The following is a 72,089-nucleotide window of genomic DNA, read 5'->3' on the forward strand; positions in this document are numbered from 1 at the left end:
TATCAAATCCTTCTGCTAAACACAGAGTAAGTATAAGCCTCATCCCTTTTTGACACTCAGGCCTCTCAGCTAGTGATAAATCCCCAGTAGATTTTGTGTATGCACGGAGCAGAATGATCCACCAGAATCCAGAGTCAACTGGAGCAACTCTTCCAATGGCACTCTCTCCAAAATCAGCAATAATCGTGTCCAATTTACGTACAGGGTCATGTAGAACTTTGAAGCTAGCTGGCATTGCTCCTTCTCCTAGCTTGAACCTATCTACTTTTTTCTCCCACCCTTGAAGTTGTAAAGTCTTCAAGAGAAAGTTCTTGACTATCTCAGGCTCTCCATTCATCAGAAAAGCCAAAGCACTAGGTACAAAATCTCTAACAAAAACCTGAACAAATCAACAATTTATTAAAACATGAACAGTCCAAGAAATTTTCAATATCATAACTCACCAGATGGTAATAGATTTTCGGCATTAAACATAATTGCAGATATTTTGAATTTTCCTCAATCTTTACCTTAAATAAAAATATTTTAAAAACAAAAATGTCAGTGATCATTTAACTTAATCTTCCCATTTTCCCTACCAAACCTCATTTTAACAATCAAAACTCCTAATTCATTTTAAAGTTCAATTATTGTTCATGTTTGGCGTTAAGTTTCACGTAGTCAAATTTATTCAACTTGGACCAAGGTTTGTACCATTAAATGATCTTGTCCCACATTCAATTAAGGCCTGAGTTTGTTATAACCTTATATCCAGGAAAGCTTTCCATTTATGACCGATTAATTTTAGGATGGATGCTTAACAAATGATCATATTCAATAATAGATGTCATAATTTTTAATTTCATAAATACGCAACAAGAATTTCAATACTCCTAAAAAGGATGCCCACTATCTGATGAGAACTTTACCTGATCATAGTTCAAAACTTCCTCGGAAGCATGATCATACGCAGCAATGGTACCAACTGGTTGGCCTCTGAAATACACCAAAGTCCTCCTAAGAGCCTCCCATGCTTCAGCCACAATGGGATGCGGATCAAAGGAGTTTCTATCCCAAGAAGCTGGAGTATCAATACCTGACCTCCCGCAGGGCGAGTGCATGCCCTCATAATTGTCATAACTCCCTCTTGTGAGAATCATAGGGAGCTCACTGAGTGACCTTTCATCAAATGATCTTTGCCTCTCTATGTTAAGCCTCGGCTTATCAAGGAGGCGTGAGAGATCATGATCATCCATTTCAGAGAGGGAACAAATTGAGCTCACATTTCTAAGTCCCATCACTTTAGTCCCATCCATTTTCTTTGTCTAAATTGCACAAAAAAATACAACTCTCAAGATTCAGAAGAGATTTATGCTCAAATAAGAGAAGATAAAAGGATTAGATCCCAAAATATTTTAGATAACAGCAATACAAGAGTAGCAAAGAAACATTCTTATATAGAAACTGAAATGTTAAGACTATATCTAAAAGTTGATGAAATAAAAGCCTTGCTTTGTTATCCATTCAACAATCATTTTGCGCCAATCACGCCAATGGCTTAGTGGCAAACTTGTGTAGGATTCAAGTTGATTGGCATGAGATCAGGATCCTTGCGTTTTGGAAACCCTTTTCCCCTTCCCATTGAAATGTTATAAAGAAGAAACAATTTGAAACAATCATTTGCCTTTTTGTCACAGTGCAGAGAACAAAATCAAATTTAATCAACAAAATCATCATTAGTATGGATTTGAGGATAATGGACATTAAATGAATATGTTTTGAGTAATTTACAGCATTATACTTTACTAAAGGAAAACAAATTAATCAAGATTAAGAAAAATTGATGGAAACAGATTAAGCAGCAGAAAAACCAACAAAGAGTATGAAAAACAAATAAAGAAAAGAAATAATACAGATGAAGTCACCTGAAAAGTAAAACCAGATCTGATAGTCAGCCAAAACATCAAAGAAACAAATCAAAACACCGAAACACCTCCCATAAATGGAAAAAGAAAGAAAGTAAAGATCCATATAATAATAAGGATAGGAAAAGCAAACCTTTAAGAAAGCAAAGATGTCGGAGAAGTGAAATCCCAGGCAAGCCCAATCGAGATAAAATTACTGAATATTTGGCCGGAAAATGGTCGGAGAAAGGAAAAAAGAAAAACAAAAAGGAGAGAAAAAGGAAGGAAAATGAAAAAAAGAGAGGAAAAAGGAAGCATGGTGTGAAGATATGATATTTATAGAGTGAGGGAAAGAAAAGACTTTTGAGAAAGAAAAACAATTGTTGTAATAATTACAACCGTACGACTACCGTGTCTTTCTCTGCCCTTTGAACAACATAAAAAGGAAATGATGGGATGGGACTAAGTTTACCGGTAATAGCCGGTGAAAGCAAGTGTAAAATGTCCCACGCGTTACCCGACAACATTGTTTGGAAATAAAGCAGAATTTTTATTTTCACCTCTATTTATTTAATACATTTGATTTTCCAATTTTACAAAAAAATATTTTAATTTTTATTTAATTTTTATAATAATTATTAATAATTTTAAATTACTTTTAAAATTTTTAAAAGTTTAATTAATTGTTGACGTAGTATACATGTTAAGATTATTTATTTTTAAATAAATGATTAAAATATTTTTTTTTGTAAAGTTAGAAGTTATTAGCATAAGTTGAGTTTGTTTTTTCAACTCTTATTGTATTAGTTAAGGTATCTTTTTTATTGATATTGGTACGCATGGATATCGATATATTTTGATATATTGTGTCGGATTCATTGATGTTTATAAATGTTTTTCACACATATATTTATAGTTTAATATTTAGTCACTTAATAAGTTATATGTATTATAGATACATGTAAATATATTTCAATTACATGCAAAAATATTATGTTTAGTCTAATTTTTAGTTTCTTAATATCAAAATTGTGTACCAACTAATATTTTATAAGTCAGTATTGGCTAAAACGGGCTGAAACACATTGAAACAGTTGAAATGCATCGAAATTGAACCTACACTACTTGGTATTGATTGAAAACAGAAACAGTACGTACTAGTGTCACAAGACTAAAATTTTAGTTTGAAAAATGATGCGGTCTTAGGTAAAAAGTTAGCTTCAAATCTGCCTCAGTTAGCTTAACTCTCGGAAGATGAGAATTCTCACAAAAATTTTCTAATGCACCAAAATAAAACAGAAGCAAACTCAAAGTGAAAGAACTAAAAAAGCCACAAAATATATTTTTAATGCACACAAGGTGTTTGAGTAACTGCTCTCAAATTCTCTCAAATATATTTTTAACTCAAGGATGAAGTGATTACAAATGAAGTGCGAAGGCTCTATTTATAATTAAGGTCCCTCAGATCCAACAGTATAGATGGGATTATACCAATGGCTGGGATTAGTGTCTATCATGAGAGCCTTAAAGGGTTTAAACTCTCTATATTTTTATCCTTTTAAGATAATTATCCTGGTAAAATACAAGTTACTAAAGCGTTTATAATTCAACTAGAATTCAAGTAAACGGGCCTTAAGTCTCTTTCAAAGAATGGATTAATCATGTTGGGCCGAATGATTCCAAGTGAACATGAAGGGTTTAAAATATGCGTATCAATTGCGAGTTCCGTTACGCGGCCTGTGACACTAGTCAATATGATTAGTATCGGTATAGTACCGACTACCTCCCTCTTAATTGATTTTGGTTCCTAAATCTAATTTTGGGTTAATCTACTTGGACTCAATGTTTAATTTGTTACCTCGAATTTCTTTTGTTTCACTTTTCTAACGTTCAATTTGGTACCAAAGATTTTTGAATTTAATATTTTTGAGTTTTCTTTTTGTGTGTCTTAATTAAGTATCTAAGTTTAGCTTCAAATTTCAATTTAGTATTTAAATTTTTTTTGTCCCAATTAAGTACCTATGTCTTTTTACTAAAGCATACAAGTCAAATATTCATTAGATTACATAATATCATTTAGTCTAGGTAACAAATTAAACATCGAAGCCAAACTCATATACCAAATCGAGACAAAAAAAATCAGGTGTCAAATTAATCATTGACATCGAACACATGTAACAAATGGTATATTATTCAAGCCTAAAATACTTAAAAGTTAATTGAAATTTTCTAATTTATTTAGATAATTTTTACATTTAAATATTTAAAATAAATCTTTAACTTTTAATTTATAGTAAAATAAGCTTCACTTTTTATTTATATTTAAATAAATTATTAATAAAAAATTATTTTAAAATAAGTCAGATGAAAATTATTATTTTTATTTAAATGAATTAATTTATTTTTAATATCTTAATTTTTAAGCCTTTTGTAGTCAATTATAATTTCATTTAATTTTGAGTACTTGTCTTTTTTAGGTTTGAGTACTTTTGTTAATTCTTTTATTTGCTTTTAATTTTAGATTTATACTTAATCTTTATTCTTATTTACTTAACGCAAAAAATTAATTTTTTATCGTGAATAAAATTTTATATTTTAATATATTTAAACAAAGCAAGCTTTTTGGGTTGATGTCCCATTACAAGTTTGGCATGAGCAGGATTTCTTTATTATTTTTTTCCTACTAAAAGATGCACACATTTAGCTTTACAAGCGCCACTAGCTTTGTCGTGATGTAAGTTTCCTAAAGTTTCATTAAGTACGTAATCAAACACATGTAGATTTGTCTTTCAGCTAAAAGTCAATTTAGTCAAGCAATCAATGACTTGATTATTTTCTCTAGGAATGTAACACTTCATATCTGATCTAGACGACAAAATTAAATTTAAAGAGTTACATCGAAAATCACACAAAACATAATTTTTGAATCTTAATTAAAAATCTTTCCAAAGCAAACCAAAATTTAACAAACATAACACGTAGCACAAAAACTAATATCTTAACCATCATATGTCTTGAATGAGCCAATGGTAATAATAATAATAATAATAATAATAATAATAAAGCAGATAAATAGTATGACTGAGCTCTCAATCTGCCGACCGATCAAGTCTGTGGGTTACCTATAATTCAATCAACAGAAGAAATGAATTAATAACCTTATAAAGAAATAATTATATGTTAAAATAGATTTAGGATAGAACCGGAAAAGTCCCAAATTTGAATTCAAAACAGAAATAGATCCAGTAGGTAAATCATTCAGTTTAACAGAACAAAATAGTTCTGACAAATAGTAAGCTAGATTATTCTCAGATACAAAGCAGATCAGAATAGATGTAGTTTTCCTATTCCGCACTGTTACACACCATCTTCGACCAACCCAACACACCAAATAGGGTATTGAATACCCATCCAACCCTACACACCACACAGTGTTGATATGACACATTCCGATAATTGCATACTGTCTATCGGATCAGAATTCAGATACTAGTGATTTAGCCACAGCCTCAAAATAGGATACTTCCTCATTTGCTCAATTCCCACCCAATGCAGATGCAAATTTCAAATATTAGCTAATATAGAGGCCTACATGATCGTTCAGATACATTTCATATTCGTACAGAATAATTAATATCATTAACAGACATTATACCCAGTACACAATACAGATTTCCAGTACTTAGTCTCAGATCACAAAATAACAATTTTATAGTTTAAGTCAGATCATACGGGCCCCACATAAGGCCTACATTCGTTTCAAACGACGCTTGTGGCCCGAGAGAAAAATTCCACATTTTTGGTCCACATGCCTGTGTGGTTTCACACGACCTGGATAGTTGGCCCGTGTGGCTCCACACGACTTGACACACGCCTGCTCACCTGTCCGTGTGGTTTTAATTCGCAAATAGTGAGTTACACAACCTAGGCACACGACCGTGTCTTTAACCCATGTGAACCCTGCACTAAAAATTCTTACACACAGTCTAGACACACACCCGTGTCCCTAGCTTGTATGTCTCTAATTCATGAACAGTGAGTTACACGGCCTACCACACATCGTTGTGGCTTACACGGCCTGGCACATGACCGTGTGGCATCGATAGTCCCATTTTCCAACAACTAAAACTCGAAGAAGAAAAGTTTTGGGTACCCACCTAATGTAGCGACGGTGTAAGGGCAATCCCAAGACTCCCACAACCTAAAAACAATATTCAATCACTCAATTAACTCAACAAACGCTTGATTAGAGCAAAAAACCAAAACTCTTCGAAGATTTCGACACAAACTTCCAATTGAACAACAACAATACCTTTGCACAGGACAACCAGATCACGAGCTACTGATGTTGGGGGAAACATTATCCATGAGACCTTCTCCTAATGAACCACAATCGAATATATAGATAAAGAATTCGGGCGAAATAATTAGAAAATCTACATTTGACAGAAACAAATAATAGCGAGAGTTAACGAAAATTCAACGACAGAACTTACAAATTTACCTCTCGATCGATGCAACGACAACCTAGAATTCTTAATTTGGTCCGATACAGTTACGAAAACAAGCAAAAAGAAAAAAGAACAAGGAAAGAAAAGAAAGGAAGAAGGAAAAGAAAAGAGGAAGAAGAAAAGAACTAACGTGAAACTAATTTTAAAATTCACTAGGCAGCAAAATATTTCCTTAACGTAGGGACTCAAACATAAGTCCAGAGGATATACAAAAGTTTAACCATTAAACCAGTAAGCTCATTCTTAATACAAAATTGCGCAGAATTAAGCTCCAGTTAATAGTTCAAGAGTAGAGGTTTGTTTAGAATAAAATAACAAAACTTTCTAAACGAGCAGCTTGAATCCCTAACCTCAAACACATACACAGAGCACATAGCCACAAATACATAAATTTAATTACAATAGAACCCAACAATCAAACATTTAAAATTTGGGGCATTACAAGGTACATATCTAGCCAACCACTATGCTTCAATTCGCAAAACCTATTGAACATGTCTAAGCACTATAGTACCTAAATCAAACTGATAGAATAGATCTCAACCTGCCACAAATTTTAGATCACATAAAAATCATAATAATAAAGAACTTCACTATGAAAACAGTGAATATCAGAGAATTGTAAAGCTGATTTACAAAAAATTTAAAAGCTTACTTATAATATATCATTTGATATTCAAGTTTAACATGTTATTTGTATTATTTTTTGTCTAATTTAATATATGTATTTTTTTCATTTTGATATTTATGTTCGATAAAATTTATATATTTTAATATTCAAAGGTAACATATTTAACATTTTAGTCTTTAATTTGAATTTTAGGGTTGATTTGATGAAAGGTTTCTAATATTATTAGGGTTGAATTTTTAATTATTTTATTAAGAGAATGAATTTAGTGTTAATTGTGAATTTGTTTAATTTTATGTTTAATTTATCAAATAAAATCTGATGAATGTTATTTAATTTGGGTTTTAGGGTTGATTTGATGAAAGTTAATGGTTAATATTATTAGCTAATTATAAATATTCAACAAATCAACTCTAAAACACGAATTAAACACTAAAAAATTAATAATGTTACTTTCATATATCAAAACGTATAATTTTTTTCAAATACAAGTACTACATTAGAAAAAAAAATATTAAACTCAAGTATCAAATTATGTATTAAGCCTATGCAAGTCTATTCAATATATAAGTAATTGAGACTTGCTAACATACCATTTCAATTACAATCAATCTTCCCTTGAAAGCATAAAGGATATCTTCAAATAATTTAAGATGTACCTAACGTTAACTTTTTTATCAATTTTAAGGTGACTTGACAAAAAAAATGCAAGTTTAAGGACTAAAAAAGGTGAAAAATTAAATAGAGAGCTAAAATGATATTTTTTATAAAGTTAAAGGGCCAAAAAATTTATTGTGCATTTCATTTATAATAACTATATATTATAATTTAGTTTGTACTTCTTTGTATTTGTGGATGAATAGGATTTTTTTAAAAATCAATGGTAAAAAAAAAGGAATTTCATTTCATTTATAATAAATCATTGGATTATATATATATTTTTAAAATATTAAAAAATCAATTAAGCTCTTGTATTAAATTTGCATTCGATTAAGTCTTTTTCATTAATTAAAATAATCAACTAAGTCCCTTAGTTTATTGATCACGTTGATCATTAAAATAAATTAAGTGACCAATCATATGATGAAATGTGTCAACTTCTATTTTAATCTAATATTTTTCCTTAAAAATCATAAAAAAGAAAATTACAAAAATAATTAAATATTAAATATTAAAATATATAAAAATTGATATAAACTTATAAAAATTTATAAGAATTGTAAAAGATGTAAAAAAAATCTAACAAATTATAAAAGTAACCAAAATATTTAAAATATTATAAAAACATATTAAATTCTATAAAAATCATAAAAAATAAAAAAAGTATTAAAATTGATATAAATTATAAAATTATAAAAAATTATAAAAACTTAAATTAGATTGGATTAGTTGATTGGACCGATTAGACCAAAACCAACAAGAATATCGATTTGGAAAAAAATCATTTGACTAATTAATTTGAAAACCGAACAATTGAACTAATATTTTAATTTTTATTCAATTGATCTAAATGGATCAATCAAATTAATAATCTAATAACTTAACCAATTCAACCAAATGTTTAATTCTCAATACGGTAGAATTAGAAGCAAACCAAACAATCACTGCAAGAGCATGGAAATATGCTACAGCTCACACTATCTAGACTTACCTTGTATGCCCACTCATCCATCATTTTTTCTCATCTTACCCACACTAGCCTTCTAATATTTCCTTCTCTTTTTCTTTTCTCCAACAAGTTGTGCATCCTTAAGCTCATAAGCTCATAATAACCATGAATCACTATAAGCTTATTCTTCAATGTTATAATCAAAGAGATGTTTTTAGCCTTTTTTTCCCCCTCATTTTACTAGGGTCAAATCGTTCTCCACATTGAAAAACCTGCACAACAATGTAACATGCATCAACAAACCCCATGTATCATTAATCTAATCCACAATACCCTTTCCATATGAATATAATCCCCCTTTAAAATCTATTTTCTTTTTATAGACGCACAAAAATTTGCTTCTATTTCCAAATTTCACACATGTTCGTATTATATCGTATAAAGTTATCTTCTAAATTTAAGTCAAATTTATCCAAAAAAATTTAAATTATAATAGATTAGGTAACTCTACCAAATCCTTTAATAAACTAAATTTATATTTTCCACGGTTCCCAAGCCTTATATAGGAAACACCAGAGATCTAACTTGTCTGATTAAAACAAAAACAATACAGCATGTAAAGGATATAATGTAAAACCCCAAAAAGATGAATAAGAACTCAACTACCTTCCAATGAGCCACCACAAAACAAATTTCTATCATCAAAATTCTAAGAAGTAGTCGTATGCAAAAACGTTAAGAAATGGCAAAACCCATAGTTAATATACCACAGTCGATGGGCATGATAAAAGATAAGCGACGTGACATGACTGTAGTATTTGAACGGCACTTGAAATGCATTGTTGAATGCTAACCTCCTCCTTAATATCTTCTAAACATTGTGTTAAATATGACTCCTATTTTCGGTCAAATTTGAAAAATAATTTTTCAGTTAAACTCTGTTTACTTATTTCAATGAAACATTGATTAGTTTAGATTATTTTATTATTATTTGACTTATAAATTTAGCCTATAAATAGGCTCTTTTACAACCTTAGAAAAATACACCTATTAGAGATTAGAACTCATAACACATTTAGAGAATTTTGTGTTTACGTTTTGAGGATTCTTTATTTTCGGGTTTTCGGGGTTTTTGGGTTTTCGGGGTTTAGTCTTTATCTCCATCTTTTGTACTTTTCATTTTTCTTGTTCATTGCTTAATTGGGTCGATCCTAATAAGTGGTATTAAAGCTAGTTCAATTTTCATAGATCAGCTCATTCAAAGATGGCAACAACAAGGTTTGAAATTGAGAAGTTTGATGGTGAGACAAATTTCAATCTGTGGCAAGTTCGGATGATGGTAATTCTAGTTCAATCCAGTTTGAAAAAGGTTGTTACCAGGAAAAAGAATGAGAATCTAAATAAAACAGAATGGGAAGAGCTTGATGAAAAGGCTTTGTCTACAATCTAGTTGTGCCTCGCGAATACGGTATTGCAGGAGGTATTGATGGAGAAGACCTCATCTGCCTTTTGGAAAAGGTTAGAAACTTTTTATGCGACTAAATCTCTGGCTAACCATTTAGTGTTGAAACAATATCTATTTATGTTTCGCATGAATTAAGGTGAGCTTCTTAGAGATCACATCAGTCAATTCATTACTCTTTTAAATGATTTAAAGAACTTTGAGGTTCATATTGATGATGAAGATCAAGCTATGCTATTATTGTGCTCTTTACTTCCTTCATACAAGTCTTTCAGGGAGACCCTGATTTATGGCAGAGACAAACTCTTGTTTGAAGATGTGAATGTTGAGTAGAGACAAACTCGACAATGAGCTTCATTTGGATAGCAAGACAGATAGACAAGCTTCCATTTTGGTAGCATCAAAGAAACGAGACAAAAGGTGTCGCTATTATAAAAAGTTAGGTCACGTCGAAGCAAATTGTTATAAACTACAAAATAAAAGAGCTACTGAGAGTAATGAGGAAGATGTAGCTGGTGCTAATTTGGCCGATGAAAATGGTGATGATTTCTTGTTAGTGTCAACAAGCGATAACTCCAAGCTCACGTCCGAATGGATCCTAAATTCAAGATGTTTTTTCCACATGTGTTCCAATAGAGAATGGTTCTCCACATACAGTTCGGTTGAAGGTGGAGTTGTGCACATGGGAAACGATTCATCTAGTAAGGTAATTGGTATTGGTGCTGTTAAAATTAAGATGCACGATGGGACGATTAGGACACTCTCAGATGTCAAGTATGTACCTGATTTACGAAAGAATCTCATCTCCTTGAGTATTTAGACTTAAAAGGATGTAGAATTAACATCGAGTCGAGTAGCATTAAAGTATCTCGTGGAGCTCTCGTTTTGTTAAAAGGTAAAAGAACTGACAGTCTTTATATTCTGGAAGGTTCTACAGTGACCGGTGAAATTGGACGCCCCTCGTCCGTTACGGAGTTGAAGTCAACTCGTTTGGAGCGGAGGCAACTTGGTTATAGGAGGGAAAAAGGTATGACCGTTTCGTTGAAGAGAGGTTCTCTTTTGGATGCAGGTTTTGAAAAGTTAGGGCACTGTGTTCGTGAAAATCAGACCCGGGTTAGTTTGGATTTGACAATGTACAAGTTGAAGGCTAGAAGTCTTCCAGTTTCTAAGCATAAATTTGACTCAATTAATTCCCTGCATAGTTCAAAATAGGCTCGTGGCGGGCTTTGGCAAAGATGGCGTTGTGGAAATATGAGTCAAGGTGGAGATTTGTTAAATATGACTCCTATTTTCGGTCAAATTTGAAAAATAATCTTTCAGTTAAACTCTGTTTACTTGTTTCAATAAAACACTGATTAGTTTCGATTATTTTATTATTATTTGACCTATGAATTAAGCCTATAAATAGGCTCTTTTACAACCTTAGAAAAATACACCCATTAGATATTAGAACTCATAACATATTTAGAGAATTTTGTGTTTACGTTTTGAGGGTTCTTTATTTTCGGGTTTTCGGGGTTTAGTCTTTATCTCCATCTTTTGTACTCTTCATTCTTTTGCCATTATAGTAAAATTATCTTTACCCGTGGTTTTTTTTCCTCTTTGGAGGGGTTTTTCCACGTTAAATTTGTGTGTTCAATTTTTTAATTTATTCCACTATTTTTCTTGTTCATTGCTTAATCGGGTCGATCCTAACACATTGTTCTTTTTCTTTTAATTTCTCTTCCTCCATTTATTTGATTGAGTAGATTTGAGCAGGATAGAAAACAGATTCAACAGCTAAAGCTTGTTAGAAAGTTTTGATCTTATTGAGAGTAACCATAGGGAGGAGGGCGAGCATCACAAATCTATCAAAATTTTATGATTAATTTAAGAGAGAAAATTTACAAATCAAATCATTTAAATTTAAGAGAGAAAATTTACAAATCAAATCATTTAAATTTTTTATTTTCTTTTTAAGAGCTTGACATTATTCTTGATATAATATTTATTTTTTATTTTTTATATTTAATAGCTTGGAATTTATTAAAAATATATCGTATTTATATTTAAAGTCATTAAAATCTTGACTTCATTTCAAATCACATAAAATGTTTAAAAATTAAGAATAAAAATACAAAATAATTTTTTTTTCATAACTTAAAATTTACCTTTATCAAACAATCCAATAATATTTAGTAATAAATTTTAAGTAATATACCATATATATTTTATAACTTGAATTTAGCAATTAAATTTTCCGTACTTAACTTTTTAGTAATTAATTTTTCAATTTATCAAATAAGACCTTAATTCAATATTTAAACTTTTGATACTTAATTTTAGAGCCTACCGAACAACTCTTATAAAATAAAATTATTATTTATTTTAATTTATAACTTGTAAATTGTAATACAACATTCATGTGACAGGCCACATTTATGCCACTTAACAATTAATTAAATTTTTACAATTAAAAATATTTTAAAATATATATATATTTTAATTTGTATACTTTTTAATACTTTTTTATCATTTTTTTGAATTTTTAAATTTTAAAAAATTAATTAATTGTTAGCATTGCATCCATGTGTAATCTATATGTATGTCATGTCAGCAAAGTTAACAAACATTAACTTTTTTATTTATTTTTGAGTGATTTGACAAACTATCTAAATCTAAGAACTAAAAGAATAAAAAATTTACATATAGGACTAAAATAACTTATTTATATAATTAGAAAATTAAATAAATCATTACAGAGGACTAATTTACCTAAAAAGGCCCATTTTCAAGTATATTTACGGAAATGGACCGATTTCAGCATTATTTATCGAAAAGGACCGATTTTGGCAAAACGCGTCCACGTGGGAGCTTTTTAAGGGGAAACTTCCAGCAAATCGCACCCTTGGGGAGTGTTTTTACCATGTAAGCACAAAACGCGCTGACGTGGACTCGCTTTGCTGACGTGGCAAAAACGCTCCCCCAGGGGCGTGATTTGCTCCGTGTTTTTTCTAGGTTAGGGCTTTTTGCATGTTTAGTCCCTAGGATTTTTTGGTTTAGGGTTTTTAGGGTTAGGGTTTTGCTAAAATAATTTAGGTTTAGGGTTTAGAGTTTTAGAAATTTTTAAAAATAAATCAAGATTTAGTGTTCTTTTTTAAAAATTAATTAAATTAAGGTTTATGATTTTTAAATAAATTAAGTAAATTAGGGTTTAAGGGTTTTAAATAAATAAATTAAATTAGAGATTAGGGTTTAAGGTTAAAGTTAATTAAATTAGGGTTTAGTTTTTTCAAAAAATAATATTGTGTTTAGTTTTTTTAACAAAATTGACTATTTTTACCCCAAAAAATAATTTTGAGAAGACCTTTCTAAACAAATAGTGTCAAAAACGCTTTAAGCAGGATGCACTATCAGCAAAATTACTAAAAAAAGCTACCACATGGACGCTCTTTTTCTATAGTAGTTCCTGAAAAATAATTTTGAGAAGATGTTTCTGAACAAATAGTGTCAAAAACGCTTTAAGCAGGATGCACTGTCAGCAAAAGTACTGAAAAATGCTCCCACGTAGACGCAATTTTTTTTACTGTAGTTCCTAAAAAAATAATTTTGAGAAGATGTTTCTAAACAAATAGTGTAAAAATCACTTCAAGCAGGATGCACTATCAGTAAAATTACTGAAAAAAGCTCTCATGTGGACGGTCTTTTTTTACAATAGTTCATGTTTGGCCTTAGGCTATAAATGAGGCGAATTTCATTCTCAGGTTGCGTAGATTACAGCAAGAAAAATTAGAGAGGCTAAGCAGAATAGAAATTGAAGATGAGTGAACGTATTAATGTTGTTATTTACTATGATGATGAGGTCCATAATACCGAGAACGACGTTGTTTTTTTATCGAAAAACACAACGCGAATGGTTTTTAACCAGAGTATAGAATTTGCATAGTTTCCTAAAAAAATTAGGCGGCAAATCTTCGGAATGACACCAATGAGGGTTTCTTCTATTAAGTATTGATTTTGTACTTCGATTGATCCCGTGACATATGACTCATTTGATATCAAAGGTGGTCGTAGCTTTAAGCCGATGGTGCATACTTATCTCGCTAGTGGATCACCCTATCTTAAGTTATATGTACAATTTTCATAGCCAAATAAAATATTTGTGAGTTTAACATCTATTGCTGTTCGAGAGAAATACATGACCCCTACCTGATACTCGTTAGTTGAAGGTAGAATATGGAAGCGCTCGTGTTTGGTGGCAGTATGGAAAACACAACTCCTACAGGACATTCAGTTAGTGGATGGAACATGCACATCGGTGGGTCGATGTTCGATACTGAAAATACGTATTCGGGAATGATATCAACTTCTAATGGTTGGTAATCCACATTTGATTGGGGGCGTTATGAAACGTCCACAAAAAGGGATGATGTACTCCCTATGACGTCCACCGGTGAGGGGACCTCGTACATTACAGATGATGGTGGGTTGGATGATGAGTCCGATATAGATCCACCTCGATAACTCAGCCCCGATGGTGCAGAAGTTGCATTATTTTCTAAACCAAAGCCTGTTCTATCCGAACCTGAAGACGTTGAATGGGGTTCAGATGAAGAAGAAAATGATCCGCAATTCAGGGCGTGCTCACCACCAGCCCACATGCATAATGTCAATATATCGATAGATGATTCATTGGAGTTTTCAGATCTACCACACAGAACGCATAACCGTACAAGTTCATCATTAGATTCGGGTGAATTGGAAGTTGGTAAGGAGTTTTCCAGTAAGGATAGTTATCTTGGTGCTTTGAAACAACATAGCATCAATCACTGGGTTAACTATAACGTGGTTAAATCCAAATCCGAGAAGTTTGAGGCCAAATGTGCAGTGCAAAATGGTACATGTTCATGGAAAATCATAACTTCTTTTAAGAAAAAGACAGGCTTGTAGGAGATAAAAAAGTACAAAGGCCCACATACCTATGTTGCCGGTACAGTATCAATGGGTGTTTAGGGTTTTTGAATAATAATGTTATTACTTAATATTGCATTATTTAACGTACTTCGTTGGTAAGTGTTTCACAAGATAAAAATATAAAAATAATTTTACTATTAAAATATTCAAAAACAACTTTTATTTTATTAATGAAACAATATAAAAACAGTTTGTACAAATATATTAAAAAATTCAATGTATATGCCGATCGGAATCAATGCCACATGGGGGTGGTCGAAGATTACGTGCTGGATTCCTCCTTGGTTCAGCTTCCGACAGGGGTTGTGGTTGCTCCAGTTGTGGGTGTTGGGAGGATGACCCACCTTGATAGAATAAAGAATGTGAAGGTGTTTGCATCACCTACGATGGATGTGTTTGAATCCCATAAGGCGGTGGGGAGTGGTAATGAGATAAGCTCTGCAACGGTGCCTCGTGCGATCCCTCCGGCGATGATGGCCTATATATCATTGGTTGAGTCGAAGTCATCGGGAAAGGAGATGCACCGGGCTATAAATTCTAACCTAGCATAGGACTGGGAAAAGGAAACATATAAGGGTTAGGATACATATAAAGGCTAGGATACGCACCTGACATAATCTAAAGGGGTTGTGCTGTGGGTGTTGTCGGTTGAGGCATTGGGCAGGTGATTGTGTGGGCATTGTTGATAGGCCCGTGCTATCATCCCTTCTCCTTAGATTTAAAGGGCTCCATCGTTCCCTTTCGACATTGATTTGCCGACGTCTCTACTCTTCCGACAACAAATATGGCTTGCCATGGATCCTAAACCATGGCATGTAGTCTGGCGCGCACGCTAACTCTAGGACGATGATCGGTTCGCGAGTAGGTATATGATCATAACGATTATCCCAAATTTCGATATATTCTGAGAAGAATACTAGCCAGTTCGTATTCATTTATCGTAAGTCAATTTTGTGTTTATTATCGAGCACCTCAGGTGCCTCGGGAATTGGTTGTCAAAATCTAAATTACCGCAACACTCTATCCGTCTAATGTATCTTGACAGTAGCATAGTTGACCAATGGGACCCTAACATGCCAAATGTTTGGATTTTGAAAGAATTCTTTCAGAATTATTGCTCGTATTGTCGGATCCTAGTACGGTGTCTATTAAATATGAACATAATAAAAATATTAGTTATATACATAATACTAAATACTAAATACTAAATATGAAATGACTATTTGATGTATATATATTTTATTTAATACTTACTTGCGCTTCCAACTGTTGGTCTAATAGAAGCCGTATATTTTCAAGAGCGATAAGTATTCCAACATAACTCGCCGGATGGTTCCACCTAATTAAATAAATTTTTAGCATATAATTTTATTTTAAATCTATGTAATAATTGTAAAATGAAATAAAAATATTACATCATTATGAGTGAGAATGTATATGAGTGGTTCATTTGATGACGTAAAAATGGAAAGCAAAACTGAGCCCATAATTGTAGTAGTGATAAGCAACATCTGATTTTGGCTTTATTTGGTGGCGTCACCCCGCACATCTCCCGATACAATGTTGCCAACATGGTAGACCCCCAACTTAATTTTCTAGCTGCTCTAATCAACGAGTTTCAGCAGCCACATCAGATGTACGAGGTTTCGTGACAAGTCCAGCATCAAAGAACCTCCAATTATCTCAAGGATACCCGAGCATATCGTATTTTTTCTACTTCATTTGAATCATTACCTGGCTTCGAGAATGTCTCTCATAACCAGCCCATCTCGATTCAACCTCCATAAATATTATCTAAAATCGCACCCAAAAGATCGTAGCATATGGCTCCCCAATCAGCAGATTGAATGGACCTGGTAAGTGCGCCCCATCCACCGGCAATCCTAATTGTAACTGGACGTCCTCCAAAGTGATAGTACACTCTCCGCATAGAAGATGGAATGTGTGCATCTTGGGCCTCCACCTCTCTATTAACGCGTTGATGAGTTTCGGGTCTAACTTACACCCCCGGCCTATAGTGGCAGCGTGCCAGAAACCCGCTTCCCTCAAGTAATTTTCTATCAACAGTGATAGAGGACCAGTCATATTACGAATATAATATTGTAACACTCGATCTACAAACTGTTATAAAAAATTATAAAATACAAATTAATTAAAATTACATAAATGAAAAAATTAAATTATATTCAAATATTAAAATTAACCCTTACCATTTTCATTTGTTCGACGAAAATATGTTTATTATCGAGACGAATTAATTCCCCGGCCATTGCTAACACGATCAAATATTTTTAAAATTATAAAAAAATACTAGTTTAGAAAAAAAAAGTAAATGGTTAACTAAAGAGAGCTTTGAGAAATTTAATGAGAAATTTGAGAGTTTTTTTGCTAAAATTTTAAGAAATATTGTGTGAAATAATAGGAGGGGGTTTTTATACTCTCTTTTTTTACTGTTAGACCCCCCAACGGTAAAAAAAAGTCGTTGGGGGAAAAAAATACGGAGCAAAACGCACCCCTGGGGGAGCGTTTTTGCCACATCAGCAAAGCGCATCCACGTCAGCGCGTTTTGTGTTGACATGGCAAAAATACTCACCTAGGAGCGCGATTTGCTGGAAATTTCCCCTTAAAATGCTCCTACGTGGACGTGTTTTGCCAAAACCGGCCCTTTCCGGTAAATAATACTGAAATCGGCCCATTTCTTTAAATATACTTGGAAATGAGCCTTTTTAGGTAATTTAGTCCATTACAGAGCAACATACTATTCCATATATCAATTCCATCTACGCCACTTGATTAAATTTGTACCTTAAAATTCCCAGAATGATTTAGAATCATCTCTTTATATTGCAAGAGAGTAATGTATAAAGTAAGAGTGGACTTGTTCATTGTCCATTAAATATCAATATAGAAATGAGGCCTCTAGGGCTAAATTTAGAACATAGAGGTGTGTTTGAAAATAACATTCAATAAATATTGAAATGTATGGTTTGTAACTAATTAATAATAACACATGAAATATGTATAATATTAAGAATACTAATAAGTGAACCCAAGTTGTGGTCTATTTGCCAAGTGTTCATCTTCATCAGAAATAGCCTAGGTTTGAACCATCACTGTACAAAAATAATAATAATAATACTATTAATGAGTACAATTGTTTATCATGGTATTGTCATTAATTTTTAGTCGATGTCGAGTTAACTTTTAGCACCAACTCAATCAACATTATTAATACTAAAAATTCTACCACATAAGTATGTATGTGATAATTACCTACTTAGAACATAGAGGGGTGTTTAAAAATAATATAAATAAATAATAACATATGAACTACGTACAATATTAAAATGAAAAAAAATAGATTAAATTGTGAGTAAAATGAAATTTAAACACGTAAATACATCACTAAAAATTCTATCACACACATATGCATGTGGAAACCACTTATTTAAAACATAAATTTATGCTTAAAAATAACATATAGTGAATATATAATGAAATGATCAATATATACAATTAATTGAGGTAATAAAATATGCATAATACAATTAAAATGAAAATATTATATTACATAAAAGCTTTGGTTCAATGGTAAAGATTATATTTAATTGACAAAGATAGTAGAGGTTCAAATTCAATTACATTCAAAATTTTTATTGATTTTTTTTAAAAAAAGTAAAAGATTAAAATACTCTTGAATAATATGACTTATTCTATTACGAAAGGACATTTTTGTAATTTTTATAACCAAGTCCCAACTCAATTATTAAATTATCAAAATGCCCTTATTTTAACAAAGTAATAAATGTTAATTTAAGGATACTTTTGTCTTTTAAATAAATATAGAAAATTTTAAATTTACGATGAAATCTAAACCCAAAACATAAAAAATGCACTCTCCCGACCTTGCCATTCAACTGAAATAAGATTTAGTTTATAAGTGAATTCTTAATAAATATGTTACATAATTATTTTCACTCATATTGTGGGTATACCATAATTATTTGTCAATAAAAATACATACAAAATTATCAAAATATATTTATTTTCTCATTTCCTAACATGATATTTATTTATTAAAATAATACTTTTATAAATAAAATAATTTAAGGAAAAAATATGAAAACTTAAGCAGATTGAACTTTTTTTTCCCAATGTTAACAGTCATGTTCTAGTTGAGTCAAAGATTACATTCTAAGATTGAAAAAAGTAAAAATTAATATCTTTAAATTATTTTCTAGAACAAATTTACTACGATTAAAGTTGTGCTTGCCTTTGAGATTTGTGGTTGGGTCAAACACTACTTTTTTTTTCCTTTTTCCCAATATAAACATTGTCGATTTTTATTTTTTTAATTTCTCTTCCTCCTTTTATTTTATTGAGTAGAGTTGAGGAGGATAAAAAACAGATTCAATAGCTAAAGCTTGTTCGAAAGTTTTGATCTCATTGATGGCAACCATAGGTAGGAGGGCGAGCATCACAAATCTATCAAAATTTTACGATTAATTTAAGAGAGAAAATTAACAAATCAAATCATTTAAATTTTTTATTTTCTCTTTAGAGCTTAAACTTGGATTTGACTATATTCTTGATATAATATTTATTTTTTTATATTTATAATATTTTATATTTGAAGTTTTTAAAATTTTGACTTTATTTAAAATCACATAAAATATTTAAAAATTATGGATAAAATGTAAAATATTTTTTTTCAGAACTTAAAAATTACCTTTATCAAACAGTCCAATAATATTCAATAATAAATTTTAAGTAATACATCAAATATATTTTATAACTTAAATTTAACAATTAAATTTTTCATATTTAACTTTTTAATATTTAAATTTTTAATTTACCAAAAAGGCATTAATTCAATATTTAAACTTTCTGTACAACTACAAAGCCTATCAAACAGCACTTGAGTTTATTTTTTTTTCTAAAAATAATTTAATAAAAATAATTCTTATAAAATAAAATAATTATTTATTTTAAATTATAAGTTGTAAATTGTAATTGTGGTATTGAATTATATGTGATGCAGGCAGCCCATCTCTGAATCTCAGAATTCTCCACATTGATTCTAAAAAGGTTCAGTTTCAAGGCGAAGGCAAAACCCATTTGATATTCCTAACTTGCATTTTAGACGCATCACAAATCAAAATGAGGTCATTCAATACGATATCATTAAATTATTTCCACCAATCTCAGAATTCATTTTTAAATAAATTTTTTAATATTTGACCCGAATTTTAGAATTTTATTTTCACCTCCTAATAATAAATTATGGCTTCACCCCTTAAATCTTAAAATATTAATATCCCCTCCTATCATACTAGTAGGTCAATATTCATCAATGAACCAAGTAGCCTTTACCATAGGGATGAGCGTGATCATGATGGATCCAAGGGTACGCGGGGGCGGTACCTTGAAATTTTCAGATTTTTAAATTATATATATTATATGTATTATAGATTTAATGTTCACATTGTATAACATTCATCCCTTTTAACTAAATATATACTTTAAAGTCAATCTAAACTTTTAAAACTAAATTCCAGAATTAATTGATTTGGCTTATACCCATACATATTAGACTAATGACTTTTTTTGTATTTTGGTTTGTCTTGCAAAGGAATTATCTTCTTATGGTAAGGCGTCAACACTATCGAGAGAAAAAGAAAGGGGTTTGATACCGAGATTGAAAGCACAAAATAAAAAAATACAAATTATCTTCATCTTGACTCCTTATATAGAAGACTTCTCGGTAAATATTTTTGCATAAATTATGTTATTTATTTATTTGACTTATTATTATTTTTTCTTTTTCCTAATATGTTTTTGTTTAATATATTATTACAATCTTCAAGTTTTTCGATTAAATTATAGTCAACAAAGATATCAAATCTTTTTTCAAGAAAAGGGTGTCATAAATCAATAATGATTAATTGGCTCCTCAACCTTTTGTTATTTGTAAAGAAAAATCAAATATCGAATCTTCCCAAGCTCCTAAATGCAATATTAAGTCTTCCCAAGCTTCTGAATGAGATATTAGGTCTTATCAATCCCAAGATCCTAAACGAGATATCAAGTCTTCTCAAGTTCTTGAACGTCCTCGTAAGATGCCAAGAGTCGAAACAAAGGAGCTTGATGCTTCTTCTTTAGAGTGTGATTCGGGACTTCAAAAATCTACTTGAGATTACCCTTCAAATCAATAGGACGAAGTCCGTCGAGCTTACATTAAGTTTAAGTCATATCAACCGATTCCTCCAAGTGAGGCTCCAACATCTCCTCAATATATTAACAAGAATGCATGTCAATTTCTCTCGTCTTGGTATAAATTATTCCTAGATTAACTCGAGTTTTCACCAAGTAAAAATGTCGCATTTGCTATGAGTAATTCTAGTATGTTAAAAAAAATGTAAATTTTCTCACCATTATTATCTTTTAGGAGGTTCATTACAAAAACAAAAGCTAAAAAAAGCCATAAAACGTCACAAAAAAATGATAATATAATTTTGTATGTATAATGCACAAACCGACAACCATTAGCATATATATGACAAATTAAATTTCCATAGTCCGCTTTCAGTTCCATCACTTCCATGTACTATCATATGACAAAGGATTCATTCTTTCTTTTATCGATACCATGTCATGTGTACTGTATCAGAAAAAAGTGTTTTCAGATGGATGAATGAATTGATTACCAACTTGCTGAGCCTAAAACCAAAAGCTGGTTACAGCTAGTGCTCAATTCCACGTCGGCCTCATCTGCATGGTCCGTGCCTTCATGGCTGATGCCTTTTGGATTGATTTCGAAGTAACAATTGTTTGAAGTTGACGTGTACATATAGACATGTATGCTAAAATAAATAGGATGGCCGATGTGTCAGTTAAGTTGGAGCCCAAATAACCGACATGAAACTTCAATAATTTAAAGTGGGGTTGTAGTTCGTTTTCAAGCCTTCTAAGACCTTATGGCAAGTTTTTGTCATTGGTAAATCATAAATGTGGTTTTTCAGTTGGAGGAATGGAGGGTATGCCAATACCAGACTGCAAGTGAAAAGAGCTCGACTCGCTTTCTTTCTCTCAATGTATAATATTCTCCATATTTCTTTCAGACCTTATCTTAATTTCATGAGATATGGGAGGCACGTGGCTTATATGAACTCTGCAGCATGCATGAACGTATAAATCTGTTCATATGATTAATGTATTTCATTTATATTTATCTTAACAAATCATTAGTGTAAATAATATTAGTAGTCATTTAATTACTTTTTTTATCACTTAATTATGGAAAGTTACAAAATAGTCAACTAATTATTCAAATTTTGTTCACTATCTAACTAATGTAAAAATAAAAATACAAAAAAATCCAAAATAATTGAATAACTAAAAAAGATGAAGTTATAGTTGAGTGACTATTTTTCATAATTAGGTGATAAAAAAATAATTAAATAACTACTAATATAAAAGCAAATAAATATGAATGCATTCCGTATACTAAAATTTCTTTTATTCTACCTCCCATATAAAGACCAGTAATCTACCACGTGGCCTACACATCACATAGAAGTATAACAAGTCTATTTTGCAACATGAATTTTGCATGGAAGAAACAATTAGCAGGACATAATTCATGGAAGAAACACGACATCACGTGTTTTGAAACTATGTTAAATGATGTGATGTTATTAAGTTGAAAATGGTTTTTAAAGAAGTGCTCAATGTATAAATTTATTTATATTTTGATAATGTATAAAAATAGAAATCCATTAAAACTTAAATGTAAACCATTTAAATACCAAATAACAAAAAAACAAAATAACTCTTCATGTCTAAAACTACCCTCAGTTTAACTTGCATGGGATACTTTTCTAAATCACAGCTTCCATACATTAGCAACAGTTGTCCCGGGGATTTAATTGTAGCTAGAGAGAAGAACAGTATAATCAAAATCAATCCTTACTTGTCTGCCTGACCCTCCATCAATCTCTGTCTCTCTTTCTCTCTCTCTCAAAACCAAAGCTTTTACATCCTTATCTTACCATTATAATGAAGGCAAGCCACACCTCCCAACTTCTCTATATATATACTGTAGAGCATTCCCTTTTAATTAATCCAAACATCTTTCATTTTTTTCTATTGAATACATATAAGTATCTATAATTCATTCCCACTCTTTTCAGTTTTCTTTTTCTCGAGTGATGATGCGAAAGAAGGTAGAGGTTGATAAAAGGAGTAGAGCTCCGAAGGGCCATTTTGTGGTATATGTAGGCACTGAAATGACAAGGTTTGTAATTCCCACATCGTTCCTCAACAACCCTATCTTCCAGCAATTGCTTGATAAAGCTGCAGAAGAGTACGGATTCAATAACCAGAACAGGATTCTACTGCCTTGTGATGAGCTTACTTTTCAAAGCCTTACTAAGTATTTGGCCAAGCAATGTTCTTAGACATCTTTGGTCCATTTTCAGCTCTTGACAATTGCTTAATCATGGTGATGACAAAGTTTGTAATTGTCAAAACCTTGTGTAATCTGTTAATAAAAATGCTCAATTCTTAATTTTCAATGGTTAAAATTCAATTCATGCATAAAAATAAAACATCAATTCTTTATCTGGTTTGCTATTATACCTAATTCTAGGTCATGCTTCCATCATATATTTGTATTAGACGTATCAATTATGATTACTTTCCTATATTACAATAGATGTATTAACTATAAAAAATAATTACAAATAATTATCATTTAATATAATAAATAATTTAAAATAATTATATAATTAATTAGAATATTTATAAAAAGTATTATGATACATGTTATTATTTTATTAAATAAAATTACAAATTCATATTTTTTTAATAATTTCATAAAAATAAAATAATTTAAATTTTCTATTATATTTCATTACTAATGAGATTAGTTCTGGTGAGATTAAAAATAACGATGATAGTAACATTAGTTACCATAGTAATGAAATTAAAATTGGTGGTAAAATATGTCTTTGGATGCATTGAGCTAAAAATGACAATGACCATTGATATAAAATTATAATATATTTTGATGATTGAGTTTTAGAGCATTTAAATAGGAATATAACGCGCTCCAACGCATTCGAACCAACATCCTCTTACATTAATAATAATGTCGATGCCAATCGAATTAAAACTCAACCAGCATAAGTAGTTATTGACATTTGTATAAAAAAGAATTATAGTATATTTATTTTTAGTTTATTTAAATATGTTCAATAATTAACTAATTAACTAATTTATAAATTTATTTTAAATACAAAATTTTAAAGGTTTTAAATAAAAAATTTAAAATAAATTAACTAAATGAAAGATATATTTAAAATAAGGAAATGAATAAAACTAAAATAATTAAAAGTAAAAACAATCAAAATGAATCTAAACAATGGTAATATTGGATCAAGGTGTCACTGACGTGAAGGAACCAACCTGTTATAGGGTCAAAGTGGTAAAAAAAAAATTCCTCCATGGAGGAGGGTTATACCAGCCGAAGCTTAATGCTCCAGTGGAAAGGAAAAAGGGGTGGTGAGGTGAAGCAATCTCACCCTTGTAACCCAAAGGACTTGTTAGTGTCAGTAAAAAATACTTTTTACCTATAAGTATTGGTGGCTACAATTCACTTTTAGAGAGAGAAAAAGATTCAAACTTTCAAAATTATATTGTTGAAAGAAAAACTCTAAATTCTAAATATAAATTATAAAAAGACATAAAAAGTATAAAAAGGAAAAATATATATATACTCTTTAAAAGCTATGAACTGCTTTCTTTTTTCATGCAAAGAAAACCTTAATCTAATGTGATTTGAGAGTAAAAAGTAATCCAAATCTATACAATCCAAAAATAAATTAATTCAAAACAATTAAGATTGAAAATAAGTTATACATTAAAAAAATTATCGATAAAGTATAATTTTAATTTAAAAAATAATTTAATAAAATAAATCAAAGCAGTAGTAAAATGTTTGGGTGATATGTTTGCCCTTATAATAACAACGCAGGAATAAAATGTAAAACTAAAAAAAGAGGAGACGCAAGAATTATTTTAGCAATTCAATAAAGAATCATTAATGGCTATGAAGCCACACAGAATAATAATCCACTAAGTACTAAAAAGTAGAAGCATTAATATAAGTTTAGACAACCTCGAATTTCCTTGGATTTTTACAATCATAATGCTAACTTTTGATATGGAATGAAGCGTTAACTGTAAACTGATGTAATCATAATGTAATTAACTTTTGTTGTGGATCCAAGGTCTTGTTTGGAAGAGTATGCACAAACAGACTTTTAGCGGCGCTTTTTTTAGCCTTTAGCGGTGTTTTTACAAGTACCGTAAAAACGTCGCTATAGGAAACGCCGTAAAAATTTGTGGCGTTTATCTAAAAAACGTAGCTAAAAGTCATGGTTTTTAGCGATGTTTGTGAGAAAAGCGCCACTAAAAGTAAGTGTTTTAACGGCGTTTGTGGAAAAAGCGCCGCTAAAAGTCATGACTCTTAGCGCACTTTTCCTACAAACGCCGCTATAAAATGGACCTTTAGCAGCGCTTTTCTCACAAACGCCGCTAAAAAATATTACCTTTAAAAAAATTATTTTAATTAAATAATATTTATTTCTATGATAAATATTATATTATGTTTAATTTTTAAATTTTGAACTTTAAACTATATACTTTTAAGGATAAATAAAAATATTAATTAAATTAAATTTTCTATTAAAATTTAAAATTCAAAACTAAATATAAAAATTAATGAATTTAAATTAACGAAACAAGAACGTTGATCAAGTTAAAAAAAAAGACAATGAAGAAATTAAGAGTCAAACATTAGCTCCAATAAATGTTCAAAATATAAGACAGCTACATTCAAATAGAAACTAAATAACAACTAAAGCTGTAGCACCCCAAACCCGGCCCAGACGTTATGGCCGGATCCGACATGCCACATCGAAGCGTTCAAAACATTTTATATTGTTGATCCAGAAAAACCTACTTAGTGTTTTAAAAGATAATTTCATTATAGGTTAAAGTGAATGGAAGTTGTGCACCAGGTAAGAAACCGGAAAAGAGGTGGTGAGTCCATCGGACTGCTTAAGTACCAAGCTCCCTTCGGATCCAATCCTAGACATGCATACCGCCATTGCCACACCTTAACGTCATGGATATTTCTAGGAAACCGATTTGATTAAGTCATTTTTAGGAAAAGTGATTAATTTTGGAAAATACTTTCATTGCGGAAGCTTTGCTTGTTGTCGTGTTATTTTGAAATCAATTGTTATTTTTGAAAACACGCCCTAAAGCTATCCAATTTCAACAATTAAAATAAGTAATACCTATCTTAGTAATACATATTAAAACCATCAAAAATAATTAAGCGGCCTTATTACATTTAAAAACCCAAAACTTCAAACGTAAATAAAAGGATGTCCAGTTCACCAGAAGAAAATCAAACTTTTAGAACAGGTGGCCACTCCGAATTCCCTCACAGCTCCAAGCCCACTATATTTCCTACGTGGATGAAAATAAAAGGGGTGAGTTTGGGGAAACTCAGTGTGTAAGGAAAACCCATTCAAAGTCCAAGTCAGCTCCAGCCCATTGGGCCTAAGCCCATTCAGGTAACAGTGGTACTGGGCAAGAGCCCTTTTCAGATTACAATAAACTGGGCCTTAGCTCCTTATTCAGATAACAATATGGCCCATAGGCCCATTTCAAAATACATGCAACATCAATAACATATGCAAGCCCATTTGGGGAGACTACTCAACCCACCAACCACTACACTCCACCCGTATCAGCCCTACACTCCATGTGGGGAATAGCTCAACCCACCCAGCCCAACACTCCACAGTTGCAGCCTTGCTGCTCAGTTAACAGTAAATTGAGGCAAAGCCTCCAGTACGTGGACAAGCCACTTTCAGTACTTCCTCCGTCAATATCCCAATCCCATGCATCAGATAATAACAACATGGCATGCAGTAAATAACAACAGTCAAACATGCATTTAGGTCAATTTAACCCTAGGATTATTTCGGTAATTTATCTACTAGGAGTAAAACTGTAAATTTTCCACTTTTAAAGGTATTTAGTAATTTATCTATTTTAGGGTTTTTCATACATATTCCTACTTTTCACGTACTAACAGAATCACGTACCGAGGGTTCTTACCGAATTGGGCCCGTTGGCCCATCATTCCAATTTTGGCCCATTAAGCCCAAAAATATCGAGAGCACAGAAATCATGCACTTTGCAGTCCAAATTTTGCAGCTTACCAAAAACATTAATCGATTTACCTCACAAGCATTCGCACACTTGCAAATCTACAAAATACCGGTTTTCAGCATTTCGACTTTTCGACTTTTGCCGATCCAAACTAAGAAAGAGGGTGTTAGTTACACACCTGTTTGCGACGATATGCTGACGAGATCCACACACGAACCGCCTACAATTGGATTACTAACACGTTAATCTCACTATTCAAATACAAACTACGTATTAACCCCTTACAATATTCGGCCAACCACACCAACAGATCATAGTAAGCTTATAAGAAATCAATAAGCAACTCATTAACAAATTTTTGTCAATGTTTACCACATAATCATAATTTCACTGCAAGCTGTCTTCCTGAGCAACAGTCACTAAATCATTTATAACTGGAGCTACGAAAGTCCAAATCAAGTGTCGTTAATTTTTCCTGAAAATAGACTCATATATCTTATATCCATAAAATTTTCAGAATTTTTGGTTTGGCCAATCAATACCAGATTTTTCTCAAAGTTTCGCATGTTTCACTGTTTGACTACTCTGACCACTCTTCATTACGAATCAAATTTCTCATTCTACAGAATTCAAAATATGTTCTCGTTTATTTCATTTGAAACTAGACTCAACAAGCTTTAATTACATAATTTATTCAGCTTCTAATTCATCTCCCACAATTTATGGTGATTTTTCAAAGTCACGTTACTGCTGCTGTCTCAAGCAGATTTATTACCAAATCACTCTTTCACACATAACTTGCATGCATGTTTTTTTTTAAACATGTATATCACCAATCAATCATCACATATCTATGATTTTACTTAAGTATAATCTCCATTTCATTATTTTAAAGCACAACATATTAGCCGATTTTTCCCCTTAGCATCTAAGCACATGCATGCTTATTTGTTTGGCTCAACTTCACATATCTTCCATTTTTCATCAAAAGAACATGAAACAACAACCATTTCCTTCATTTTAATTCATGACCAAATGCTCACAACACAACCAAAAACCAAAATATGCTTCAAGAGTTAAGGTAGAATCAAGAAGAACTCATGAACATCAAGATAGAAGCAAACTACCATGAACTTACCTTTAATTTTCTTCCCCAAGTGACCGAACATTCAAGAGCTTTCTCCTCTCCTTTCTCTTCTCTAACTTTAAGCTATGATGAACAAAGATGGACAAAACTTTGTTCTTTTCACCCCCTTTTTTTAATTAAATTTCATATTTCATCCATTTAATTCTTTAATACAAAAGACATGAAATTCCCATCATGGAACATTTACCTAAACCATTATCATAGAACATTTACCTAACCCATTATCATGAAATATTTACCTAATCCATTATCATGGAACATTTACCTAACCCATTATCAATTTGTACCATGAATTATGGATATCAAGTGCTCATATTGTCTACAACAACATGATGGCTGGCCACTTCATGTAAAATGGGAAGTTTCTCATGCAAATCCTCCTATTTTGCACTCCTATTTATTTGGCCACTTCAATTTAGCCTATAGCTTTTTCAAACATTTTCACATAGGTCCTATTTCATAATTTCACCCCCTTTTTCTTATGGAACAAAAATTAACTAAAATTGCCGGGTTTTATCTTAAGCTTGGGCCTTCTAGAGGCCCACTAACATAATTAAACCTATGCCAATATTCACAGAATTCCCGAAAATTGGGGCGTTACAAAAGCATCCAATGGAACATACTTTCACTCTTCATCACTAAATGTTTCCTCATAAACATGACTTCATCCAAAACAAAACCTCATACCATTACAATTTGCCTTTTAAGCAGAAGCTGCTGCAACCTTCTTTCTTGGTGCTGCTTCAGTACCTATACATCACCCCCAATAAAAAATAAGAACATTTTGAAAGAAAAAAAAACCTAAAATTTCTTACAAGAACAAAAATACGCAATGGAACTAAAATCAGAAAGCAATGAGCCTAAGGACATTAGCATTTTCCTACCTTCCCTGAAACCTGTCTTGAACCTGCGAGGAACGTGGCGAAGATACCTCTATGCACCGGTGATGGAGATGTTAGCCTCATCTAATTGAAACCAACAGCTAGAAACACAAATAATCACACAAGTTAAAAAACCCAAAATAAGTACTTAAACACTTCAATTTGCAACATTTAAGCACTTCAATTTACAACATTTAAACACTTCAATTTGCAGCATTCAAACACTTCAATTTGCAGCACTTTAACACTTCAATTTGCAGCACTTTAACATATCAATTAACAACATTTATACACCTCAATTACAGCGATAAAACATCTCAATGTCCAGCAACTAAACACTTCAATTTGCAGTACTTAAACACTTCAATTTGCAACATTTAAGCACTTCAATTTACAGCATTTAAATACTTCAATTTACAACATTCAAACACTTCAATTTGTAGCACTTTAACACTTCAATTTACAGCATTTAAACACTTCAATTTACAACATTCAAACACTTCAATTTGCAGCACTTTAACACTTCAATTTACAACATTAAAACACTTCAATTTGCAGCACTTTAACATTTCAATTAACAACATTTAAACACTTCAATTTACAGCATTCAAACACTTCAATTTGCAGCACTTTAACACTTCAATTTACAGCATTAAAACACTTCAATTTGCAGCACTTTAACATTTCAATTAACAACATTTATACACCTCAATTACAACGATAAAACATCTCAATTTCCAGCAACTAAACACTTCAAATTGCAGTACTTAAACACTTCAATTTGCAACATTTACTACTAAATATAATTTTAGGATTCATTAACAAGAAAAGGAAGGAAAAATATTCTTACTGCCATGGAATATCGCCTACAATCAGCCATTCTCCTTCTTTGTCCTGGTAGGTGAGAATATAATCATCTGCATCACATTTCTTGTCTGTTCATAACATAAAAAGAAAAAAGAAAGCTGAATATTGAGATTTTTGGTATTCTTTTATCTTTTGAGGAATTTATGTATATAATCAATGACTTTACCTTCGGAAAACATGGTGATCAAGGAGTGATTTAAAATATAAATCATGAAAATCTTTTACACTAAGGAATAGGGGTGAGCAAAACTCGATTCGACTCGAAAAAATCGAAAAAAAATTCGAATTTCGAGTTAAACGAATCGAGTTATTCGAATCAACTCGAATATTTTTTTCGAATTTCGAGTTCGAATCGAGTTGAGTTTTCGAATTCGAATAACTCGAATAATTCGAATATCAAAGTATAATATTTTACATTTTTACCCCAAACTCCCAAACCTTTTTACGTTTCCCTCAAAACTTTTACTCCTTCCCACTTTCCCCCCAAAACTTTTACTCCCCTCCCCTCCCAACCCCCCAATCTACCCAAAATCTATTTCCCACCAAAATTTTACTCTCCCATTTATTTTTTCTCAAAATTTTACTCCCAAAAACCCTCAAAACCTTTTATTTTCCCCCAAAATTTTTACTCCCTCCCACTTTTCCCTTAAAACTTTTATTCCCTTCCAATCCCACCTCCCATCTATCCCAAACCCTCCCCCCTCCAATTTTTTTTTAATATTTTCCCTCCAAAATTTTACTCCCCCTATTTACTTTCCCTCAAACTTTTATTCCCCAAAACTTTTTATTTTCCTCCTAAACTTTTACTTCTCACCCTTTACTCTCAAATAAAAAATCAAAATTATCCAAAAAAAATCACTAAACATAAATAGTAATAATTTTATTTATATCTACTATTTATATTATATTATTAAATTTCACATTTTATATTATTTATATTATTGAATTGTTTAGTCATATTGAATATTTATATTAAAATTGAATTATTAATTATGCCATAAAATATTCGTGTTAAAATTTTATATTGGTATCAATTTCACATTTTATTTTTAAAATAAATTTTATTAAAAAAATCATATTTTTACATTTAATATATTTTTTAATTCTAAAATACATAGTGACAAGAATCTGAAGATAATTGAAACAACTAAGCAAGCAAAGAAGCTAACCAATATATAAAAAATTAATAAATAAATTATGAAGTGATGAAAGTTAATAAAAAATTTGATTAAGGTGGACAAATTTTATTACGATGGGTGATAATGGTTACAAGGACCCAAAATTATTTTTTAAAATTTAACTCGAGCAAATATATTCGATTCGAATTTCATCTCACTCGACTCGATTCGAGAAAACTTCAAATAAAGTTAGGATGATAAAATGATATTCGAAAACTCGATTAACTCGAAAATTTTCGATTCGATTCGATTCGATCGAATGCTCACCCCTACTAAGGAAAATAATATTTTAGTATATATATTGTTGGAGTGATTTAAACCTTTTTGGATCTTATGCGTTTAAAGACAGAATCAAGTTGTTGCTCCAAATTTTGAAGCTCTCTAAGACTCAAATTCTAGATATCTTCTCCTTCGTAATGCCTAGAAATATAATTAATTATTTATTAAAAGAGAAAGATGCATGCCTTGAATGTGTCTGAAATTTGAAGCCATTGGGGGGTACCTCAGGCTTCTTTGTAAAGTCTGCATTCTAGCTTTAAGTTTTGCATGTTCCCAGGTCCAGTTTCCCTGTAAAAGAACATATATGTTCTTTCTTGGTGCTGTTTCAGTACTTATACATCACCCCCAATAAAAAATAAGAACATTTTGAAAGAAAAAAAAACCCAAATTTTGTATTAGATCCCAAATCCACTAAATACTACTTCAGAATTCATGTTTTTTTATGCATAATGCACATGTAAAAGTACAACTAGAAGCAGTAGTTTAAAATTAAGTCGTAAAGTAAAAATTAATTATCAAATTAAATTTTCTATTAAAATTTTAACTTTAAAACTAAATACAAAAAATTAATGAATTTAAATTTAGAATTTAAAATAATAAATTAATAACACAATTAAAATCCAAAAGTTAGAACTCAAGTTATCTTAAATATTAAAATAAAAATAAAAATTTAGAATCAAAACTAAAATAAATAATAAAAATTAGATTAAATATAAAGATATCAATACAATAAGATATTATAATGAAGTTACTTAAATGAAATAAGGACTTAAATCATAACTATGTAAAATATAAGATATTATCATCAAGATTTACATCCTCGTCCTGCTCAAATTTTGGTGGCTTGTACCATTTCTTGAATCATTCATCTTGTAGAATTTCAGGAATAGTTATACGCTGCAAAGAAGAACATGCAGAATTTCAACCAAAATGCACACGCTAAAGCTTATACTGAGATCAAAGATTGCATGTAATCACAAATTTTCATAGGATGAATTGAATTTGAAACTTACGATAAGAGGGTTTGGATCAAGAATACGCTTAATCAAATTCCTAGCACCGGATGAAAACCATGATGGACAGCTGAAAGAAGCCTCCCAGATCTGAAATTTATCAAGGTACAAACAATTTTAATGAAGTTCTCATCTAAAAAGACAGACCAAATCTGGAGGGTACTTACTTTCTTATACAAGCCTATAAGGCTTGGCTCATCAAAAGGCAAATAACCAGCCATGAGAACAAAGAGAATAACTTCGCAAGACCATGTAACAGCCCGATTTTGACTCTAATTGGACATAGTGGTTTCGGGACCACAAATCCGAGTCTGAAAAAAATTTTAATATTATTTTGTGTGTTTATGATGTGTGAATTTAAATGTGTGAAAGTTTCGTGAATTAATTTTGTTGTTTATGTGTTTAATTGACAAAAGTATCAAATTGCATAAAATGTGAAGTTTGATTATTAAGGTGTAAAGTGCTTATTTGATGGTGGCTTTTAAATATGAGGTTCTTAAAGGGCAATTAGCCCATTTTAAAAGATAGTGGACGGCAATGATAGTTAATATATACTTTTTATATATTAAATATAAAAGTTATAATAGTAATAGTATAATATTATATTATTATATCATTAAAACATAAAAGAAATAAGTTTTTTTTTCTTTCTTCATTGTTTGTATCACCGAAACAAAAAGAAAGAAACTTTGTTCTTCAAGCTTTAGCATTCGGCCATCTTAGGGATTTCAATTCAAGGTTAGTTTGATTTTAGTTTTTGATAATTTTTACGTTTTTGAGATCATTGCTTTGAATACTTCAAAACCCATGTCTTAATTTTGTGAATTGATGAATATTTTGAATTATGCCATTGATGAATATTTGTGTTTTGGGATGTTTGATGATGAATAATGGAAGATATGTCTTAGATTAACATGTTTTGTATTGGTATTTTTGATGAATTTGAGTATTTAGGGCTAAATTGTGAAAATAAATTTTTGAGGGACTAAAATGTGAAATAAATGCAATGTGTGGACTTGTATGAGAACCATGAATATTCGGCCCTTGTGTGTTATGGGCAAATTTTGTGTATTTTGTGTTTTGTGCAAAAAGGATTAAATTGCAAAAAGTGCAAAATATTAGGGGCAAAATGGTAATTTTCCCATTTATGTATTGTTGGACTCAAATGAATGTTTTGATGAATAAAAAGGTTAAATTTGACTATGTTTAGATCAAGGAACGAAGAAAACGAATTTAGATCGGGGGAAGTCGAAGATAATCGAATAGTCGATCGTGTTTGCTGATATCCGAGGTAAGTCTATTAGCTATTTAATGTCATAAAATCAGTATATAAATAAGTATATGAGCTGTTTTTGGATGAATTATAATTAAAAATATGATAGTTGAAATAATTAAAAGTATGAGTGAATTATATATATATTATGCAAATCTACATCTATATGTTCTCGTATTGAACTTAGGTATGCCATTTATACAAGTTTATAAGGGGTTCGACTATGCAACTATGCATGTATATGTTCTTGTGATAAATTTAAGTATGAAACTTATATATGAAAAAGGGAGATTCGATTAGGTATGTATGTTCTTGTAAAGGTTCTTGAACGGGGTTGAAGAGATGAAATTATTAGCTTGGATTATCTTAATGTGTTCGAAAGTACGATATTAATAGTATGTTTCATTGTGTTAAGTTATATATATATACATATATATATTCGGATGTATAATTTAGATATTGAGTTGAATTTGATGACTGAACTTTTTATACCGATGTGGGTTAAGGATATAGTTTATAAATTATTGAGCTGAATTTTTATGTGAATTCTATATACCATTATGATATACAACTCCTATGAATTGAGATTCTTTTGTTAAAGCTCAGTATCATTCGGTTTATCGTTAGTGACATAATTCAGACTATAAGTCTAGCAGGCTTAATGCCGGTGACACATTTCAGACTATAAGTCTAGCAGGCTTAATGCCGGTGACACATTTCAGACTATAAGTCTAGCAGGCTTAATGCCGGTGACACATTTCGGACTATAAGTCTAGCAGGCTAAGAGCCGGTGTATTGAATCAGGTTTTAAAACCTAGCAGGCTAAATGCCGGTGAATCCGTTTAAAGCATGTGATAATATACAATTGATACCTCTATGATTTTGATTATATGAAATCGATGTATACATAAATGTTCAATCACATGATTTTAGTCATATTAACTTGATGAGCATATATATATACATATATTTGGTCTAAGCAATTGATAGATATGTATATATATATATGTTGCATTCGGCATAGGTGGATATATTTATGTGTATGCATTCGGCATAGGTGAAAATAAGTGTATGTATCTATGCATTCGGCATAGATGGGTATAGGTGCATATGTGCATTCGGCATTTATGAATGATAAGCATAAAAATTTGGCTTTTGATATATGTAGTTGAATAGTTGTATTTAAATGGATTCGATGAAGTGCGAACAATAAGTACTCTAGAAATCAGTATATGCTGTTAAGGATTATACTAGTAACTTGATTATATGCATATAATGTATATACATTTGTCCGTTTATGTGTATTAGATAAATATACATCCTTTTAGACTTAAACAAAATGACTCAATAAAGTAGTGTTTGATTAGTAATCATATTTGATGATTGTAATTTCAATAAATTTACTTAAAGAATTATAAGATTCTTTTATATGTATTATAGATATGCTATAGACTTACTAAGCTATAAAAGCTTACTTTGTTTGCTTTCGTTCATTCGTTTTTATAGATTTTTTTTTTGGAGACGCGTTACGAGCTCGGGGATCATCAGCACCGCCCATCACACTATCGACTTCTTTTGGTATTTTGTTAAATATTTGAACTCGATCTTATGGCATGTATAGGCTTGATAATGTTTTGGATAATTTTGAATCCTATTGTGTAAATAGCAATGCGAAAAGAGTTTAACTTCCATGCTTGAATTTGATTATATATGTTCATGAATTGGACTTGCATTTGGAATTATATATTAAAGTTATGTTTATGTGAGCTTGGTTTCGTAATGCCTCGTAACCCTGATTCGGCGACGGAGACGGGTTAGCGGTGTTACAGACCAAATATCAGATGATGTACCATCATAACCTTTATCTTTGAGCACCTGGAAATAAAAATATCAGATACCATAATGAAAAGGGAAAAAAAAGAAAAAAGAAGAGTTGCAGCAATACAGCTAATTATTTTCTATGAGTTCATGAGTGAAAACCTCCGGAGCAACATAATTTGGAGTCTCGCAAGCAGTGTGAAGCAACCCATCCTCCTACATTTTCAACGTGTCAAAGAAAATAAAAGATTACAATACTAGACATGGAGCTTTCTATCTTTTCGTCCATTATTGATAGTTAATATTTATAAGATGTTACTGCCAACTAAATGCCTTGACCATCTGTTTCAACCATTTTTCCATACAAATTATTGGTTCATAAATGGATTTTACCGTTTCACCATACAAATTATTGTTTGAGATGTTCATATCATGTTGTATTTTAATCGTTTTTTCTTATATGTCGTATCCAAAATTATCAAATATAATGTTTACTACATTGTTAAATTAGACTGCCTATAATATTAACTCTGAAATTCATGACAAAAAAATAGGAAACTAACCTGTAAAGGAAGCATTGCTCAGTCCTGCATTAATTAAAAATAGAACCATAAAGTTAGCTTAATTCTGCTGGGTAAAATTTCCAAAGATCAGATAATTAACATTTCCAAATACCCGATTTCCATCTTTAATAAAAATGGAAACTTGGAATTTTGCAGGGCAAGTAGCATAGAGAATGCTAATACAAAGCAACAAACATAATAGAAAGAGGCTAAAAACAGCTTGCCATGCATGTAAGCATTCATAAAACAAGCATGAGTTTCAACTTTCAATAATTAGCTTCATAACTACCAAGCAAAATCCCATAGCCAAGGATATGGTGTTCTATTAATTGACAGCAGAAACAACATTGATAAAAATGCTAAGTGAAAATAGTATGCCTTTGGAGGAAAATTCGCACGAAGAATAAATGCTTCCTAGAATTTTGTTTGTAAGAACATGAAATATCGTTCCAATTGTATGCGCCGCTGCATGCATTTTCATTGGAAAATCCAAATAGCATTAGATGCTCAAGAGTCAAAAGTGGAAGACCATCATTCATAGTTGTAGATTCAATATTTAATTGGCACAAGCAATAAAGTGAAAAAAAGCTTCACTGAAACCTTATCTATCCTATAGTAAGTATGACAGGCTATTGTTCATGAACTAGCCTGGAAAGGAAAAAAAAACAAACAAACTTGAAAACACCAGCTTACCTGCCTAGCATGGCCCTTAATTAGTAACATACATACATACATATGTAAGTATTCCTAAGTCATGATATATCAGTTGAGTTCCTACTGCAACCATGAGATCATCAAACATGCATGAGAGAGAGAGAGAGAGAAAGGGGTAATTTAGCGCTGAGAAGCACAAGGTCTTTCTCAGAGAGCCATTTCTGAAGAAACTTAGCCTTAAGTTGCTAGATTGAGTCACTAACATCTAGCATGTTAGCCGCCAGAGAAACATCCGAAACCCTTCCATCTCTACGCCCTGTTGGAACTTCATATGACGGTCCATTTGCCTATATGCCATACATACATAGAATAAATCATTAAATGTTGAGAGAAGAAAACAATTTATATCCACAAATGAAATATATTCATATACCAAAGCTATAGCATCTCGAGCTGCTAAGGCAACTATATCAGTACAAGAAACCACTCCCGGACATGTAGCTTCCAACTGAGCTTTGGCTTGCTCTTTCACTTCAAATCCCCCAACTCCTTGGTGACCAAATGCATGCCTCTCTGCTTTTGGACCATTTTCTATCAGGATTGAACCATCACAGCCCTGATGATATCCCACACACATTATATATAATGAGAATCCTAACATAATGTTAATGGAGAATGAAGAAAAGATAGAGAGACCTCAACAAAGCAGTCATGGAAATGGAGCCTGAACAAGACAGGAGGGATGTTGGAGATAAACTGAGTGGCATTTCGAACAACGCTAGACACAATGGACTCAGCATCTGGGCATGTGTTTGAATAGAACCCCACTCTTAGTTGGCCTTGAACAACTCCAATGGCAAAAAAAGCTAGCAAAAGGAAAACAAAACCCATTGTTTTCATGATGTTAAATACACCGTATAACAATGATAATCAACAAGGCGATGTCCTGAAAGATGAACAAATATATATATGTATATAGTCGCCAAAAACAAAAAGAAGGAAAAGGAGTTTAAGTAAGTGGCGGAAGGGTCAACAGCTCTTAAGCTGACAGCTTCTGGGATAAAGAAGCCAATGTGTCAACTCTCAACCAAAATTTGCATGTGCTTTCTCATTTTTTCTACTTCTACTTATACTACTCCCAATCCCAACTCACCAGAATATACAAATAAAAGCCAAGTGTTAAAAAAATCGATACAGTTAACCAAAAAAGCTAAATCCCAAACAGTCACTCACCAGATCCTCATCATCTTTCTTCTTTTGGTCCTCAGCCGTACAGATCTTGGGAGGATCCGAAGCAGCTGCAGGACGGCTTCAGCATATGAAATCGAAAGACATGATTCCCTTCCCCCCCTCCCGATAGAAGTAAAAGGAAGAGGCTAGGGTTTTAATTGAACGTTGAAAAGGAAATTGGAACAGTCAAATTGCATGCCGCGTCTCTTCCGTTGGTTTAGATTAAAGGTGGGTAGGCATGAAATCTTCAAGAGAGAAAATTTATGAGAAGGGGATTTTGTCGGTGAAAGCAAAGGGAATAAAATAAAGGTTTTTATCAGCGTAAAATTGGAGATTTAGGGAAGGGGGTGAAAATAAAACGACCCCATTTCGAGTGAAAGTTTTTTGCGGCATTTTTACAAAAACACCACTATATCTCAACTTTTTGCAACGTTTTCACCAAAATCGTCACTATAGCTCAACTTTTTTACGGTATTTTTTAGAAAAAACGCCACTATTGCTCAATTTTTTTTTCATTTTTAACATATTTTTTTCTATTTTTTATTTTAAAATTTCTGTGCTAAGATTATCATTTTTTGGAATTTTTATTTTTTAAAATTTTGAATATTGATCTTTTTAATTGAAATATGGACTAAAATATTAAATATTAAAATTTTAAGTTTTTAAGTTTTTAAGTTTTTAAGTTTTTAATTTTTAATTTTTTATTTTAAAATTTTCAATTTTTTTGAAGTTTTTTATCATTTTTAAATTAACATATAAAAAACTAGTATCATGTCATGTGAATTACCTTGTAAGTTTTCACATCAATATTATTAAAAAATTAATTTTACAATTACATTTCTATTAAAAATGAGATTTAACATTTTTTAAAAAGTGGAAGGTTTTGGTTCAAAAAATAAGAATCAATTTGATAAAAAATATAAATATTGAAAGTTAAAATTTAATTACCATGATCAACTCTTTTAGGAATTAAATTAGGGGTTTTAAGAGCAACGGAGGGGTGAGATTGGGGGTGTTTTGAGGATACTGATTTTAGGGGAAAAAATTAGGGGTTTTAGTGTCGGGCATGAGAAAAAGAAAACATTTCAGAAAGGAAAACAACGCCGTTTAAGTTAAACAATTATGTTTTTTGCGTTAAATTAAAACGACACCGTTTACGTTAAAAAACGCCGCTAACCCCTTAAATCTCCAATTAAATTTTACTTAAAACACATCATATTTATAAATACTTAACGTAAATTTACTTAAACCTAATAATATTGTTTTAATTTTTTTTATAAATATGTACATGTTATTTTCATTTGATATTTATTAATTTTTTAAATATAAACAAGTTAAATATTTTTAATTATTATTATTTTATTAGTCATTGAATTATATGTAAGTTGTGGATTTAGTCATTTTACTTTAATTTTGTTATTTTTAGTCATTGTAATTTTGAAATTTTGAAATTGTAGTATTAATTAAATAGTAGCTTTTAAATTCATTAAGTTTTGCTATTTTTAAAATCTAATGTAACAAACATATTACTCACAAAAAGCCAGTTACGGATTTAACAGTTGTCATTTGTGTCAAAATTAAAATTTCAAAATTCGAAAAGTATAGGGACCAAGAATGATCTAATTAACATGAACTCAACCTACAATTTTACGCACAATACCAAGACTAATAGCAAAATTTAACCAAACATATATAATTGCTATCATTTGAGTGATCATGACTAAAATTTTAAAATTTGAAAAGTACAAAAGATAAAATTGATCGATTTGAAAAATACAGGGACTAAAACTAATCAAAGTAAAATATAAGGGCTAAATTTTAAGTTTAAATTTCACTTAAATAAATTAAGTGTAGAGGAATTAATTTGAATTGAATTATTTTTAATATATCAAATTATTTTTAGATTAAATCTTAAACCATTTAATATATATATAAAGTTTATCTATTATCTCTTAAATAATTTAAACTATAATCATAAGTTTTCTAGACACTCAATTTTGCCCGGGCCCAGAAATAAGTCCAAAAACAAAAATAATAAACAAAAATAAAATGAAATCCAAAGTTCAGTCCAGAATTACAAATATAATTTGGCCCGATCGGAAGGGCCTATTACTTGAAAAGATTTAAGGTCCATCTACAAGCTTGACTCATATGGAAATATAATCTTCAATGATATGCAATCTTAGATATGATATGCAATCTTAGATATGATACAATCTTAGATATGATTGCAATCTTAGATATGATTGCAATCTTAGATATGATATAATCTTAGATATGGTTGCAATCTTAAATATGATATACTATCTTAGAAGATATGATTTTGTAATCTTGGAGATTTAATTCGTAGATATCCTTTAATCTTAACCATTGATGTAATTGATCTGTACCGTTGGATTTGGGGAGGCTCAACTATAAATAGAGGCCTCTCCCTTCATTGTAAATGACACTTGAGTTTTGGGAAGCAATAAGAATTCTTGAGAGCATTCACTCAAATTTCTTTCCCTCTTGCGTTCTTACTCTCTGTGGTTTGTTCTTATTTTATTCTTCATCTATCTTAGTTTTTCAACCATTTTTTATTTTAATTTCTTCATTTTTCAAATATGTATATTTTTTTCCTATCTTTTATACATTTGATTATGTATTTTATATATCATAATATTTAACCTTTTTTATATAGTTTATTTTCAAATATATATTTTCTATGCATGTATATATATTATATAATCATTTCATTATAAATATAAATTCTTTTACATATTTGATATTTTATACATTATTTTTCTAAACCAATATATTTTATATTTTTTATATAATTATTATTCTTATAAATTATTTTTTATTATATATTATATTTTAAATTTATTATTAAATATCACAATTTTTTATATGCCCATTCTATTTATCAATTGTTTATATTATACATATATTTTTAAAACTTATGTTTTTATATTATTATACAATATTTGTTTTTACTTTATAATTAATGTATTATTGTTATGTTATGTATTTCATATGTTATGTAATATCTTAGACTTTTATAATTTACTTTCAAATACATATTTTTATATATGTACATTGATATATTGTATTATATGCATCATTTCATTTATTAATCCATTCATGTGTACATTAAATTATTGGATTGTATATTTTATATTTTATGTAGATTCTATTTATCCATTCGCTATGCATGTCATCTATTTTTACTCATACATATTTTACACATTAATATTTACCATGTTTTTATATTATTTAATGTTTTATTTATGATATATTGTATATAATTAGTGCATTTATTATGCTTTCTTTTGGTTATATTCCTATTTGCTTAGCATGATTATTTTTATTATTCTATTTTACCCTCTATATAGTGATTGCATTTATATAAAGTGTTATAATACTTTGTAATATACGCTATTTGAATATCTATGTTTCGTAATATAGAATTGTCACTCTAAAAGGTCATTTAAAACAATATTTAAAAGTTTTATAAAATAAAAAAGGCAATGCTTAGTATTTAAAAGCTTCGAGAAAAGTAGTGCCCTAACTTATTGGGTTGTAACTTTTCTCGTTGAGTTCGAATAGTCAAGTACCTTTCTAAGTTTTTAAGATTTTCAAAATACGAGCAACTGTCTTGGAATTTCAAAGCATTGTGTCCTAACTTATTGGATGTGGCGATTTGTCGTTTCGAGATAGGGATTTCCAAAAGGTTAACTTAGTGTCAATGTTTTGATACGAGTGAACCCAAATTTTCAAAATCAAAGTATTTTAAAGAGGATTACATCTTAAAATTTTTTAAATTTCCGACATTAAAGATATTTGATAATCAATTAGGTACCAATTTTTGGGCGTTACGAGGGTGCTAATCCTTCCTCGTACGTAACCGACTCCCGAACCCGTTCTTTTATTTCGTGGACCAAAACTAATGATTTTAAAACAAAATGTTTTAAAGGTGATCCAATCACACTTAAAAAGATTGGTGGCGACTCCCGTTTTCGTTTTTTAAAATCGATTCTCATTTTCCAAAACTCGATTTGAAAATGGTTTCGACAAGTTTAATATATTCAAATTAATATTCTCTCTTTTACAATTATATAAGAAATCGTTTAATATATAAATTAAAAAATACTAATTAATTTAAACCCTAAACCTCTTAACCCTTATCCCATAAACACTAAATACTAAACCTTAAACTCTTAACCTTTAACCCTTAGCCCCAAACCCTTACACCTTAAACTCCAACACTAAACCCTAAACCCTAAACCATAATCCATAAACTCATAATTCATCATAAACCTTCAAATACTAATTAACTCCTAAACCTTAAACCCTAAACCATATATCTTAAACCATAAACCTTAAACTATAATGATAATTAATTCAATATTTTAAATTTAATACTATCTCTTTTACGATTATATAAGAAAATATTTAATATATTGTATAACCATAATTTTTAATAATTATTGTTTTAGGGGTTATAGATTAGTGTTTATGATTTTTAGGGTTTAGAGTTTTAGGGGTTATATGACTTTTAGCGGCGTTTTACCGAAAGTGCCGTTAATGTTCTGGTTTTTAGCGGCATTTTACCGAAAGCGCCGCTAATGCTCTGGTATTAAGCGGCTTTTTATCGAAAGCGCCGCTAATGCTCTGGTTTTTAATGGCATTTTATAGAAAGCGCCGCTAATGCTCTGGTTCTTAGCAGCATTTTACCAAAAGCGCCGCTAATGCCCTGGTTTTTAGCGGCGTTTTAGCATAAAACACCTCTATTGCTCTATTTTTAACGGCGTTTTTGGTAAAACGCCACTATTGCTCTGTGTTTTACATTTTTTGCGGCATTTTTTGATAAAACGCCGCTAAAAACGTCGCTAAAGACCTATTTTCCTGTAGTGACACCTTTCTCAAATTTTCCTAATTAATAGTTTTATTTGCTCCGATCAGGTTCATACTATGCGAAGAACCATTCCATCAATTTATCTGTTAGTGTCGGTGAACTTTCTAAAATTATCCTCTCAATCAAAAGTGTGAGAGTTGCTAAGAATTATTTCACTAATCTAGAAACTTAATAGCAGTAATTCGCAAGATGCAATAGACTTTTATTGATAAGCAGAGGGTTAAAAATTATATTTCTATCGCACATTACATAGTTACCTTTCCCTTCTTATCACAAGAGACTCCCACCAAGTTTACAAAATCTTTCTTATATGCTCAAACATCCATCTTCTCAAGTGATCCTTTTATTTCTATCAAATCTGCAAACAATGAACAGTTAAGGGCGACCTCTTCCAACTTAATAGCTTCATTGTAAACTATAGTGGTCTCACCATTCTATCTAGTGTCCATCAAGTACTATCTGGCCCTTCTAACATTACCATCATCTTTCTCGATTTCCTCATGTTTCCTATTGCTACTAGAGCTATTGTTTTGTTGTTGATTTGCAGCTACCTCCAGAGGATCAGCTTTGTAACAGCTCGATTTTTAGTGGTACCGAAAATTATAGTTTCAAAACTCTATTTTTGTAAATTGGGTTCATAAATATTAAATATGAATATTTAGAGAGTTGGTGTAAAGATATATTAGAGTTCGGTCCGATAATTTTGTTGATTTAATAGTTAATTTAGGTGTAGAGACTAAATTGTAAAAGTCCAATCAATATAGGTTTTTAATTAGCCAAAGATTCAAAATGGTAAATAAAATATTTTGTTACATCAAATAGTGGATGATGATGTTAACTTCTACTATTTTTTTTATTAATGGTAATTAATGTTTAAATAATCAATGTAATAAGCCCAATTTGTTCGAGCCCAACAAACAGTCCAATCCAAACAAACTCAAAACAAAACCCAACAAACCCAAAACAAAACCCAAACACGAATGGCCCAAATAATAAAAACCCTAAGCCCAAAACTAAAAAAAAACCTAGCCACCCCTAACCCTACCCTAGGCCTACTGCAATGCCTCTACCACCACCTGCTCTACAGCCTCAAGTTGCACCTTGCAAGGATTGAAAGCAAAAATGACAACATAAAAAATAAATTAAAAGCCTTGTAAAATGGCTATATAAGCCATTTTAAATCGAATGTATCAGTGGATTTTTTTTCTTTCGAATACTATAAAAAACAGATTGAAGTATACAAACAACCAAGAAACAATGAAGCAATCGAGAAAAAAACAAAACGTGCTAAGGTCCTTTTTTTCCTTTTTATTTTCCTTTTCTTAAATTGTTTTATCTATCTCTTTATTTTCTTTTTTTCCTAAACTATTTATATATATAGATTAAAAAAGAAGTTTAAAAAAAGGAAAAAAGTTACCCTTTTTTTTTACTTCGCCAAAAAAAAAGGCAACCTTTGGCCTTCCCGCCGTTGCCGGCGACCGGCGGTCGATGTGGCGGCGGCACTTGGCCGGAGCCATGGCCGGAGAGGAGAGGGGTTTGAGAGAATTTGAGAGGGGGTTTTCAAATTTTTTTAATGAAATGGGAAAGAATGAAAATTTAAAAAAAAAAATTAACTTATAGGCCACCAAAACGACGTCGTTTTGGGACTGCCCTCAAACGCCCAAAACGACTTCGTTTTGAGCCTTAACCCGAGACTTCATTTATTATTATTATTATTATCATTACTATTATCATTACTATTATTATTACTATTATTATTATTACTATTATTATATTTCTTTTTGTTCGTTTACCCAATGTTTTCTGTAAATATATTTATTTTATCATTTTATTATATTTACTTATATACTCTTATAATTTCACATTTAGATTATTTACTATTGTTACTAATATTATGCTTATTACTTGTTATTTATATAATTTTTTTAATTTCAAACTTTATTATTTTTATACTTATTAATATTTTTATTTCTCAAGTTGTTTGTATATCATTTATTTACGTAATTATTTACTATTTTTAGTTTTTACTTTTTTTCTCTTTTTATATATTTGTAATCATCTCATTTGTTGTGTTAATTCCTTTATTTTATGCTTGTCTTTTTATTAATTTTTTACGTATTTATTTTATTACGCATGTTATCATCGTGATTTATTTACAATTAGTGTTACATTAATCTTGACACATACAATCATGCTCTTTAAAATAAGCAATATTTCAAGTTTTTTTTATTTCGAAAAAATCGTACCCTAACTTACTGGGTTTCGATTTTCTCGACAAATCCGAACAAACGAACGTTTTAAAATTTAAAAAAAAATCTCAGGAATTACGAAAGGATCATGTTTTAACTTACGGAATACGATTTCTTTCTAAAGTCGAGATAATTGAATGTCTTTTAAAATAAATTTTTAGGTGTTTATTCTCGTTTTGAGGATTTAAGACATTGTGTCCTAACTTACGGGACGTAATTCTTTTTCACAATTAACGTGAAATACGCCATTTTCTCAAAAAAATTTCAATTAAATAATATTTTAACAAAGGATCATATTTTTAGAATCTTTTCAAATTCTCAATCTTCGGTACTAAGACATTAATTAATCAACTAGGTACCAATTTTGGGCGTTACGAGGGTGTTAATCCTTCCTCGTACATAACCGACTCCCGAACCCATTTTCTGGATTTTGTACACCAAAATCATCGTTTTGATGAATAGAACTTCTTATTAAAATGATCAAATTGCGAGGTGATCCTATCACACCTCATAAAAAAATGATTGGTGGCGACTCCCACGTTTGTTTTCGTTTTCAAAATCAAAGTCAACCCCATTTTCAAAAAAATAGTTTCGACAGCTTGGCGACTCCACTAGGGAACCAAAATAAAAGAGTCAAGCCACGAGTTGTTTTTTTTTGTCTTTTTGTTGAAAATTGAAAACTTGGTTTAAATTTACGATCCTTTCGTTGCATTTCATCTGCCTTTGTTGCAATTTTCATTATTTTGGTTTATATTTGCTTTACTGGGTTGAGTTTTTGATATATTCTTGCATATTGCATCGCATAATCGATCGATTTTACCCTTTTAAGTGGGAGTGAGAAACTATTCCTTCGTGAGGTCTTCACCTCCGTATAGGATAGTGGATCGCTTTCGGGATACATCAATACCTATTTCTTCGTGAGATTTTCATCTCCGTATAGCCATAGGGAAATGTATTCCCCTAAACTGAACTCGGTCTGTATGTGTAACGACCCAAAATTTACGGGTATTGGAAAATTTAATTTTCGGATCATCATTTCTGCAAAATGAATTCGTAAATATTTATTAGAAATATTTGCGAAGCTAGTAGTGTAGTTAGTTAGACTTTGGTTAAGTGAATTAGCTTGAATTAAAGCTAATTTAGTGAAAGGACTAGATTGAATATAGTGTAAAAGTTTAATTATAGATTAAAGAAAAGTCAAAGGACTAAATTAGTAAATAAACCTTAAGTAACAAATGTGTGGTAAAAATTAATTACATGTGTATAAAGTATAATACATACATGTGTAGTATAAATATTTGTTTACTTATATTATAAGTAAATAATAATATTAATTACTAAAATATAATAATAATATAATATAATAATTAAAAGTAAATAAAAGACAAAAAATAGAAAAAGGGAATAGAGAATGAAAACGAAATAGAAAGGAAAGAAAAGGAAAGAAAAAAGGGAAAAGGAAAATTAGGGTTTTGAAGTTTGAAGCTTATTTGTTAACATAGCATCGGAAACGTCATCAAAGAAGGGAAAAGAGAAAGTGAGCGAAGATAACAAATAAACTCGAGAACCACGGTTTGTATTTCTATAAACTGAGCTTTTAAGTTAAAAATTGTATGTATTGCTTTATTATGTATGGTAAGTAAATTAAAGGTAAGTATTGTTAAATTTGAAATGTATTTACTGTTATACGAAAATTTGAAAGTGAAATGAAAACCCTATTAACAGTGTCGGGCTAGTTAGATATAGTTGGCATGCCATAGAATTAGAGGTGTTTAGGGATATTTCGACTTTGTGTCGATGAGGCACTATAAGTGTCAACTACTGTTACTATTCTGGATCCGTTCCGATTAGGTACTCTGTGTACCGCTACTGCTACTGCTACTGTTACTGTTACAATGTATTCCTGCTTCGACCGATAAAACACTGTATACTATCCCGGTGTGTGGGTTGGATCCGTGTATCCGTCCAGGTTCGAGTTATGTTAATAGGGGTAAATTACTATATTAAAGATTGAATGATACTGACTGAATTGAATATCTTACTGGTTTCGATTCTAATGATAAATGTTATTATGAAATGAAGATAATTAATTGAATGTTCATGATGTGTCTATTTATTGGATTCTATGGTTTAAGTATAAATGCATAAATTAAGTATTGGTTTATAAGAATACCACTGAGTGTATACTCAGCATACCGTTTGTTTCCGTGCGCAAGTTAGGTACAAAGTAAATACCGTCTCAGCATCTAAGCCAACTCTTGAACTCAAATACTTGGTGATGTATCTTATCTTGAGGAATGACATGTACCTAAGTTATCTTAATGTTATTTTGAGTATGAATATTACTAGTGTAAGGATGATAAAGGTTAATCTATATAAGCAAAAATTATGTTTATAATATAAGCAAAATTATGTTTATAAAATAGTCACTTATATAGTTTATTTTGAATTGATTTGGATGGTATTTAAGTATAATGTTTGGAAACTCTATGTTAAATAGTTATTGAAAATATGTGAGTTAAATCGTTATGCTAGTGGTTTTAGTGTGCATTAGATATGTTTAATCATGTTTTAGACTGGTTGAAAGATTGTATTTTAAATTGCTTGCTATTCAAGGTGTGCAGGGTTGGTAAATTTGAACTATAAGGTTCATTTTGAGTCTACACGGCATGTCACACGGGCGTGTGATCAGACGTGTGAGACACACGGCTTGCACACGGGCATGTTGATAGACCGTGTGTCCCTTGCATCCTTAAATATGAAGTCAAGACCGTGTGCCCCTTTAATGCTTAAGAAACTACAAGTCAGAATTGCCCACGGGCTGGCCACACGACCATGGGAGCCACACGGCCATGGGAGCTACACGGGTATGTGCCCCTAACTTCAAGAATTTTTTTTTTAAACTTTCCAAAGTTACCGGTTTAGTTCCAAATCATTTCTAAAGCATGTAATGACCCCGTAGGCCCATATTAGGGACTTTATGGTGAAATTTCAAAATTTTTGATTTGGAAAGCAAATTTATGACTTGGTTTTGTATAAATGCTAGTGTATAAGTCCGGTAATGCCTCGTATGTAATAACCCGATTTAGGGCCTAGTCGGAATAGTGGTCTTGGGACCACAAATCCGAAGATAGAAAAGTTATTTTTATTATAATTATGATATTATAGCATGATTATATTAGTGCATGAAAAATTTAGTGAGTTAATTTTAATGTTTTCAAGCCCGATTGCGATAAGGGACTAAATCGCATAAAAGGAAAAAGTTACATTTTAGTACCCAAATGTGTTAAATAGCTAGAGAATCAAAATTTTGAGTATTTAAAGGGCAATTAGGCCCTTTTTAGAGTGATTTTCTAGCCATGGGAGACAAATTGGTCAAAAAGTCCAAGTTTGGTTGGGTTTGGTGGGACTAATATAGTAATAAAATAAGAAAAGATGATATCACCTTCTCATCTTCTTCTCTACCACCAAAAATATCAGCTAAAATGGGGGTTTGAAAGCTTAAAAATCTGTGGCAACTTAAAGCACTCAAAAGTAAGTGATTTTAATGAGTTTTCTTCAAGATTTTTATATTTTTGAGACCCTTGAAACATGAGCTTTCAAATGAGGGTGATATCTTACAAAATAGTCAAGAGTTTAGGATTTTTTCCATGGATTTATTTGTGTTATATGTTGAGTTTTTATGAAAAATATGAGTCCTAGTTGTGCTATAAACAACTTTTGTGAAAGGTGTTAGCATGAAAACACCTAAAGGGGCGAGTTTGCATAAGTTGCAAATTAAGTAATAAGTGTGTAATATAGTGAGAATTTGGGATTTCTCTAGTAGTAAAAAGAGTTTATCTAGGCTAAAAATACGAATAAATTTGATAAAAATTGATTTTTGGGCATAGGGGTAAAATGGTCATTTTGCCAAGGCCTAAGGGCAAAATGGTCATTTTACCAAAGTTGTGAATTTATGAATGCTTAATTGTGTTTAGTGACTAAAAGGATGTATATATTGTTAATATAGATCAAGATTTACCAAGACCGAGCCTAGATCGAGGCAAAGCCAAGCAATCCGATTAAGCCGTTTAGTCAAGCACTTTTTGTAGTCCACGGTAAGTTGTATGTAAATAGTACAACTACATTGTTAATACTTGTATTCATATTGTCATTGAATTGATATTGTACGAATTGTTAAGTTATAAACCGAGAATGCAATGTAATATTTGAGATAGTAGAAATATCCCGTTGAACCTTAGGATATGAATTAGATATTCGTGCTAAGACATTGGGTGATTCGTGTGCCAGTATAAGACCATGTCTGGGACATGGCATCGTCATTTAGATGAGGGCTAGTGTAAGACATGTCTGGGACATGCTTCAGCCATATTATGAGTGCCAGAGTAAGACATGTCTGGGACATGCATCGGCCTCGACAGAGATAGTCAGTGTAAGACATGTCTAGGACATGCATCGGCTAAGAGTTGTGCTAGTGTAAGACATGTCTGGGACATGCATCATCACGCATATATGAGAGCCAGTATAAGACTATATCTGGGACATGGCATCGGCAACTTATTCCATGTCGAAGGTTCATAGAATATCCAGTAGTATCCCAAAATAGTTCAATGGTGAAATTTGTAGTTCAACTTTGATAAAGAAAGGATGATCATGTTACAGGTGTTACAGGTACCTATATGATAAGCATGAGAAACGAGTTTAATTTAGAGATTGAGACTTGAGTAAGTTAAGTTATGTTTACCTTTGAGCTACAAGCATGATGGCAAATGTTGAGAATGTTGTTGTATACTTATCATATGCAACTTACTAAGCTTTATGCTTACTCCCTTTCTTTTCCCTTTTCTTTCAATACTGCCAATTTACTCAAGGATCCCTTGAAGTCAGAGATATCGATCACACTATCGTCTGTTATACCCGGTATACTTGGATTCCTATTTTTGATTGTGGCATGTATAAGGCTAGGCTAGTAAGTTGTATTATTGAGAAATTGTTCATGTGTTTTGGTTTAAGATAAAAGCCCTTCATTTTTTATTAGGCTTGGAATAATAGTTATTATTCATTTTGATGAATGCATATAATATTCTTTCTTTGAATGAATTGGTGACTTTTGGGGTGAAAACTGTTTATTAACATGATCTTGTGTAGGTTGTACAAAATGGGTGACAAAATGGCTTGGGAAATAGCCTAGTTTATCCACACGGGTAAGACACACGGGCGTGTGTCTAGGCCGTGTGTGGCACGTGGCTCACACCGATGGGTGTGTGTTATGGCCGTGCGTCCCCTGCACTTAAAACTTTCAAGTCATTTTAGTACACAAGCAAGACACACGGGCGTGTGCCCAGTCCATGTCATAAAGTCAGTATGCATGCTTGTAGCACACGGACAAGAGATACGGACGTGTGTCTCGACTGTGTAAAGGACACGGTTATAGGACGCGAGTGTGTGCTTGGGCCGTGTAGATTTGGCAGAATGCCCAAGTTTTTAGACACGGGTTCGGGACATGGGCGTGTCCTTAGCACACGGTCGTGCGCTTTATGCCCACACGGGCGTGTGGAGCCTTGATGCATGAAATTTTCTAAACTTTTCATAAGGTCCCGGTTGGGTTCCAAATCACCCCGGATCTATTTTTTGGGCCTCATAAGCCTGTATACGAGATAGATTACTTGTGAAAAGAAAAGTTTTAAATTGATTAAAATTTTACGGCCCAGTTTTTGTATGATTGATTGAGTTTAAGTCAAGTAACACCTCGAACCTTGTCTCAGCGTCAAGTATGGACGAGGGGTGTTACATTTGATGGTATCAGAGTATGGTTTAGTTGATTCTAGGACTGAACTAGCTAGAGTGCGAGTCTAGCTATACATGCCACGTATATGCATATTGATAGTGCGATGATTCCTGACGATTATAAATTGTTTTTATTATAGTAATGGATCCTGATAGAACCACGGCAGATGACGTGGAAAGTAATACGCCAACTCCCACAGAAGGGACCGCGCTGATAGAGAGTGAGCCCGTAAGTATGAGCCAAGACGGAGGGGCTAGGGAAGCCTACCTCTGAATGATGGATGTTTAGTATACAGAATTTGTTCGTGCAAACTCGAACACTCCACCTCCCTTACCTTCTCCGATTCCTCGGTACACCCCGGTGGCTCCACAAGGTGCGAACGTGTTCAGGAGAGAAAAGCCTCAGGTAGATAAGATCCGGAAGTAAGGGGCCGAGAAATTTCGAGCTAGTATAGATGATGACCCAGAGAGAGCGGAGTTTTGGCTAGAGAATACCGTGAGGGTATTTGATGAGCTATCATACACACCCGATGAGTGCATGAAGTGTGCAGTGTCACTTCTACGAGACTCGACTTAGGTGGAACACTTTCATGTCTGAAGTACCGAGAGAAAGAGTAACTTGGGAATTCTTCTAAGGAGAGTTCCGAAAGAAGTACATTAGCCAGAGGTTTATAGACCAAAAAAGGAATGAATTTCTAGAGTTGAAGCAAGGTAGTAAGACTGTGGCGGAGTATGAGCGGTAGTTTGTGAAACTCAGCAAGTATGTGCGAGAATGCGTATCCACTGAAGCTACCATGTGTAAAAGGTTTGAGGATGGCCTCAACGAAGAGGTTCGAGTGTTTGTGGGCATCTTAGAGCTAAGAGAATTTGTGGTGCTCGTTGAGAGAGCATGTAAAGCAGAAAAGCTGGTGAAGGAGAGAAGGAAGGCGGCCATTGAGTTGCGAGATTTAAAAAGAAGACAGATGGGGAAGACACATCAGTCCTCCTCCAAGAGGTCAAAAGAGTTTACTACCCAATCGAATATTTCAGTTGGATATTCGAAGAGAAACAAAAATCGTCAGATTATAACATCTAAAGCCCAAACTACCTCAGTGGCAAGTATTGGTAGTGCTCGGCCAAGTAGGCCGGAGTGTTCGCAATGTGGAAGACATCACTTGGGCGAATGCTGAGTAAACTAGAGGGGTTGTTTCAAGTGTGGGTCACTTGACCACTTTATCCGCGAGTGCCCTGAGATGGACGAGAGAGAGAGAAAATAAGAGGTGAAAACAAGCAATGCTCCCTTGAGGGGTAGGCCTCAAAGGAACCCCGGGAGTAGGAATAGTAGTAGAGATGCACCAAGAAAGGCCGCGATAAGGTCTGAAGGCAAAGCGCCAATGAGGACCTATGATATACAAGCCTGTGAAGAGGCAGAGTCTCCAGATGTGATCACGGGTACCTTTTTTATTCACGATATAATTGTTGTCGCTTTAATTGACCTGGGATCTACCCACTCTTACATATGTATGGAATTAATACCTCGTATAAAATGTTAGTAGAGTCCACTAAGCTTGTAATAAAAGTGTCTAACTCGTTAGGCAAGCATGTATTAGTGGACCAAGTATGTAGAAATTGTCATTTGATGATTAAAGGCTATTGTTTTCCGGCCAACTTGATGTTGTTGCCATTTAATGAATTCGATGTAATTCTTGGGATGGATTGGTTGACCTCCCATGGTGTTGTAGTAGACTATGAAAGAAAAGTAATTCAGCTAAGATGTAAGGATGGAAATGTTCTTCGAGTTGGGCCAGATAAGTCAGATAATTTGTCTGTGGTAATATCATATTTGGCAGCCGAAAGATATTTGAAAAAAGGGTATGAAGCTTATCTAGCTTTTGTGCTAATTACCCAAGTGTCCGAGTCGAAGATTGAGTCTGTACCAGTGGTTTGTGAGTTTATAGACGTCTTTCTGGAGGAGTTACTAGGGTTACCCCCAGAGAGAGAGGTTGATTTTGGTATCGAGTTGGCTCCTGGTCCGATAACAATCTCGATTACACCTTATAGGATGGCCTCCACCAAGTTAAATGAGCTGAAAGTGCAGTTGCAAGAGTTAACAGATAAAGGTTTTGCTAGATCGAGTTATTCACCATAGGGTGCTCCAGTGCTTTTTGTGAAAAAGAAGGACAGATCGATGAGGTTATGTATCGACTACAGACAGCTTAACAAGGTGACAGTGAAGAACAAGTATCCCTTGCCGAGAATCGATGATCTCTTCGATCAATTAAGAGGGGCCACTGTGTTCTCTAAGATAGACTTAAGATCGGGCTACTATCAATTAAGAGTCAAGGAACATGATTTACCGAAGACTGCTTTTCAGACAAGATATGGGTATTATGAGTTTCTTGTTATGCCTTTTGGATTAACAAATGCCCTGGCAGTATTTATGGACTTGATGAACCGCATCTTCTGGCCGTACTTGGATAAGTTCGTTGTCGTTTTTATCGACAACATATTGATTTATTCACGTGATAAGAGTGAGCATGCAGAACATTTGAGAACTGTGTTACGGACTTTGAGGGATAAATAGCTCTATGCTAAGTTTAGTAAAAGCGAGTTTTGGCTTAAGGAAGTTGGATTCCTAGGACACATTGTGTCAGGAGACGGGATCAGAGTTGATCCGAATAAGATCTCAGCTATTGTAGAATGGAAACCGCCAAGGAATATGACAGAGGTCCATAGTTTTCTAGGGCTAGCAGGATACTATAGATGATTTGTAAACGGATTCTCCATGATAGCTACACCGATAACAAGGCTACTACAGAAAGATGTCAGGTTCGAGTGGATAGAAAAGTGCCAACGGAGCTTCGAGAGATTAAAGGCTTTATTGACCGAAGCCCTAATTTTAGTGCAACATGAGTCGGGCAAGGAATTTGTAGTTTTTAGTAACGCCTCCCTAAACTGTTTAGGGTGTGTGCTAATGTAAGAAGGCAAGGTTATAGCCTATGCCTCAAGGCAGCTAAAACTTCATGAGAAGAATTATCCGACCCATGATTTAGAGCTAGCAGCTATTGTGTTCGCATTGAAGATTTGGCGACATCATTTATATGGTGAGAGATGCCATGTATTTGCTAATCACATGAGTTTAAAGTATCTAATGACTCAGAAAGAGTTGAATATGAGGTAACAACGATGGTTAGAGCTAATAAAAAATTATGAGTTGATTATCGACTATCATCCGGGAAAGGCGAATGTAGTCGCTGACGCTTTGAGCAGAAAGTCGTTGTTTTCTTTGAGAGCTTTGAACGCTCAGTTAACCGTATCTAATGATGGTTCGATCTTAGCAGGGTTAAGAGCCAGACCGATTTTTCTTCATGAAATTCGTGAAGCTTAGAAAGATGACGAAAAACTACAAGTTAAGAGAACTTAGTGTGAACCAGAGATTGAGTCAGATTTTCGTATTAGTACTGATGGGTGTATAATGTTCAAAGATAGAATTTGTGTACCCAAATATAGTGCGCTCATTTAGAAGATCTTACGAGAGGCACACAGTGGTTGATCATCAGTTCACCCGGTAGCGTGAAGATGTACTACGATCTTAAGATAATGTATTGGTGGTCGATATGAAGAGAGACATTTAAGAGTTCGTTTTCAAGTGTCTGGTGTGTTAACAAGTAAAGGCTGAACATCAAGTGCCTTCTGGTTTACTTCAGCCTACTATGATTTTGGAGTAAAAATGGGATCGTATCACCATGGATTTTGTGACCAATTTACCTCTAACCCCGAGAAAGAAAGATGCAGTATGGGTTATTATCGATAGACTCACTAAGCCAGCACACTTCATACCAGCGCGTGTCAACTATTCCCTTGAAAAATTGGCCGACTTATTTGTTTCTGAGATTGTGAGGCTTCATGGTGTGCCGTTATCGATTGTATTTGATCGAGACCTGAGGTTCACCTCGAGGTTTTGGAGAAAGTTACAAGAAGCTTTAGGAACCAAGTTGAGTTTCAACACGACATTTCATCCGCAAACTAACGGACAGTCAGAAAGAGTAATACAGATATTAAAAGACATGTTAGGACCAGGTCAGGGATAGGGATTACGTCATGGGTGCAGTTTTGGCTTAAATACGGGAGGTGGCTGATCATTTACAAACCTTAGTAGTTCAGGCTAACGCACTGAGTTTAAAATACGAGTCATGGTCAAATCGAGGTCGAGAGTTAACTTGGCTTCTTAAGAAGTTCAAGGCCTTAAGTATTAGGGCGATGCCTTATATGTAATCCGTTTTATGTAAAGAAATTTATTTTCTAGAAAAGTTACTCTAATGAAATTGAATCAGAATCAATGCCTTTTTTGCATGCATTTCATGCATCAGCATTACATTGCATCATGTGCATTAAATCTCACAAAGAGATCTTAAAATCATGGCAGTTACCCTGGAATATTGTTGCGGTACACGAGGAAAAACTAAACCAATGGACCAAAGGTTGGAAAGGTTAGAGAAAATGCAAAAAAGAAATGCAAGATCAGCTACAAATACAGATTCAAGAATAATTGGCCAAAATTTAACAAGACATAAGGGATCAGATGCTAGAATCCCAAAAGAATATGATGAGCCAATTAACCCAGTTGCTGACTGGAGGGCTAGAAAAAGGAAATAGCCTTATGGTCAATTCCAGGGATGATAACGAAGACCCTGCTTATCCTCCAAGCTTTACCCCAACAAACACCCAAGCACAACCAAACGCATATCCACAAAGGGTGTTCATTAACATTAAGCCCTAATATCAGACCGATACCTCGACACTAACAAGCTTCCTGATAGGTTCATGCTCTAATCCAGGAGACCATCCAGCAAATCCCATTGTCTTTGATCTTAAAGATATAGGAGAAATAGAAAAAGCAAGAATGGAGCTCCCAAAGCAACTTGAAGACCGATGCAGATGGCTAAAAGAGAAATTTAGGGCATTGGAAAGCGCTGATTACCATTATGGAATTGATGCTAAAGACTTGAGCCTCGTTCTAGATCTAATGCTCTCGCCTAAGTTTAAGACCCCAAAATTTGAGAAATATAATGAGACCGGCTGCCTTGAGGCCCACATTACGATGTTCTGTCGGAGGATGACAGGATATGTCAATAATGATCAGTTGTTAATTCATTGTTTCAAAGACAGAATATGGCATTCGACAGAATCACACTGCAAAAAATAGAGAAAAAGCCAAGCGAGAACTTCAAGTAATATGCTCAAAGGTGGAGGGAAGTCGCCACGCAAGTCCAACCACCTCTGCTAGAAAAAGAAAGGACAATACTCTTCATTAATGCCCTGAAAGCTCTATTTATTAATCACATACTGGGAAGCACAACTAAGAGTTTCTCGGACATAATAATGTTCGGTGAGATGATAAAAAATGCAATAAGGTGTGGAAAAATAGAAGCCTGGGAAAAGGGCAGGAAACTACCCTGAGAAAGAAGAAAAATGAGGTAAATAATACGAGTATGTATGACAAGGGCTATTCAAATTTGATTACTGTAAGTCAGCCAAGGGCAGTGGCTACTAACCATCAAGGCCCCCTAAAGCAAGAATCTAACACAAGGCAAAATATGGAGAAACTCCAATTTATGCCCATCCTAATATCGTATAGGGAGTTGTACCAAAATTTGTTTAATGTACATGTAGTATCCCCTTTCTACTTAAAACTTATGCAACCTCCATTCCCCAAATGGTACGACGCAAACGCCCAATGCGAATCACAGGATACTCGATCGAGAACTGCACCACTTTTAAAAAGTTAATTGGAAGACTTATCAAAATGGGCATTGTGAGATTCGATGATCCATCTGGTGCAGTGAATCCGTTACCCAACCATTTTGACAAAAGGGGTAAACACAATAATCGAGAATATGGGCAAGAGAATCAAGATGAATATAGCAGAAATGAAAACCCCACTAAAAAGGGTTTGGAAAAAATGGTAGAAAGTGGATTAGTCACATAAGATTTAGGAGAGAAATCCTGAAAAGCAAGGAACTATTGCGAGTTCCATGATGAAGAAGGCCGTAAAATTCAAAGATGCAATGAATTCAAGGCCCTTGTACAAGGTCTGATGGACAATAAGGAACTAGAATTCTTTGAGTACATCGAAAGCCCAGAAGGAGAAGATGTATATGCCTCATAAGAGGGATTAACAGAGAGGATCTATAAAGTCAACCACCCAATGATTATCATTTCATGACCAATAAGCAATGAAACCAGAGTACAAATTGCACCAAGAGTCATAATCTAGAAACCTGTAACCTTTCTCTACAAGGACAGCAAGAGGGTTCCCTGGAATTATAATTGCAACATGACGATCCCGAGAGAAGAGAACCTAATTAGAGCTTCAGAAGAAGGTTGAGATGTGGGTTTCTACACGCACAGCAGGAGCCGCTATGACACATCAAATGCAAAGGCTGAACCTGCAAAAGGAAAATCCTTGGCGGTTGAACAAAATAAAGAAAAGGAAGCCAGACTTGAATCGTCTATTAACAAGCTGGCAACTGAGGAGGAGGCTAAAGAGTTTTTCAAGTTCTTAAAGCATAACGAGTATAGCATTGTGGAGCAACTGCATAAACAACCAACTCGCATATTAGTGCTACTTTTACTGTTAAGCTCGGAGGTACACCGTAGTGTATTGATGAAAGTACTAAATGAAACTTATGTCGCTAATGATATCTCCGTCAACAAGCTAGACTATCTGGTCAGTAACATAAGCGCCGATAATGTCATCTTTTTTAATGATGATGAAATACCTCTGGGAGGGATGGGATCCATAAAGGCTGTACAATCACCACCCGCTGCAAGGTGTATACATTGCCAAGGGTATTGATTGACAATGGATTGGCACTGAATGTTCTACCCATGTTTACACTGAATAGGTTGCCTGTGGACAACTCTCATATAAAGACATACCAAAACATAGTGAAAGCATTTGACGGTACTGAAAAGAAAGTAATGGGAAGGATTAAGATACCTCTTTTTATTAGTCCAAACACGTATGAAGTGGGTTTCATGGTGATGGACATCAAGCCTTCTTATAATTGCTTACTGGAGAGGCATTGGATTCACTTGGCTAGGGCAATATCGTCATCACTACACCAAAAGCTAAAGTTGATAATTGAGGGTTGACTGGTAATGATAAGTGCGGAAGAAGATATTATTGCATCCGTAACTAGTAATGCACCATACATAGGGGTAGATGATGAAGTGATATAATGTCCTTTTCGATCGTCGGAATTTGTAAATGCAACATTCATCGTCAAAGGGAATAAGATTCTTGTACCAGAATATCCAAAACTACGAAGATGGGCCTACGGCTGATGATCGGACAGGGAACTATACCGAAAAAAAGACTCGAAAAATATCTCTAAGGGAAAGTCGAAATACCAATTCTAATGGATAAACGAGATCGATTTAGCTTGGGATATAAGCCAAATACAAAGCAAAAGAGGAAAAGAGCACGATTAAGCGGGGCAGAGGTCAAATGGGAACCAATGACCTTTCCCCATATATCAAGAAATTTGTGTTAGGAGCAATTATTCACCCTGAATGGAAGATGACAAGAAAAGAAACTACTAAAGAAATGATGGGAAATCTAAACATCAACGCCATATCTGAAGAGGGAATTTTGGAAAGAAATTTATCAGGCATTCACCCTTATGAACCTGGAAGTGTTTTGAACAATTGGACTGCGAAAGAGATTCTTATAGTTTTTAGAGCTAATTCAAAATAATTTTCAAAACGCACTTGTTGCTTTAAGCCTAGGGGCAATAAGAATCCTTTTATGAAATAGACCGATGTCTAACATCTTTATTTCAATGAAATACATCTTTCTGTCTTATTTTGAGCAAATACTCTTCTATTCTTTCATTTCATTCATAATCATACCATACAGATAATTATTCTTAGACTCTTTTATTCTTTGGATTTTTCTTCATCCCTATAATAGGTCTCCAGATATCAATGATATGAGCGACGTTTCTACTAACTCAGAATCTCCATTTGAACGAGATATGTGTCTAAAGCAACCTCGGGAATTTAAAGATGACAGAAATTGTAACCTATCTCCTAATTTGTTAAGGATGGTAAAACAAAAGGAGAAACAGATTCTACCTCACAAAGAGTTAGTAAAAATTGTGAACTTGAGAGACGGACAAGAAAAGAAAAAAGTGAAAATAGGAGCTTGCATTACCACAGAGACAAAGCGGAACCTCATTGAGTTACTCCAAGAATTCAAAGATGTCTTTGCATGGTCCTATCAAGACATGCCTGGTCTAAGTACTAATATCGTAGTACACCGGCTCCCCATAAAGGAAGAGTGCTAGACAGTTCAACAGAGGCTCCAAAGGATGAGACCCAACGTTGTGATAAAAATAAAAGAAGAAGTCAAGAAGCAATTTGATGCTCATTTCTTACAAGTGGTCAAACACTCAGAATAGGTAGCCAATATTGTCCCCGTCCCTAAAAAAGATGGGAAAGTATGAATGTGTGTAGATTACAAGGACCTGAACAAAGCCAGCCCAAAGGACAATTTCTCATTGCCTCATATCGACACCTTAGTAGACAACACGATAGGTTATTCATTATTCTCTTTCATGGATGGCTTCTCAGGAGACAACTAGATAAAAATACATCCTGAAGACATGGATAAGACCACATTTTTAACTATGTAGGGAACATTTTGCTATAAGGTGATGCCATTTGGACTGAAAAATACGGGAGCGACATATCAGAGAGCCATGGTAACCCTGTTCCATGATATGATGCATAAAGAAATTGAAGTTTATGTCGACGATATGATCGCCAAATCTTGAACTGAAGAGGAGCACGTGCAATTCTTGAGGAATTTATTCTTGAGGTTGAAGAAATTCCAGCTAAAGCTCAATCCAGCAAAATGTACCTTTGGGGCCAGGTCAGAGAAACTACTAGGATTCGTAGTTAGCATTCAAAAATGAGATTGACCAAGATAAAGTCAAAGCTATACAGGAGTTGTCTCTACTGCGCACTCAAAAAGAAGTCTGAGGTTTCCTAGGAAAACTAAATTACATTGCCCGGTTCATTTCACAATTGACTGAGAAATGTGACCCCATATTCCGTCTTCTCAAGAAACAAAATCCAGGTGTATGGGATGACGAATGCCAGAAACTTTTGACAAGGTTAAACAATACCTATCCAATGCCCCAAGCTGACACCAACTAATCCAGATAAGCCACTGATACTGTATTTGGCAGTATTTAAAAGTTCTATAGGATGTGTGTTTGGCCAACACGATGAGTCAAGAAGGAATGAAAGGGCGATATACTACCTTAGTAAGAAGTTCACTGAGTGTGAGATGAGATACTTGCCAATTGAGAAGTTGTGTTGGGCCTTAATCTGGACAACCCGAAGATTGAGACAGTACATGTTGTACTACACAACTTCGCTCATCTCGAAACTAGACCCTCTAAAGTACATGATGGAGTCGACTGTTTGAATGGAAGGATGACCCAATGGCAAATTTTACTTTCTGAATTTGATATAGTCTATGTGAATCAGAACGCTGTAAAAAGGAGTACAATAGTAGATTTTCTGGCCAGTAAAGCTTTAGAAAAAACAATGAGCCTCTGAACTTTGATTTCTCGAATGAAGATCTAATGTACGTGGCAACCACTGAAGAAGACTCTCAAGAGGGTCATCCTTGGAAGCTAAATTTCGACGGAGCTTCAAATACTATGGGTAACAGAATCGGGGCAGTTCTGGTATCCCCAAATAGAGATCATTATCTCTTTACTAGTAAATTAGATTTTGATTGCACAAACAATATGGCCGGATACGAAGCATGTATCATGGGAATTCGTGCAGCCATAGAACACAAGATCAAAGTGTTGGAGGTCTATGGAGATTCTGCACTAGTGATCTATCAGCTCAAAAATGAATTGGAGACAAAAGATCCCAAATTGATCGATTATCGAAGGTTGGTCCTTGAATTAATTAAAGAGTTTGATAATATCACCTTCTGCTACCTCTTGAGAAAAGAAAATCAGATGGCTGACGCCCTAGCAACTTTAGCTTCCATGGTCAATGTAAACAAACAAGAGGATGTGAAACCGATCCAGATGAGTATTTATGAGGCTCCGACTCATTATTACAACATCAAAGAAGAAGAAAAAAATGATGATCACCCTTGGTACCATGATATATTGCTATACGTGAAGACTCGTGAATGCCCTAACCAGGCAACTGAGAATGACAAAAGGACGCTAATAAGACTGGCCAGTGACTACGTCTTAGATGGGGAAATCCTATATAAAAGGAGAAAGGATCAGGGACCACTAAGATATGTAGATGTTGTTTAGGCCAAGAAAATCTTGGAAGAAGTCCACGAGAGTGTCTGTGGAACACATGCTAATGGTTTCACAATAGCCAGGAAAATTATGATATTCGGGTATTATTGGTCCACAATGGAAGGAGATTGCATCGGTTATGCCAAGAAGTACCATAAGTGCCAAATTTATGGTGACAAGATTTACATGCCTCTTTCGCCTCTGTATGTTATGACTTCTGTATAGCTTTTCTCTATGTGGGGTATGAATATCATTGGGCCGATTTTGTCAAAAGCTTCAAATGTGCATCGATTCATCTTTATGGTCATCGACTACTTCACCAAGTGGGTAGAAACCGCGTCATATGCCAATGTTACATAGTCAACAGTCAGCAAATTCCTGAATAAGGAAATCATATGTCTATATGGAATGCTAGAAAAGATCATATCTTAAAATCCATTAAATTTAAACAATAACACGATATCCAAAGTTTGCAGTCAGTTTAAGATCAGACACCACAACTCGTCACTGTATCGCCCAAAAATGAACGGTGTAGTCGAGGTAGCCAATAAAAACATTAAGAAGATCGTGGGGAAAATTATTGAGACTTATAAAGATTGGCATGAGAAGTTACCATTTGCCTTCTGTGCTTATCGAACATCTATTAGGACCTCCACCGGGGCAACGCCTTTCTCATTGATTTATAGAATGGAGGCGGTTTTGCCTATTGAAGTGGAGATTTCTTTCCTCCAGGTTTTGTCAGAATTGAAGTTGGATAAAGCAGAATGGATCCAATCCCGATATGATCAGCTAAACTTGATCAAAAAGAAAAGGTTGAAAGTCATCCGTCATGGTCAGATGTTCTAAAAGCGAATGATGTGAGCTTACAACAAAAAGGTTCGTCCCAGAGAATTCCATGAGGGGGACCTAGTATTGAAAAAGATCATTCCCATACAAAAGGACTTTAGAGGGAAATGGATGCCAAATTGGGAAAGACCTTATGTGGTAAAGAAGGCATTTTCTGGAGGAGCGTAGATATTGACCGAGATGGATGGTAAGAACTTACCTAATCCAGTGAATTCAGATTCGGTCAAGAAATACTTTGCCTAAAAAAAAGGGAAAGTCCAAGGCAAAAACCCGTAAAGGGCGCCTTGAGACCAAAGGGGTTTTGAGTTGAAAACTTAGAAAAGGGCAACTCAAATTTTGATCAAAGATGGGGCATGTAGTAGTCTTGTCCTCTTAGAAATAACAATGAAGAGAAACGTTACATCTTGGGGCATCGAAAAAGTACTCTAAATATCCTCAACACATGTTGACCTCAAAATGGTCCTCAAGAAGTTTGTGTAGAGAAGCTCATACTGCGATATTTGGGGCACCTATTTTCTTTTTACTCATTATGTATTTTAGCAATGTTCACTTTCTTTGATTTTGTTCCTGATAATTTCAAGTTCTGTCCATCATTATAATCTTTTTCAAGTATTTCTTATTGAAATAACGATTAATAGACTCATAAATTCACGTAAAAGGAGTTTTGCATATTGCTCTGAAAAGCTTTTAAATGTTATATAGACCTCACTACAACAAAACATGCTTACTACGACACTTTTGAGGCGACACTTTTTTAAATGTTGGGATAGACTTGTCGACATACGTTTTGGCCAACTATTTGTATAAGAGTTGGGATATACATGCCTAAGGCAACACTTAAATAAGAGTCGGCTTTGTCCAACATTATGCCGACACTTTTGGGCCGACACTTTCCTAAGTGTTGGGATAGACTTGTCAATATACACTTTGGCCAATCCTTTATATAAGAGTTGGGATATGTATGCCTAAGGCAACGCTTAAATAGGAGCCGACTTTATCCAACACTATGCCGAAACTTTTGGGCCAAAACTTTTCCTAAGTGTTGGGATAAACTTGTTGATGTACACTTTGTCCAACCCTTTGTATAAGAGTTGGGATATGCATGCCTAAGACAATGCTTATATAAGATTAGGCTTTGTTCAACACTATGCCGGCACTTTTCTAAGTGCTGGGGTAAACTTGTCGGCATACGTTTTGGTCAACTCTTTGTATAAGAGTTGGAATATGCATACCAAAGGCAACACTTAAATAAGAGTTAGCTTTGTCCAACACTATGCCGACACTTTTGGGCCAACACTTTCCTAAGTGTTGGGATAGACTTGCCAACATATGCTTTGGCCAACTCTTTGTATAAGGATCAGGATATGCATGCCTAAGGCAACACTTAAATAAGAGTCGGTTTTGTCCAACACTATGCCAACTTGTGTTATACCTTTCCCAACTATATAAAAGTGTTGCCATATGAAAAGAAAAACTCTTATATCCTGACTCCTAATATACCACCAATCACTAAATTTAATTTTCTAATAAATTAATTTTATATTAAATAAAAAATTGTGGTATTAATATTTTAAATTAATATCTTGGGATTTAAAATATGAATATTCTTAAAAAATTACATAATGAGTGTTAATAATTATATATAGTCAAATTAAAAATGACTTAATAATTTCGAGTGAGAATAAGGTTTAAGATTCATATATCCTCATTACATTTTTCATGACCGAGTGAGAATAAGGTTTAAGATTCATATATCCTCATTACATTTTTCATGACAAGCATAGAAAAGGGCATATTCATATTAGACATAATTGTTATTTTTTTTCTTTAAAGATGAATTTTTAAGGTTAAAACATGTTTGATGACCAGAATCATTATTAATGGAAAAATTTCCGATTAAATTAGAAATTAAAGAATTGCTATGATATTAATTTTTAAGGTTAAAAAATGCTGCAAAAAATATTTTATTTTAAACAAAACGGCGTCGTTTTGTTCCTTATCTATTTATTATTTAACTAGTTTGTTTATATTAGTTAAAATACAATTTATTTTTAATTGAATATTTAAAATCTTCAGAAAAATTAATGACACGTAGAAAAAATTTGAAAGTAAATATATAGAAAAACATATGTTAAAAATGAAAAAATTTAAAATACTATTATTTAAAATAATTTTAAAGTTTTTTGGATATATGACTGATTTTTTTAATTTATATATTAAATATTTTCTTATATAATTGTAAAAGAGATAATATTAATTTGAATATATTAAAATTATCATTATAGTTTAAATTATTTAAGAGATAATAGATAAACTTTATATATATTAAAATTAAAAAAATTGTTAACCCATGCATCTCTAGAGAAACAAAATTAATTAGTAAATTGAAAATGTTATTGAAATTTCCTAAAATATTGAAAGAATATATAATATTCAAATTTTATCTAATTAATTTAGAGTTTAAAGTTTATGATTTAGTGTTTATAGTTTAGGATTTAATGATTCTGGTTTAGGGTTTAGAAATTTAAGTTTTGGATTTTGGGTTTAGGGTTTTAGATGTAGTGTTAGGGTTTAGGACAGATTAAATGAAGACGAGAGTGAAGGAAAGACCAATGTTACTAAAGAACAGTTTAGTCTGTGAATCAATTAACCGATGTCAACTAGAACAGAGCTATTTTTAATCAAGTTTTTTTTTATGAAGACGGGAGTGAAGGAGAGACCAATGCTACTAAAGAACGGTTTAGTCAGTGAATCAATTAACCGATGTCAACCAGAACAGAGCTATTTTTAATCAAGTTTTTTTTTTCACCCTTATTTGTAGGGTTCTTAGAATGTAATATGTTCATGATCGTGTTAGAAACAAGTTTCATACACAAATACTTCAAGTAAAATAAAGAGTCAAATGAATATAATTAACCTTTGTATTAACCAACCATGAACTTCTTTCGGATTGATTTGATTCTTCTGATTTGTTCGATTCTATCGTAACATCATAAGCTCCATCTTCTTTAATACAAAAAACTACGAATTCTTCATCAGAAAGACATATCTAGCTCGAGTTTTCATATTATTTAAAATTATTTTCGTACATCATTATAAAAATTTACAAATTAAATATATTGTTTGGAACAAAACAAACTTAATTTAAAGGAATTTAAGAAATAATTAAACCTTTCAAATATAGAAATAAGGAAGAAAATTGGATTGAAAAAATCATTTTATTTTAATCAAAACGGCGCCATTTTAATTTTTTCCCCCTAAAAATTTTCCCTCAAACCCTAAATTTTCCCCAAATCAAAATCCCAACCAATCTTTGCATCGCCGAACCCAACTTGTAACGATTGAAAAGTCAATAGTACCAGAAAATCCAGTTTTGTGACTTCGTTTCTGTAAATCGATGTTGTAAATAATTTTATTAAATATTTACGAAATTATGTTGTAGGTGAATTGAATTTTGATTAGATAATTTCGTTGCTTTAGTGCTCAATTTAAGTACAGGGACTAAATTGCGCAAGTGGTAAAAGTGTGGTTGTTATTAAATAAAAAGCTAAATTATAACTAAGGGATTTATTTAATAAATAAACCATTATAAAAATGGTTACTATAGTGGCCAGTTATGATTTACATATGTCTTTAATATATATTATAAAATTTTAAAATTTTATGGGAATATAATAAATATATAATAATATAAAAGTGGGTAAGAGAAATCGGAAAAATAAAAAGGGTAAGAACAATTTTTTCTTTTCTTCTCTTCATCTTCCCCAAAATGCCGAAACCCTAGAAGAGAAAAGGGAGAAAGAAATTCTTTAAAATTTCTTCTTTTCCTTAACTGTGAGAAGGGAAATTGGTGGTGAAAGGAAAACTGAAAACTTCATGTTTTCTTCTATATTATATATATTATCTGTACATTTACTTTTCTTTTCTTTTCTATATTGGAAACTTTTGAGCCAGGGGGAAAATTGTAAACGAATAAAGCTTTATTTTCTCGTGATAAAAGTTTTTAATTGTGAAAAGCTTTAACTAGCAGCAGATTTAATTCTGTTCTTTGTATTTTTAGTGGATTTCGACCATAGTTGGAGTTACCTTGCAATTGTTGGCTCGGATGTAAGGTAGGCGCTCTTAGGGTCTTCAAATCTTGGTATATAGTTTATTGGAACCAAAACTTAAATTCGGTGTAGAGACTATTTCACTTGACATTTAAATAGAATGCTTATTTTCCTGGCTAGAGATTGCCTGACTATGTTGTTAGATGGTCAATAGACATTCAAAATTTCATTTGTTGTGATATTTGGTGGATACTGATTTAATTTTATGCTTCCAGAGTGTCCCAAGTCGGTAGTATCAAAACAAAATGGAATTGCATCAAAACTTTACCTGATTTATCTGGCACTAGTTTGTCTTCTGTTCCCTAATTCTATCAATGAATTTAAAAAAGAAAAGAAAAAAAAACACTTACCAGCCAGTTGGAATGGTTGAACCAGGAACCTGTAGTTTGTGTGGCACGACAAAAAACCAATTCCACTGGAAAAAAAAAGGGTTTTATGTGTAATTTCTCAAATTTTTATTTCTAACTAACAAGACCTCAACTTGTTTTATTTGAAAGATCATACCATTAACATTAATAAACAATTCGACCCCGGTCTGGTTTTTTTAACATTGTAATCTATTATTATTACTGGTAGCCAGCAAAAGTTGAAGTGCATTATTCTCCTGTATTTGCACGTAGAGCAACTTGTGTCAAATTCGGCTCAGATGCAAAGTACTTGGCAGTAGGATCAATGGATCGTAACCTCTGCATGTTTGGCGTTCCCGAAGGCGATGCTTCAATGGAATCATAAAAAGGCTCCTTCTGTTCAACTTATTTGGCAAGTTGGTTGTTAAAACATTCTTTAAGATTGCTAATTGCGACTGTCATGTTTTGTGGTCGGCATAATCGGAGATTTCGAGGTATGTTCAAATATTTAGTTTTTTTCTGTTCCCAAAACACATTTGAGGCTTAGGGCATTGATGTTTACCAGTTTTGGCCATTTACTGCAGCAATGTATGTGCTTTGTATCATCTGAAAGATGTTCAAGAAATGAAAAGCCAACCAATTTACTTGTCACTTTTATCATAGAGAAACATAGAGACAAATTTTTAATTGGAAATTCCCCTTACTAGCCTAAACATTATTGAATATTTATTTTTAGACCCCCCTTTTTTAGTTTCATTGTGTATCCTTGATTGGTGTTTATTTGTGGATGGTATATGTAGTTTTATGAAACCATTATCTATGATACACTTGGTAATTTGTGTATTCATGTATGTGTTATATTTTCGTATATTCGTCTTGTTGGATATCAATTCGAATGAGAAAAGTTGGATTTTTTAAATATATGTGTATATTATTTTATATTAGTCAAACATCATGATCAAGCAATACAGGTAATGGTAATGTAGCTGCCAAATCATGTTTGCATACAGGGCTTTATTTATATCTTATTGTGCCTTTTTTGATAAACCTTATTCTTTCTGAAATGCATATCAGTGTAATTTCCCTTTTGAAGCTTTCAAACCACTTGAAACTTCTCTGATTGTTATATTAGAATGCAATGGTAACGCATATGTGATACCAACATTCATAGTAATAAACTATCACGATGAATTATTCATTGTGCTTACAATTATGATAAATAAAAATCTATTATAGAAGATACAGTACAAATGAAATTAAGTGCAAGAACCTTAAACACTCAGTCCTTTTTTTTTGTTATTCTCAGTCCTTTTGATATTAAAGGGAATACAAAACCAGAAAAAGTTTTAAGTTTTTGATCCGGTCTGTGCAGGATTGGTCATTACACAATCCCTAAAGAGATGAATGAGGTCTGCAATTGGCTTACAGCAAGGTTGGAGCTCGAGGGATAACACTAAATATAGCGAAGAGTCGGGAAGCAATAAAGGTGAAAAGAGAGAAGACTGCATATGTTACAAGTAGGTAGTAAACAAAATGGATTGTTAGGGTATATGGTATACTTGGATCTGGAGATGTTTCACTAATGGGGCTACCCTTGTAGAAATAAGAGATTAGTAGAGTTTCTTGGAATTGAAGTTGCAATTTCAGACTGTATTAGTTGTTATGTAGTATAACATCAATATCAATGTCCATCGTCTTAGGAACCTTTTTATTTGTTTACTTTTGTGCATTGGGTTGAATGTTGGTGGTATATATTTTGGCTAAATGTTAGTGTATTTTGATATTGGATCGATTTTTGTAATGAATATTCAACCTTTATTTGAATTTGAATTTAATATTTTTTAGTTGTATTTAAAGCACAATTTCTATTCATTGTAAATATTTATGAAAATATATTAATATTGAAACAATAAAAAATAGAAAATAAATACCTTAAACGTACTTATTCCAACCTTTTTAAGATTGTCTTAAATGGGTTTATCCTAACCTTTTAAAGGCTGCCTTAGACGGGTTTATTCCAACCTTTTTAAAGGTTGTCTTAGGCAAGGTATGTCTTAACCTTTTTAAAGTTGTATTAGACGGCTTTATCTCAACCTTTTTAAAGGTTGCCTTAGACACGGTCTATCCCAGCCTTTTTAGGGTTGCTTTAGACGAGTCTATCCTAACCTTTTTTAAGGGTTGCCTTAGACAATGTCTATCCCAACCTTTTTAAGGTTGCCTTAAACGAGTCTATCCCAACCTTTTGCAAGAATTACCTTAGATAAGGTTTATCCCAACCTTTTTGAGGTTGCCTTAAACGAGTTGATCTTAACCTTTTTTAAGGGTTGCCTCAGACTGACCTATCCCAACCTTTTTAAGGTTGTCTTATATGGGTCTATCCTAACCTTTTTCAAAGATTGGCCTTGACTAGGTCTATCCCAACCTTTTTTAAAGGTCGGCATTGACTAAGCCTTTCACAACCCTTTAATAAGGGTCGGCCTATGTTGACTTATGGCAACGTTTTTTGAAAAGCGTCGCGGAGCCTATGCCAACTGTACTATAGACAACCTTTTTGGAAGCGTCGAGAGAAGCGTCACGAAACCTATGCCAACCTTTTGTACATCATCTTAGGTAAAAAAAAGTGTTGCGATAGGGTTGTTTTGTTGAAGTGCCTGAAACAAAACCACTAGTTACAACTAACCGAACCTAAGAGTTGGAAACATTTGAGAAAGAATAGTCTAAATTGTGACTATTTCTTTAAATTTTCTGCCAAAGATACCAACTGAACAAGAATGCATGGTAACACATTAGTGACAGAACCTCGATGAGCAACAAGCGATGACAACCTAAGCACTACAAAGGGATCATTCTCGAAAATGACAACCTGAAGTTGCAGTGGAGCAGACTGAAGATAGAAAATCTTAACTCCCCAAAGCTGTAATAGAGCAGATTAAAACTATAAACCTTAACTTTCTGAAGTTGCAGTAGATGGAACAGATTTAAGCTATAAATTAGAGATCTTATCTTTCTGAAGTTGCAGTAGAGCAAATCATAGCAAACACTATCTCCCTGAAGTTGTAGTGGAGCAAGTTGAAGATAGCGAATCTTATCTTCCTGAAGTTGTAGTGGAGCAGATTAAAGTCATAGACCTTATCTCCTTGAAGTTGCAATGGAGCAGATTGAAGTTATAGATCTTATCTCCCTGATGTTGTGATGGAGTAGATCGAAGATAGCAAATATTATCTCTCTAAAGTTTTAATAGAACAGATTAAAGCCATAAGCCTTATCTCCCTGAAGTTGCAGCGGAGCAGGTTGAAGATACCAATCTTGTCACCCTAAAGTTACTGTGGAGCAGATTGAAGCTACTAATTCTATCTCTTTAAAAGCTGTAGTAGAGTGGATTAAAACGATAGTTACTATACCTCTGAAGTTACAGTAGATCAGATTAAATCTACCATAGCAAGTCTTATCTTCCTGAAGTTGCAACGGAGCAAACTAAAACCACAAATCTTATCTCCCTAAAGTTGCAGTGGAGTAGATAAAAAATTATAAACTTTATTTCCCTGAAGTTGTAGTGGAACAGGTTTGTAACGACCCGAATTTTATGGTTATCGGAAAAGTGTATTTTCGGGTCTCAGTTTCTGAAAAATGGATTCGTAAATATTCATTAACAATATTTATGAAGTTAAGTGGGTAGTTAATTAGAGTTTAATGAAATGAATTAACTTGAATTAAGGATAATTAGATAAAAAGATTAAATTGAATAAAGTGTGAAAGTTTAATTATAGAATAAAGAAAATTGAAGGGACTAAATAAGCAAATAAGGCAAAATGACTATCAAGTGTATGGTAAAAATAAAATACATGTGTAATAAATATTATACATACATTTGTACTACATGTATGTATTTACTTATTATTTAAGTAAATATTATTGTATTAATATTATTTTATATTAATTAAATAAAGTAAATTAATTAATTAATTAATTAAAAGTTGACAAATGTATAGTGCATATAATGACATGTGTAATACTAATATACATACAATTGTGAAATACATGTATGTTTACTTATTATATAAGTATATTATTAAATTATATTATTATAATATATATAAAGTAAATGAAATAAAAGAAAAAGAAATGAAAAGAAGGAAAGAAACAGAATAGCATGAAACGAAAGAAAGAAAAGAAAGAAAAAAAAGGGAAAATTTGGGATTTGAAGCTTTAAGCTTTAATAGGTAAGTCAATTAAGTTTTTTTCTTTAAATTTTGATGTTTATGAAGTTTTAGAACAAAGTTTTGTAGAAATTAAGTTGAGATTTTGAAAGTTAGGTTTTTGAGTAAAGTTCATGTTGAACAAATGATTGAATTAGGGATTAAATTGATAGAATTTTTAGTTAGAATTGATTAAAGGATTAAATTGTAAAAGAAGCTATTAGTTTTACATAGTAGGCAATAAATTGCAAGAATTTTGAAATTAGGGTTTTATGATGAAATTTAGATAGTTATGTCTAAGTTCGGTTGAAAATTGAGTAGAAACAAAGTATGAATTGAGATAGAAAAAGAAAGTGAATTTAGTTAAGATTAAAATTGAAATTAAAGTAGAAATTGAATAGAAATTGAGTAAAAAATTTAAATATTAAATGTAAATTAGTATTGTATTAATGATTATGAAAATTATCTTAATTTTTTGTAGCTAACATCGCACCCAAAGCAACTACGAAGAAAGGAAAAGAAAAGGTGGACGAAGAATAATTCGAGAAATTAGGGTTTGTATTTCTATAATCCGAATTTAATTATTAATTTTTATATTTTAATTTAAATGTTTATGGTAAGAAAATTAAGGTAAGTGTAGTATATTTGATATTGAATTGAGTATTTGTGAAATTATAATTTATATGATATTTGAGCATTGGTATTGAATTTAAATTGAGTTGGTAATTAATCTGAATTTTAATCATTAACTGTTATATTCTGGTTTATATGTTATTGTAAGAAATTAAGGTAAGTATTAGTAATTGTTATTGAATTGAATTTATATGGATATATGTGATTGATATGAAAATTGAATATTTGATGTATGTTATATTTAAAAAATATATATTGATTGAGAATGTGATGAAATTAATTATGAATAAGTGATTATTGTGAAATTTAAATATTTGTTATTGAAAAGTAAAGTGAACTGTATTGATTTGAGAATATATGTGATTAATTGAAATGTGTATTGGTTAAAAAAAATTGAAAGTGAAATTGAAAACCCTATTAACAGTATTCGGGCTAAGTCGGATATAGTTGGCATGCTATAGGATTGGAAGTGTTCAAGGATACTTCAACCTTG

The 72,089-nt window shown here is 32.3% G+C and overlaps 3 protein-coding genes and 2 long non-coding RNA genes across 9 annotated transcripts in view; 1 reads left to right on the plus strand and 4 right to left on the minus strand.

The window, feature by feature from the left end:
* LOC107957486 (probable alkaline/neutral invertase D) overlaps positions 1 to 2,296 on the minus strand; it is a 4,986-nt gene extending 2,690 nt beyond the window's left edge. The window contains exons 1-3 of one of the 2 annotated variants that reach the window (XR_001700470.2): positions 2,038 to 2,214; positions 909 to 1,304; positions 1 to 379 (exon numbers count right to left, since the gene is read on the minus strand). The exon at positions 1 to 379 is cut by the window's left edge and continues 53 nt beyond it. Coding sequence is in view for 1 of the 2 variants with exons in the window: in XM_016892998.2 (XP_016748487.2) it covers positions 1 to 379; positions 909 to 1,295 (766 nt within the window). In the remaining variant the exon portion in view is untranslated. Of the gene's footprint in view, positions 380 to 908; positions 1,305 to 2,037 lie in introns of both variants that reach the window. The other variant, XM_016892998.2, reaches the window with a different exon arrangement.
* Positions 2,297 to 29,015: 26,719 nt separating this feature from the next.
* On the minus strand, positions 29,016 to 32,084 carry LOC107961216 (uncharacterized). Its single transcript, XR_001701221.2, has 4 exons — positions 31,874 to 32,084; positions 30,177 to 30,261; positions 29,330 to 29,427; positions 29,016 to 29,195 (listed from the first exon to the last, which is right to left on the minus strand). It is a non-coding gene; the product is annotated as an uncharacterized lncRNA (long non-coding RNA).
* A 249-nt stretch (positions 32,085 to 32,333) lies between these two features.
* On the minus strand, positions 32,334 to 38,525 carry LOC107957485 (CBL-interacting serine/threonine-protein kinase 9). 4 transcript variants are annotated; one of them, XM_041112211.1, is made up of 10 exons: positions 38,205 to 38,525; positions 37,668 to 37,837; positions 37,405 to 37,587; positions 37,235 to 37,318; positions 36,318 to 36,341; positions 35,917 to 35,970; positions 35,768 to 35,811; positions 32,831 to 32,912; positions 32,664 to 32,753; positions 32,334 to 32,547 (listed from the first exon to the last, which is right to left on the minus strand). In XM_041112211.1, the coding sequence occupies exons 5-10, from the start codon at positions 36,330 to 36,332 to the stop codon at positions 32,512 to 32,514; spliced, it is 321 nt and encodes a 106-aa protein (XP_040968145.1). In that variant the 5' UTR covers positions 36,333 to 36,341; positions 37,235 to 37,318; positions 37,405 to 37,587; positions 37,668 to 37,837; positions 38,205 to 38,525; the 3' UTR covers positions 32,334 to 32,511. The 4 variants fall into 4 exon arrangements, with proteins under 4 accessions (XP_040968145.1, XP_040968144.1, XP_040968146.1 ...); XM_041112210.1 differs by having other exon boundaries at positions 36,318 to 36,381; XM_041112212.1 differs by having other exon boundaries at positions 37,208 to 37,318.
* Positions 36,954 to 37,862, minus strand: LOC121203309 (peroxidase 43). The gene is made up of 4 exons (XM_041111933.1): positions 37,668 to 37,862; positions 37,405 to 37,587; positions 37,235 to 37,318; positions 36,954 to 36,965 (listed from the first exon to the last, which is right to left on the minus strand). Exons 1-4 carry the CDS (start codon positions 37,860 to 37,862, stop codon positions 36,954 to 36,956), a joined length of 474 nt encoding a protein of 157 aa, XP_040967867.1.
* Positions 38,526 to 66,024: 27,499 nt separating the features above from the next.
* Positions 66,025 to 68,604, plus strand: LOC107957484 (uncharacterized). The gene is made up of 2 exons (XR_001700468.2): positions 66,025 to 67,261; positions 68,140 to 68,604. It is a non-coding gene; the product is annotated as an uncharacterized lncRNA (long non-coding RNA).
* The last annotated feature ends 3,485 nt before the right edge of the window (positions 68,605 to 72,089 follow it).

Source organism: Gossypium hirsutum, chromosome A05 (genome assembly GCF_007990345.1).
Source record: "Gossypium hirsutum isolate 1008001.06 chromosome A05, Gossypium_hirsutum_v2.1, whole genome shotgun sequence".
Taxonomy (NCBI): Eukaryota; Viridiplantae; Streptophyta; class Magnoliopsida; order Malvales; family Malvaceae; genus Gossypium; species Gossypium hirsutum.

Bases quoted from the DNA above. Each gene is read 5' to 3' on its own strand.
- LOC107957485 (XM_041112211.1), bottom strand. The intron at 32,913-35,767 runs GTCTGTAACACC...GGCTGTTACATG, and splicing joins GGTACATCATCTGATATTTG to GTCTTGCGAAGTTATTCTCT. The intron at 32,548-32,663 runs GTAAGTTTCAAA...TCTTCTTTGCAG, and splicing joins TTGATCCAAACCCTCTTATC to CGTATAACTATTCCTGAAAT.
- LOC121203309 (XM_041111933.1), bottom strand. From the start codon at position 37,862: ATGGGTTTTGTTTTCCTTTTGCTAGCTTTTTTTGCCATTGGAGTTGTT. The intron at 37,588-37,667 runs GTCTCTCTATCT...GGATATCATCAG, and splicing joins TCCATGACTGCTTTGTTGAG to GGCTGTGATGGTTCAATCCT. The intron at 37,319-37,404 runs GTATATGAATAT...TATGGCATATAG, and splicing joins CTCGAGATGCTATAGCTTTG to GCAAATGGACCGTCATATGA.